The sequence below is a fragment of the Nyctibius grandis genome, chromosome 11 (assembly GCF_013368605.1).
Source record: "Nyctibius grandis isolate bNycGra1 chromosome 11, bNycGra1.pri, whole genome shotgun sequence".
Taxonomy (NCBI): Eukaryota; Metazoa; Chordata; class Aves; order Nyctibiiformes; family Nyctibiidae; genus Nyctibius; species Nyctibius grandis.
In genome coordinates, this window is record NC_090668.1 from 14,198,919 (window position 1) to 14,270,828 (window position 71,910).

The 71,910-nt window shown below is 41.7% G+C and overlaps 2 protein-coding genes across 8 annotated transcripts; both read right to left on the reverse strand.

Annotated features, from left to right (window-relative positions):
* Nucleotides 1-11,947: 11,947 nt before the first annotated feature.
* On the reverse strand, nt 11,948-32,179 carry LEO1 (LEO1 homolog, Paf1/RNA polymerase II complex component). Of its 3 annotated transcripts, none has more exons than XM_068410097.1 (12): nt 32,072-32,179; nt 30,337-31,062; nt 29,972-30,076; nt 29,126-29,220; nt 21,074-21,219; nt 19,641-19,725; nt 19,203-19,297; nt 18,784-18,918; nt 18,020-18,155; nt 17,522-17,708; nt 17,152-17,249; nt 11,948-14,026 (listed from the first exon to the last, which is right to left on the reverse strand). In XM_068410097.1, exons 1-12 carry the CDS (start codon nt 32,127-32,129, stop codon nt 13,958-13,960), a joined length of 1,935 nt encoding a protein of 644 aa, XP_068266198.1. In that variant the 5' UTR covers nt 32,130-32,179; the 3' UTR covers nt 11,948-13,957. The 3 variants fall into 3 exon arrangements, with proteins under 3 accessions (XP_068266198.1, XP_068266196.1, XP_068266197.1); XM_068410095.1 differs by having other exon boundaries at nt 11,949-14,030; nt 29,972-30,079; XM_068410096.1 differs by having other exon boundaries at nt 11,950-14,030.
* Nucleotides 32,180-33,233: 1,054 nt separating this feature from the next.
* LOC137668603 (tropomodulin-3-like) lies at nt 33,234-60,144 on the reverse strand. Of its 5 annotated transcripts, none has more exons than XM_068410251.1 (11): nt 60,086-60,144; nt 53,356-53,542; nt 51,812-51,968; nt 44,261-44,383; nt 43,557-43,646; nt 42,905-43,035; nt 41,585-41,692; nt 39,219-39,362; nt 38,729-38,873; nt 37,510-37,579; nt 33,234-36,265 (listed from the first exon to the last, which is right to left on the reverse strand). In XM_068410251.1, the coding sequence occupies exons 2-10, from the start codon at nt 53,479-53,481 to the stop codon at nt 37,524-37,526; spliced, it is 1,080 nt and encodes a 359-aa protein (XP_068266352.1). In that variant the 5' UTR covers nt 53,482-53,542; nt 60,086-60,144; the 3' UTR covers nt 33,234-36,265; nt 37,510-37,523. The 5 variants fall into 5 exon arrangements, with proteins under 5 accessions (XP_068266352.1, XP_068266353.1, XP_068266356.1 ...); XM_068410252.1 differs by lacking the exon at nt 60,086-60,144 and adding an exon at nt 56,247-56,331; XM_068410255.1 differs by lacking the exon at nt 41,585-41,692.
* Nucleotides 60,145-71,910: the final 11,766 nt, after the last annotated feature.

The following is a 71,910-nucleotide window of genomic DNA, read 5'->3' on the forward strand; positions in this document are numbered from 1 at the left end:
ACAACCACAGGTGGAAGGTAACAAAAGATCTTTACACAGTGCCCTCAGTATTTGATATATAATCCATTTATCAGTATCATAGAAGGTTTATACTCATATAATTAACCTAAACATTAAGTGAATAACTTACCTGGCCCAGAAAACAAAACAAAAACCACACCAAACCCCACAAGCCCTGACACAAGTATAGATGTGTCACATCAGGCAGCAAACAAACTTTCTGTAGAAAAACATGAGACACAATCTTTTCAGCCAAACAAAAAGACCTGCCACACACTTTTGAGCCTAAATTTCCTGATTTCTACAGCTGCTGTGGCAGCGGGCAAAAATTAATTACTGGAGTGCACGAGAACTTATTAAACTGGTTTGTTGCTGGCAGAGTTATGTACAACCCTATGCTGCAACATGGCCAGATGCCCACTCCCCGAACAAGCAGTGGACTCGGTGGCTGCTGCTGGAGGTTACCTGCCACTGCCATGGCTCCGCCAGCCCCAGAAGCTGTGCAAGCCCAGCTTCGGGCACAGCCAGCCAGGATACCTGAAGTCACCACCTGGTGCACGTTCAATGGTCCCTTCTACTGGCCCAGCTGTGGCACCGTCCAGCTGGTGGGCAGCAATGACCAGTAACATCTTTAACGTGCAGAGTCAGGGGCTCTCTATGGCTTCGCTAACTGTAGGGCTCGAACTGGGAATTGTTTTTAAGAGGGCTTCAAGCCTTTACCAGACCTTCCAGGCTCTCACCTCCCCACCTGCACCACCCGTGAGGAGCACGGGAAACATTTGTACCTGCAGCAAAGGTGAGTGAAGCAGAAAAGCCCCCTCAGCAAGCTCCTGCACAGCAGCACACCAGCCTCCGTGTGGTCAAACACATTATGTGATAAGAAACAGCAACAGTCACTGAATAATTTACGTGATAAACTATTTCTGGAGCATTTGATCAGGTCTACTGGCTATCATTATTTTTGCTGAATCAACAGCCCCTGTCAGAGCGTATGCTCTAGCGAAAACAAGCAGCACTGTGACAGGTTAGGAAAGACATTTACTAAATTAAATGCACACCCCACTTGCTCCGCTGAGCCGTAATGCAGGACATACATGGAAATCTAAGCAGCTAAATACATACTCTTCCTGACGTGGCTGGCTGAGCATACACAATCTGTCCCTTCAAGGTTTTTCCATTAACATACCCACGTGTAAAGCTATAAATCAAAATGAAAGAGAACAGAGCAGGCCAGCACAAGAGCAAGAGAAAGAAAATACATTGCAGGCCGTTTTGCACAAGGCAGTGATTAACTATTATCAGTTAAAAGCAGTCATGGATAGAGCGATTCTGCACCTCAGCGGCCTGCAACAGAGGGCTGGGGAAGTGGGAGGAGGCTGCAGAGAAACAAGGTGTTTAGCTGCTCTTGAAAACAGAAACAATGACAACATGTTTTTTAAAGAGATTAAAACCGTTGCTAAATACACAGTTGGATTCAGAATTTACCGCAAGCAGAAAGAAGACAACAGTATCGGACTTCTGTAGAGAAGTTAGAGGACCCAAAGCACAGGAGGGGAGCGCAGCAGTGAAGCACAGAAGGTTCCCTGGCAAGGACGGTCTGCACAGCTGCCCTGGTACCTCCCTGAGGCTGCTCAAAGAGCTGGTGTGCTGCAACAGGCTGCCCCCATCCAACACAGGGATGGGATTTACGTGAGCCATCCCTCCACTTCAGGAAGTAGCACCTGGGATTTGCTGGGGGGAAATTATCAGGTTTTTACTACAAGCATTCCCCAGGGACATCCCTCACTCCTACAGAATCTGAAACCCTTCCTTGCCGCCACCTTTCTCCAACTGGCAGCTGTGAACCACTCTTCTTGTTGTACAGAGTTGGCAGATTTTCAGAAAAAAACCTGCCATGAGGCGTTGCTGTTGAACAGATGATAATTTGATCAGCACTGGGATTATGAGACTTCTTTTGCTAGTGGAAGAGCACACGTGGTATGCAAGCCCCCATATTTACACCAGACTCCATGGAAACACACCTGTGGGATCACGTTGGTAGATCTGGCAGCAAAAAAATCACTGCTTAACTTGTTTTCCCAAAGGTGTGTGGCTTTGAACAAGAGGAATCCCAGCATATGCTGGGATCTTCAGCTCAAAATACGAATTCCCCTCATATGTGGTATTAATGACACACAAACTCCCAACTACCAGCTGCACGCAGAAGGCAATCTCGCTTTCTACCCTCGCTCATGCTGAGATGTCAGTAGGGTTCACAAGGACGCCCCGGCCCAGCAAATTATTTTGGTGTGGTGAATCAGTTCACTGGGCAGCAGAGAGCGCGCCAGCGCGCATGACGAGGCAGGAAAGCTGCCAGCTGCCCTTCAGCTGCCGGAGCAGTTCCTATCTGCACAAACACACTGGCACAACACCCACTCGCTATCTGGCAACAGCAGATTTTACACTGCTCGACACTGCTGTTAAATACAGGAACCATTTCAGAGCACAACAACAAAGTCACACGTAACAGGTTTAACCAAAGCTGCGTATTTTCCTGCTATGGAAACCAGTCACAAGAACCAAAAAGCTGCCCAAAGACAAGAATTCTGTGTGCTGCTCTCTCCTAATCTGCCCTGTTCCCTTCTGAAACCCTAAAACTGATGAACGGTGACATGGACTAGTTACAGCTGGCCCAAAGCAGCACTCTAAGCTTTTCGCATCAAAGCTCTGCCAATGCATTATCAAAAGTCTCACCAGAGCACAAAGATATTTCACCTGCCACCTCCAAATGATCTCATGCAATGTGCAGCCTTGCTTCATCTTCACCAAACGGACTCCCCTCATACAGACAGGCAACAGACCTTTCAGTTGTAAGTCCTTAAGACATGTTTTTTTAGAAGCAGGAATGATCCAGAAGTCCAAGCAAACGGCAGCTGGCGAGAGCTCAGTGGTCCACAACTGAATGAGACAGACACCACCACATTCAGAAAAAAGCTCAAAAAGCAGCTATGAAAATTGCAGCTTGTCCTCATCTACTAAGAGCAGAAAATGTACTGACTGAAGCTGTAGCAAAAGGTGGGCTGAGACTCAGAAAACCTTTGGAAAACTGGAGACAGCTAAGCAGCACAATCATCACTGGGAATTTACAGGTTAAAATCTGTCAGGAAGGCTTACATCATGTTTACCCTGTCTCAGAGCACGGAGGTCCACATCCAAACCTATTTTTCTAAGAACCTAAAACCACTGGTGTTTCATGCCGAGCAACCCAAGAACCAAAGCACTGAGTCTTCTGTACTGCAGAATTTTGGCTTTAGATATTTGCTAGTCTATACACCTCAGCAAACATTCTCCCACTTTCTAAACATTTAAGTAAACTCTTTACAGGATTTGTAAGCTATGCTCCCATCCATTTACCACCAGGCCCTCCAGCTGGTCCTCCCTCGCCATGTCACACCATGGCCCTAAACTCACAACCCGAGCCTCAGAGGGGCTTCACACACAGGCTAAACCCCAATGCTATCAATAGCCACATGCTCACAGGATCCTCCCCATAAACTGACTATCTCGGAGTAGAATAAAATTGCACTTTGTCTGAAAAACGCTTAACAGACCGTAACTTATGCAACAGCCAAACATTTCATATGTAGAAAAGCGCAGCCTTGCCTTGCAAGAGCAGAAACACACCGCGAAAGCTCAGCCGTCGAGATGGAATGATAAACAAATGACGAATAGGGGAAGCCACGCACGTGGCAGGCCTGCACGAACAGCAGGGCGCGAGGAGCCCCACTACCCAAACACTGGGCTCCGCTGGGGTGACTCTGCTTTGCACCCCAGCACACTGCACACATGGAGATGCACGGCTGGGTCGCATTGGTGGGCTGAAAAGGCACAGAATCCATGCACGTGTCTATGTGAAGTATCACATACTTTTGGTGTTGTATCCAAATAATTTTTCAGCCTAAATTGCATTGGTATGTGTTCTGAATGGGTTTTCTAACGCAAGTTTTCAGTTTCTTTTACAGTCGTCTTTGTTACCGGTTTTGAAACACATATATTTATATGGTTTAGAAAGAACCATCTGGAATCACATCCTGAAAAACACATCCTTCTGGCAGACAACTTGGGTACTTCTGAGTAATTAGTGTGTGTTTATAGAAAGACAGGGCACGCTTGGGTTTTTTTATTTCTGAGCCCACTCTTCATTAATTACCATATTTTCCAAAGAGCGAGAAATAACGTTCTGCCTCTCAAACTCTGCTGCAACAAACCCTTGTGTACAAGGCCAAGATATAATTTACACTACAAACGACGGTGACTTGTGCCTTCGTTCCCCCGCACACCTTCTGTACCTTTCCGTTGCGTGGCCCTCCACGGCTCTGCCCCAGGCGAGGAGGCTTCCCATGGGCAGGCAGAGCGCCTGCGAGCACTGCGGATTCAGACAGCCGCAGCTTCACCCAACAAAGCCCCTCTGCTAGATTAAACACCTGCTAAGAGTTCTGCCATTTCTCTGCTTCCAAAACAACAGATCTTTTTTCCATCTATTCCATCTATTTCAGACTTCCTTTAATTTTAAAGCTTTTCAGGTTTTTGAAACACAACCTGATTTAAGAAACATCTAAAAGCTGGGCCCCTTCAAGATCAAAGATCTTAAAAAAGCCAATTTACCTAAAATCTCTAATAACTTCTGAAAGTTGTATAGTCTTTTTAAATTTTACAGTCACAGACTGCTGAAAAAAATGTGTGTTTGCTCAGAGTTCAGCCCTGCAGCATGCTGTGCATCTGTCTGAAACTACTCCCAGAGATCCTCAACTCAAATGGGGCACCTTGTTTTCTTAACTGTGTCAAAAAGCTTGCGCTCTCACTTCTAGCTCCCCGGCAATAGTAGCTGATCTGCCAGCGCACCTTGGGTGATGTTTAACAACGCAAACCCGTTTGGCCTAGGAAGGTCTGAAGACATTTAATAAGACGTTGTGAAAGGAAGGCAAAAAAAAAAATGGGGGGAGGAAATACAAGCTCAAAAGGAGTTTATGAAACATGCCTCAAAATAATTTCTTCCCTTAAAAAAGCTCCCTTCCAGATTATCTAGGAATTGTTCTTCCTATGCAGCCAAGTGTATTTCAGATGCAAACTACTGCCATATCCAGCACTCCATACACAACCATGAACTGTCCCAAGCATCCAGGTCAGCGCTCTCAACCTTTTCCAATTTGCAGCCTCAGTTCTTAACAGTAGTATCAGTTCTTCTGCATATCCGACACAAGCCTATTCACAACTGGCCAGCTTTTCTTAGTTACATGGTGTGGATCCCTTGCAAATAAATTCAGAGACAGAAATCAGATTCAAAAACGCTGCTCTACACAGCTACGTGACTTATGCAGAGGTGTATGTATTTCTAATGAACGTACTGCAATTACAATGCATTACACATTTATATAACTCACATGATGTAAATCCAAAATTGCCTTTAGCAAATGTTATTGTCACATGTATTAAGGACATTTAAATGACTTGAAAAAGCTTAGATAATCCTGCTTACTCAAAAACTTTGTTTGTTAACTGAAGGGAAAGATGTCCTAAAATTTAAAAATACAGGAGCAGAGGTAGTAAATAACAAAGGAAAATGGCAGCCCTGAAGTCCAGTGAAGTGCCAAATTACAAAATGACTCAAGTCTTCAAACTGGCAGTACAGCATTCACAGATTTAGTTTTCCCCAGCATCTAGTAATGCCATGCTATGGAAGGACTAAATCTTAAGACAGACAACCACATACATGGTGCTGCCTGCTACGTGCCAGCAGCTACTCCAGATTTAGTGTCTGAGAAAGCCTGAGAGCCAGAATAATCCTGTTTAGTTCCGAGAGATCAAACAGGATTTGTAAAAGGGTAACATATCCACAGATTAGTGAAATGTTCTCAGTTTAAGTGCAGTCACTTTGCAATCACGTTCAGAAAGCTTTTTCATCCATAAAGTTTTTGACCATGTCCAGAGACATTAGAATTACATGAAAAATATATGTTCATATATATGAATATATATGAAAAAACCTGGGAATGGTATTCATAAAACACCAATCCCCCCTTATCTACACCTCATACAAATTTTGTCTCACTTACTGATACAGGAAGGTTCTCCCACAGTCATACATGCTATCAACAAAGGGAACACATCAACAGAGCCCAGCATCTTTCTTAGCAAGGAAAAACCCATCAAAATTCTCTAGTAATCAACTTTTCTAAACAAGGTTTTCTTCAGAAGAAAGTATTTAAAGATACTATCAAAATGCTGGTTCTTTAAGCAGAAAAAGTCCATGCTGATATTATCTACAATTATTTCATAGTGAATCTGAAACGATGTACTGATGCAAGTGTCTTACAACCCAGTGCACAGCCATATGCCTATCCATACCTGCAATTACAGCAATTGACAGTTTTGAAGAGCTTCCCAGAGCTCATTGTTGACAAGGTCCTTAACAATAGTTCAGATATGACACTTCCAAGTCTTTGCTCTTAATTCTTTGTGCTCTGCCACTACTATGGAAATAGCGGTATCATTCAGCTCACAACAGAAAAGCCTCCACCCCAGGCAACTGTGAAGGAACTGCTTCCAAAAGAAAATGCACTCCACTTAGATCACGGGAAAACACAGCTCAGTAGACTGAGCTGACTGTTCACAGCATCAAACCACCGACACCACCTGAAGGGCTGGAGGGGGCTCTTCTGAAGGAGCTTTCTACCACACTCTATTCCAAAAGCAGAAAACCAGCCACCTGGCAGTGGAGATCCTGGGAAAACATTATCTAAACAGTTACAGCAGACACAAACCTAATTATCAACCAGACAAGCACCATAAATAACCTAAATAGATGCAGAGATGTTACTTCTGTGATAAGAACAGGGGCAGTGAGAACTGCAGAAAACTCTGGATCTCATTCAGCCAATATAGGACAACTCCTGCTATCCTTGAATATTCATTCCCCTGACCCTGACCCGTAAATTTTTCACCCCATTGCCATTAAGTATATTTAAACTCAGACATGAATATTTTAATATTCATCAAACTTTTTTATTTACAGCAGCATCCTATCCAACATGTCTATAGGGTAAGGGCAGACAGATCAAATCAGCTGGCTGTCAAAATAAAAATCAATATATTCTCTACGTATTTCCCACCATCCATCACTAAACATGACTACAAGAGAAGAAAGTGCTCTTGAGTTTAGCTAAAGATACAACCCCTCACTGGAATACTTTGACTCAGTGGACAGCAATGCCTTAAGGGTGCTGTGCTCTGCTGGACTTCTCTTTCCTAAACTGAAGGTTAAACAAGCTCACAGAAACTGACTGGGCTCCAGAACTTGCTACCTGTTATAATGCTGCATCCCTCGCTCCGGGTGCTGATGGACCCTATTCAAAACCTGCCCATATGGCAGCTGTATTGCTGCTTGCTGGCTCGTTCTGTACATTCCTGGAGAAGTTTCAGTACAGACCTGAAATCAATACTGACAGTGACCAGGCACATCCTGTAACTGCACACTTCACTGGGTGCTGAAACGAAGACCAATTTGTCTTGATAACTTCAGAGAACAGCTAGTAACAAATTCCTGTATTTCCTACTGAAGATACTTGTCTTATCTTTTTCTTCCCAAGCATGCATCATTTGTACATCCCTCTTAAGAAAAAGATAACTTATTTTCCCAGGGAATCTGATCCCCCTCTTACCTGAAACAAATACATCTTTTGTTTTTATAGTAATGCCTAGACACACAGTGACAGTTCAAGGCTGTCTTTTACAAACCTACCACAAATACTCACCAGGGACTACAACAGGCTTTATACACCCTCATGAGATGAACAGACAGATTTTCTTCCTTAAGACAGCTTTCACATCCTAGACTGAGTGCCTATAGTTCGCTGGGTTAAGGATCCAGTGTGTTTATTCTGGAAGCTGACCATTTTATCTCTACAAGACTTTAGTCTGGGTTGGCTATACTTCACTGTAAGCCCACACACTTCTGAAAGTGTCAGCCCTCCTTGAAAACCACAGGCCTGTGAAGGTTGTTCCCCTCTAAATTGTTTTCCATTCATTGTTACACACAGACCCCTGCAATGTACATCTTGGGTACATATACATTTATACATAGCTGGACTGTTACAAAACTTACATACTTTCCTGAAACTATAATTTAAAAGTTTAGCCTTCATCAATTTAACTCTTTTTAAAATACAGGAGGTTGCTATGGGATTAAATGTCTTTACCGTAGGTACTGCAAGAGTTTGACCTGTATCCTATGTTCTCCCACTAGGTTGATCTAAATGCAGTTAGCCCCAACATAAGAACGCGTCCCGGTCATTTTCAGAAGACTGATTTAAGAATGCAAACATATTTGGGGCAAAATTTGCAGTTCTGTGAAACCATGAGCTTTTTACATTAGACTGTCTTTGTTCAATAAAGCACAGGTATAAGTTCCAAGAAGAAAAGAGGAATGCCATCTACATCCCAAGGCAATTCCCAGAACTGTTGAGAAGAATAACAGACAAACATTTCAGTCAGTGAGTTAATGTCCTTGTTATTTCATCACCAGACCTGAAGCCGTAAATGATCACCAACACTTCTCAAAATGACAGTACGTATTTTGCATTTTTTTCCAAAGGAAGAACATTCTCATTTCCTTTCCTAGTCACCAGAAAAACCTGTACTGAGAGAAACAACACAGAAAATTCAATCCAAAAGACAAATTACTGATCTGACATACATAGTGTAGCAAGGTGGGTGTGGAAAAGGGGTAATAACTCAAGTTGTGTTAATGTTAATATAAAATGAGATATCCTCTAAGAAAACTGAAAGATCTTTACTTAAATAAAGATACCTTTCAGAGTCTAAATTAACAGTTTCCCTTAAAGCAGCACAGATCTTGCTTGCAAGAAAGGAGAAACCCCCTAACATTATCAGGTGTGAATCTGGAAAAGTACAAGCTGCCCAGGGTCAATTTTAAATTGCACAACTGTGGTTTTGGCATTTGAGCTTTTTCCAGTTTTTGACAAGGAAAAATAAGAAAATGAAAAAAAAGCCAAAAAAACCATGTTTTAGCCACAACACTTTGGCCTGATCCTTCCTTAGCTTCTCTGGGATACACTCCTCCCTTCACAAATTAGCATAGTCCAAGTAGCACTTTATTTTAAGCTGGAAACTAAGACTAGGAGATAGCAAGCTCGTGCAGTTTAAATACAGTTACCTTATTCTATACCAGTAAACAAAGCTCAAAGCTGCAGGCAGTAAACCCGATCAGAACCAACACCGGACCAACAGCTATAGCAGGATTCTAGAGCTCAGAATTACACTGCCCCAACCAAGCACAGGAACACTAAGTACAAGTGTACTAAACACCTGAATGGAAGGGCTGGTACTGCTGTTACCAAACCCCTAATGCTTATTTCCTTTATATATTGAAAAGGAGAGTGCTCCTTCAGTATCCATGTAAATTGCCCAAAAATGGATTTATCATGCTATCAATAATGAGCCTTATTGCAAGAACCTGTCCTTTACTGAATGGTTATCGTACATCTTTACACTCGATGGAGAAAAAAACCCCACAAACCTCAGAAAACTGCCAAATTCCCAGGCTAAGATTAGCACCTCACTTCCCCAGTTACATTCTGAAGTGAGCTATCTTGCAAAGAACAGGAAAAGCATGAAACAATATAAAATGAGATATAATCTGACTCAGTCATAGGATATAAAAAAAGAGGGTATGTTAGTTAATACTTCCACTGTTTTATAAGATTTTTTTTATCTTTAATTTACAATAAATAAAGAATACACCATGGATATGACTCCATGACTAACAATAATTGCATGAATGCTACTGCTTCCCAGAAAATTTCAACATAACCCAGAGACATGAAGTTACGTTTGTTGGTAAACTGGCTCTACCACCTCTTATTTCTTCAAGATTAAGCTTTAATGGAAAAAAATTCCAGACCAAAACAAAAACCACTTTCTGAAGTTAAGCTTCCACTTTAATAACTGATTTCTTCCAAATATCAGCCCAGTAAACTCAGATTCATAGGCTTTTAAAGCACAAAAATACCCTTTAAAAACAACCACCAAAACCCTCAAGAAATCCAACTCTTGTCAAAGGATTTTTTTTTTTTTCAAATAAAAAGGCTTTGAGTCAGAGAATCATTTCAGCCTAGATTTACTTAATTTTATGTTATTTTCTCAACTACTTTGCTTATGTAATTCCTCAGAACGCCCAGGAGTTTTAAAGCAATTAAAGATACAAGCCAGTAATCAATACCAGTTTGCAGCTTTTGTGCAAGTCTTTCAAGTCCAGACAAGTATTTAAAAACCCCAGCTCAAGCCAAAGGGCATCACTAGGCAACAGTAGGCGTTAGTCACATTGCTCTCCAAGAAGCACTTCCAAATCAAGCCACAGGCAAGTTCCTGAGCGTTAAAATAGCCTACCTAAGTTTCTCAAGTGTAAGACATTATACCTCTTATAGCAAAAATTAAAAGAACATTTATCAGAAACAAATCATCTTCTCTATCATTCCCATGTAACAACCTCTATGCATCCAACACCACCCAGCTTCATTAGCAGTCTAATGCTCTTCAACAAAAGCACTCTACTAGAATGGGCTGACACCGAGGACCCCGTGCCTACTGGCTGAGAAATAAATACCCCATGACTTCATAGGAAAGTCACCATCTCATGTTTAACACATTCCTCAGGCTGCAGCTTCCTATCAGAGCTGAGCTAAAACTTGCTGCCATATACAGGATCTGTCCTGCTCCACCTCTGCTTCCCCTTGCCACCACCTCAAGGCACAGCTGACTTTTCGATGTGCCAGTTCAGGCAGCTACACCAGTAGAAAACTACTCACTTCTTTCTGTAGGGCCAGGGTAAGTTTTCAAAAGAAAGTCAAGTCAACATTTACCCCCCAAGTCATGATCACACCAACTTATTGAGCTGGCTCTGATGCTCACATGGCCAATAAGGCAGTTCTGCAGGCATGCCTGGCAGAAAACACAAGAGCTCAGCAGAAAAGAGATTTCCTGAGTTTAGCAAGTTGACTCACTGAGCTGGGCTAGTTATTGCCAAACGCTCTGCTAGGAAGAGCGAAGGACTGCTTGAGCAGGTGCTTCTTTCAGTGGGTACTCCCTGATCCATCAGGTGTGCTGCAACATGAAATCCATGCCAAGCTGCATGGCTAGGATAGAGAAAAGTGGCTCATGGAAAATGCTACCAGGTACTAGAAAGAAAACTCCAGATCAACAACTGGAAACCACAATATGGTTGAAGGATATACTTGAAACAACAAAACTATATAGCCAAGAACAGCTTTCAGTGACTGTTTCAAGGGAATTTATCCTACATCCTGCTACTAGCCAGAAAATCTAGTACTCACAAAGATTAATCAAAGAAATTTTTCTTTGTTGGAAGTTGTTCAAATCATGCCTTTTCTGGAAGAAGTACTCTGACCAGTCAGTACAAGAGTAAACACAGTTCAATCCACATTCTCTTTCCTTTGGCTTAATATTTTTAATTTGGGTAAAATGAAAAAATTCCAAGTAATTCTCTCGTACTTGGAGGCTGGGAAAAGGGACAGTAAAAACTGTCTTCGAGTTAAATAAAACTATACATTAGACTCACAACTAAAAAAATATTGTGGATAAGGCTAAGTTCATTCAAGTGACTTTAATTACAGGATGATTGTTAAACCAATTTAAGCTGAGAAAACACTTTCTAAAATTTCACTTTTAAAGAAGACTTTAAAAGAGCAATTTACAAAAGAAGACAGTGTGAAAAACTACTTCTTTTCATCTTTGTAATCCACAGAAAACCTCTTTTTTGGAAGATGAAGTGGACCACTTAGTAAAGGCTTAGTCAGCATCAACTCTATGAAAGCAATTAAAACATTTTCACTCTTAGAAGTGTAGTAAAAATAAAAATAGCCAACACTTTAATTAAACTGACAGAAAAGCAAACACATCACCAGTGAAATGGTGGTGTGTTTCCATACACCAAAGTTGTTGTTTAAGAGGTATCTGGGAGGCTTTTACGTGGAAGTACAGCATGTTACATCCATATAGAATGAGTCCCTTTCTAAACAGCTGGCATCCTCCTGAGAAGGTTACAAATGGAAAGCAGGTAACCTCAGGTAAGGAACCAGTCTCCCAGCAAAGGTCTAAACTAAAGAGGATTACAGGGTCAAAATTCCAGCAGATGGAGAAAGGTTTTATCTGCACATTAAAGAGGCACAGGAATGCTCAGATAACAATTTAATTATAGAAAAAAAAAAGAACAGTTTCTCAGGCACTCAGAATTCTGAGTTGAAATTTTTCACTTTGTTTTCATACTTGCAGAGGTCTACACTGCAGACAGCTGCTCAGCAGAATACATTAACACATGCAGAGCTCCGTCCTACTGCAGCTAGAACGCTTCCCGTACCTTCCAGGCAGGAGAAATGGAGGTGGAGTATTTTCACAAACTACTAGCCTAATTAAAGATGACAAAAGCAAGATGTCCAGGTTGAAAGCTGTATCTCAAAGAACCAGGGAATGTCACGAGAGCAAAATGCTCACTATGAGGCACTTGCACCCTTCTACTGTTTAACAAAAAAGCAGAATTTAGCTGGGCAGGAGAGAGATGGGTAACAGTCCTTCTTATGTAACTATCAGCTACTTTATTTCATCTTATGTAACACAAGTCCATATAATAAACTTTTCATAGCATCAATCAATGTTTTTGTTTAAAGAGGCATTAAACTAGTTCTGTTTTCTGTTACTTTTTTCAAGTCGCATCCAAACTCTGTACGACTGTGTGAAAAGTCAGTTAAAAAGCAACGCAGATAACATCTGAATGCTCTCTCACCAATGAGACAAACTACATATGGGATATTTCATCTTGGAAAGAAAGTGTGGAAAAGTTCAGATATTTCTTCTAGCCTTTCGCCACTTGACAACTGGTATTGCGTCATCAAATAAGGTGTTTAGAAATAGTGCAAAAGAAGCAATGATTCTGTCCAGAACATTCTCCTCCAGTGACTTCCCAGCTAAACAAACCTATTTATAAAAGCAACCAGGAACAATAGGAAATAGCACCATAAGGATTATATGAGATTATGAGACATTATTATTAGGATATATTTTCACACTGTGGTTCATCTCACCTTTTAAAGGAGACTTTCATCTCTACTTGCAGAAATGTCTTAGTTTTGTTTAATTAAGTGCTTTTACTCTGACATTTACATCACTAGCATGTGCCAATTATTATTATTAAACAACACTCAGGCAAGACGCGGTTTTTCATTCTGGGCTTCAATGCATGAAAAATAAATGTCTGATGTGATCAGTTAACTATTCTAACTGCAGGAACTTCACAGTTTATTCAAACATGGTAAGAAATATTTTCAGTCATCAAAATATACCAGCATAGTAACGTACTGTCCACAGTCAACAGGCCATAAGGAGTATCTAGGAGAAAACCAGAATTGTACTGTAACACTCATATGTTCTTCCAACCTTTCCATACAAACAGTACGTTAAATCACCATACCCTTGTCAGGCAAACTTACCATTTAAGCATTCTATCAAGATTAGAATGGTTTCTCCTAATTAACTCAATAAAAATCACTGATTATTTCACTTGGATAATCAGTTACTACAATTCTCAAAACTGAAATGTACTGTGCAAGATAAAAAACGGCACTGTGATGATCCCTGGGGCAACAGTTGCTACAATAAGAGAAAAATATTAAAAAGTAAAAGGAAGTCAAAAAACTTTATTCACACCAGAAACGCAGACTTCAATGGAATCTTCCTTTAGCAAAATAACCCCATTATGGTTACTTACATCTTTGCTGTAAGAGAACTGTACAATATATATATATATAAATATATATATAACAAAAAAAAAAAAAATCAACTTTTGTGCTTCCTTAATATTAATCGTCATCTTCTTCCTCTTCATCGCTGATCACATATTTCTTATGCTTCTTACTTGCTTTGTCATCATCCTCTGCTTTTCTCTTTCCAGAAGGTTCACCTTCCTAAAGGCAAAAAAGGACAAAAATAAGCCAATATACTTCAAGCTCAAATAAAAAACTCAGAACAACAAAAAGACCTCAAAGTCTTTCTTGTTAGAAAAGCAAAATTATTAGTTCTTGTTTTTCCATCTGGTGCGCCTGTGATGCAGGACTGCTTATGTATCAGTCCCTAAGTTCAGTCAACACTGCTACCAGTCTCAAACCCCAGCATGAGAGGGTCCACACTACAGCTGCAGCTTCATTGACCTCAGTGGACATGCAACCGTATCTGCTCCAAACTGAACTATGGCATGAAAGTAATTTGTGTCATAATCTGGATTTATGGCCTGTGCAATATCATTCGTAGCAAGACTTAAAGAGCATGGGTAATTCCTAGAATTTGTAGTGAATTTTCCAACATGCAGAAGCTTTCCCTTCGGGCAGCCAGTGCAGCTTTGCTAAGTCTTCAGACTATTGACACTTGTAAGCCCTAAATTAGAGCTACTGAAGCAAAGAAGAAATTCAATAAGTGGTAGGTGTTTTGTTTGTTTGTTCATTAAAAAAAAAACAAAACAAAACAACAAAAACCCCAAATCCTAACCCTCTCTGGCATAAAGGAAAAAGACTGGTGAGAAACCACTAGTACTGAGAATCAACACCACAGTTTACAGTCCAAGAAATATAATAGTTTAGGAGGCTTCACAGAGCTGGTCAAAGGAACTCAAATAATTGAGTTAATTACCTGTTTGCAAGCAATACCATAATGACTTTTATAGGCTGGATGCCCAATTTTTAGCACATAAATATGGAGTCAACAGGTTGATTTTTATTCCATGTGCATTTACACCAATTCAGTTTAAATCATCCTTCCAAACAACATTTTAAATCAGAATGCTATGAAAATGTTTAATCAAACTACAATTCACTAGTTGCTAATGCAAAACTCATCAATTTCGACATGAAGAGCAAGTGGTAACTCAATTATTGTTTAAAAAGAAGAGTATCTTTAAAAATACCCTCATCCCTTTTCCCATTTGTTGGTTTTGGTTTTGTTTTTTGGGTTTTGCGGTTTTTTTTCCTTTTTTTTTAAAGCAACACATTATTTGGATTTTAAGAAGCTGCAAAGATTGAGTTTCAGAGCTTTAATGAATTATTAGTGTTTCAGAACTCTAATGAATAATTTTTTATTCAAAGCATTTTATTCTATATTAACGTATTAAGTTAGTACAGTGAGAATCTCAGGAAGGAATTTTAAGCATGGAAAACAGAAATTAGTAGGGGCGGGAATCTCAATGATAGCTTCTTCCTCAGAACAAGCATTCTCTTGTAATCTAGCTAGGCTACTGTTAAATGATCCACCTTCCCGTTTAGCAGAATAACCCCATTAACTACAGTTACAGTAAAACTGCTTGCCATGTGGTGATAAAGTGCATTGATAATAGATTGCGTTTTCAGTCACAGTAACAAATTGTTATCAGGACAAAGATTTGTGCTGTGTTGTGTGTACAAGGAAGTCTGTGCTTCACGAATGTGGATACACATTACAAATACCATACTTCCTACGTGGTGACTGAAAGTAAGTCGTTATGCATCACTGGGGTTTTTTTGTAATACTGTAGCACCCCTCCGTGGCCCTGATGGGAACATTACCTTTAAGTCATGTAATTTTAAAATGGAGGCTATCGTTCCTCAAGCAGCAGAGAAATGCTGTTGATTAGACCTTTTCTTCTGAGAGACTGGAATTGCAAAGTCCTGACATTGCTATATCATGAACTAGCAACGAGTAGCGTTTTACAAATAAACAATTCAATTTCTACTAACAAACACTTAACCTTCTCCATGATATTCTATGCATAAACTTTTAACTAAAATATAATTTACAGTAAAACAGGACAGGAAGATTAATCAAACTAGCATGCCAGTGTGAAAACATCTCTCAACCTACAGGGTAGTAATAAGAACCTATTAAGCTAAGTTAGTTTGTATTTATTATTCTGCCACATAAGTGAAGGTGACTATCAGCAGAGCTCAGGTGTGTCCAAACTACCACTCCTAAGCCATGTTTGGCTTGAGAGTAATGCAAGCACAGCTGCAACTTGGTGCTGCACTATATTTATCAAGATTACAGTAATACAGAATGGGTGATGTCCAAAAGAAAGTAAACTAGTGGGCTGCTAAAACCAAGTAGGCTAAACACCTTACCCAACCCAACTCCCTCTTGAAGAGGGCACTGGGAAGCCAGGGAGCCAGTGTCAATTGTCATTTTATCATGAATCCCAAAATTCCCTCTTCTTTCAGCTTCCCAGGGTACACAGTAAATGTCCTACGGCTCTTTGCCACAGAAGCATTTTACAATGAGGAGCAAGGGTCAGGAAAATAAACTACACAGTTATAGCTGATATAGGACAGAGTCCATATACTTCCTGGTGCCACTTCAGTTGTTTTAATCTCAGAAATGGTATCTGTCAATTTTGAAAAGTGTTACACTACAGCGCTGTATCAGAAGAAGAGGCATTACTTGAAATGAACTAAGCCTCAAGATGTGATATACACAAAGATTCATTTCCTTATACCCAGCCATGATAAATTACAACCAATAAAACACAACTTTAGAAGGGGAAACAGCACTACTGCTGTAGCTAACCGTGAACTTGATCATGGCCTAATGTTTAGGATGATACTTGGGTCATGGATAACATCTACTTAGCAACAGATATTAACTCTTTTTAACTCAGTTTTTTAACTCTTCTTTTTAAATACTATGTGAAAATGCTTCTGCTATTTCCGTAATAAACCGGAGAGGACCATGTAGCTTAGGAAACAACACTGCTCTAGGATTCTGATATTAAGTCTTCTTACTCCTTGCATAATTTTGGTAAAGTAATTTTACATAACACTGCATAAATTTTTCATCTTTAAATCAGCAATAACAATAGTAACCTCCTTTGGGAATCACTCAGGTCTATGAACTAATGCAGTGTACAGGAAATTGGTGATTAATTACCATGGAAAGCATGCCAAGTTAAATAATACATTCATCACAGCATAAACGAAACTACAAAGTCTCAGCTTTAAAAACTAGATTTAGTGCAGGAAATGTTCCTAACTGAAAGTGAGTAGCTTAAGAACAAAATCCTTTTCTTACCTCATCACTAGTAAGTTTCTTTGCCTTGAGCAGTCTTTGTGTTTTATCTTCATCTGAGCCTTCATCACTGTCAGAAGAGTAGATTCTAGCACGCTCCTCTACAGAGAAAAATGAAAACACAAATATTTCTCTTTATCTGAAATTGGTGAGGAAGAGAGAATATGAACAATAATTCTCTCACATTTAGTTCCACAAAGAGCTGGCAGAATCTAACTCCACAGTAAACAAAATAAACTGATAGGAACTGAATTCATGTCTCCTCATGTATCAAATGAACTGGCAAAATACAATCTTACTAGGACTCTCCTGTGAAATTAATCCACCTGAATCATACAGGTCCTACTTATGTGCTCTTAAGGTTTATTATTACCTCTGATGCCACCTTTGTATCTGTTTTTGATAGCTGCTAGACTGATTGCGTCATCTCCCTCATCCTCTTCATCATAGCGATCAGGTTCTAAATAATTTGCACTCAGACCACGCTGATGCTGCTTCTCCCGCATTCTTCGCTGCTGAGATTCTCTACGAATGGAAGCTCTTAATCTCTCCTCTTCTTTCTGTCCAAAGAAAGAAGCAATATATAAAGATCTAGGGGGAAAAAAACCCCGCAAACCAACTCAAGAGCACCTTGTGTTCTACTGTAGCTTTTGAAATAATTTCACAGCAGTGTGAAGACTGTACACATTCTGATTTTTTTGTGAACTGTAAGGTTAAGCAAACTGCACTCTTGACTAACAACTCTTGCTTATAACTCCAAAATACACTCCGTTTTTCATAAAGTCATACAATGTTTGGAAATGTTCAGCTGTATTAGAGTTGTGATTTTTTACACTAAATCGGCAGATAAGAGAGTTCCATGCCACAATACCTTAATCATTTCTGTGCGCTGAGACTCTGGATCGCGACCTGCCATTGGCAAAATACGAATTTTCTGTGTCTTTGAACATCTATCTGCCAGAGACAGAGTCATCTTCCTGTGAGTGGCACTGTCCGTAGAGTGTGGCCTGTTAAAAAATTGCTACAGGTTAAATACTTCTTCAAGGAACGTATCCATTTTTAAGGGACAACAGTAGGGCCAGAGTACTTAAGATTTCAAAGATTCATCTGCACAAAAGTAAATGCATCATTCTTTTTTTTTTATTATTTATTTATGTGCATTGTAACAGGTACTGGAGACATAATTCCTCTCTCACAAATCAACATAATTCCTCTCTCACAAATCATCTGCAGTCCATCACCAGCCTAAATAATTATCCTCAAGTTTCACATCAATATCCCAAGACATAATCATCATCTTGATAGCAACTGTGCATCAGAAGAAAGGTTAATTTCAGGGAATATTAATATTCTCTCGATTCAGATGAGGACTTGCACTTAAAAATGCAAATTAAAATATATATTAAAAATACATGTAGCCTACATATTGCACTGACTGGCTTATTAACCTTTCAAACTGGGACACCTAATTTAGCAAAAACCTTACTGAAATAGGGACTTTGAAAAAGAGCACATTCTTATTAAAAAGTCAAAGCGCTGAAGGTTTACGAACTGGTATCTCTAGTCTTTACATACTAGTCACAGCACTTAATTGCAAAAGTAGTATCAACATTCGATATAGAATAGCATATTTACCTGAAGGTTAACTTTGTCTTGAAAACAGCCTGTCCTTGTAGACCTGTCCCTTGTCTGATAAACAAATGGTTGTGATCTCCCTGTAGTGGCGCCTTGTACACGTCAAAGACCTCATTGCCCAAGTGGAGAGACATGCTTAAAAGAGATTCATATATCAGTTATTTGATAAAACCACTACGGTCTATTATTTGCCTCATTTATAAATGGAGAAAGCCTTCATGTTTCCTTTCTATATATAGCCAATAATTATATTTCAATCCAAACTAAGCAGAGCATAAAATTTTCAAAGCACCGAGACTAAAATAATTTCTGCTGTGCAGAACAGACATCAAAGTTTGTTGACCTTCCAATTTTGCACACCATGGTATTTCACTGTAAGAACAACTGTATCGCTTCAATAGCAAAAAGTTCAAACTGACCTTCCATCTGACCATTTGACTATCCGTGCATTACTTTCTCTGATCTCATTCCCTTCCTCATCTCGTCGCATCCGCCATCGTATTGTGTTTTCTACCTGTGATGAAAAAACACAAAATGCTTTTTCTAACTCATAGTAAGGAATACTGTGGCAAAATACATTCTATATAGGTCAAGACTTACAGTTAGAAAGGCTAGATAATTTGCAGCATGATGCCAAGAAATCAAGGTGAAAGGTACTGTTTTTATAGGTGAAATGCAGCCGTCAAGCTTTTTAAAAATTTATGACTAAAATGGATCAACTTTCCTCAGTGCTGAACTGGTCCACACTTTCATAATCTGAACCATAACTCAAAACATCATCCTAAAATACCTGACATGGACTTTGAAGAAACGTGGCCAGATGAGTATAAAAGAGAAAAGGAAAATTAACATTATACCTTGAGTTTTAACCTGGTTCTACCCTCTTCATCAAGCATCTCCTCATCTTCAAATTCATCTTCGTAATACTGGGGATCAAAAGGTCTGCAATAAATGATACAATAGTCTTCATTCTTCTGACAATTAATCCAGATTTTTCTAGAGTTGTGCAAAATAACAAGTGGTCGAAAGGTTTAAATGATACACTGCACACCCCAGTAGGCACTGCAGCTGTGAGGCAGCCATTTCTGCAGTCATGTAATTTACTGCATTGATTCTGCACCACAGGAGGCCTACCCAAGTGTCTTCCCTACCATCAATTACAGCCACTTTAACATTCAGATCCTCTAAATGGCTCTAGCTAAAGAAAGCAAGTCTGCCTCAGAAAATACTGTTTCCTTAGCATCAGGGTTAGGTCTGGAACAAAATATATACAATATTGTACAGGGAAAATAAAAAGAAAAAAACACCATCTTATAAATGTGGTGAATTAGGGATTTTTTAAGAGCAAAATCTTTGTAATTTTTTTTATTTGAATCTCAAAACCAACCAAAAGGAAAGGAAGATGAGATTGTTTTTCCTCTCTTCCTTCAAGAAACCTGACAACTGGGTGGGAGTGAGTGGGGAAGGCCATTCCCTAGCCTCCTTCCTAACAGTTTTGATGCTGCTGCAAGGGAAAGAAGTGATAAACATACTCTGCTGCTGTACAATTCTATTTTTAGTCCTGTCTGACCCCAGGGATCTCCAGGACTCTCTCACTGATTGCAGCCACTAACCAGATTCTTAATAGTTCTGTCCTGAAACAGACTATAGCATGAAAGCTGGGAAGAATTATTTAACTAACGTGAAACAGAAACAACGCTACACTGCCAGCTAACAAGACCCCTATTAAACAGCGCAATAAAGCTGCTTAACAAAACACTCAAAGAGACGGATTTAACAGCAATCTGCTAGCAGTGCTGACGGTGGGCTTTAGGGCCAAACCTAACATCACAAACAACTCTAATAATTTATTTTGTTTCTCCTTATGAATTCCAGAAAATTTCTTTAGCTTGGGTTAGGTAAGTAGGAAAATGAGTAACCAAATGATATTTTTAGCACTCAAAAGTGCAAAAAGATCCTGTGCATTTGGCTTTCATATCTCTGAGAGCCCAAACCTATGTTTAAATTCAACTGATAGCACGTGCTTTCAATTAAATCATATTTTTGTTTGTTATTTTTTTTTTAAAGACAAGAAGTTATTCAATCAAGCTGAAACCCAAGCTCATAAGAAAATTATTCAGCACTTGATAACAACAATAGATATTACTGCTAACTGATCACAACCAAAAGTGTTCATCTTAACATCAACCATTTTAAAGATGGCCAACATATTTAATTGTATTACTAAAACAAAAGCAATATAGGGAAACACTAAAAAACCTTATCAATCACGTATTTAATGCGCAATTACCTGGGCTCCACGCTAAGGAAGTTGGGCAGCTTCACAAAATACAAATCATTACCCAAGTCTGTGTTTACTTTTGGTATTTCTACCTCTATTCTGGTCTCTGGAATAGGCTCTTCTTCCTGCTGTTCTTGACTCAGTCCATTCTCATCCTAATGAAAAAAAGGAGACTAGGAGCATAAATAAAAAAAGCCTATCTGGCTACTGTTTCCTTAATAAGCACTTACATTTTGCTTAAAGAAATGTCATCCATATGCACAGAGAGAGATCAGAAAGCTTTCGGTAAAAGCACTCGCACATTTTCAGTGAAAGCAATTCAATTCAGCATTTTCATATGCCATGTAAAGTGATTTCAAATACCAGTGCAAACTCAAAGAGACCAAAGACAGTAAGGAAACAGCAAAGGAGCTGACATACAGTTTTCAGCTAAGCACTGGAGAGTAAATGGCAAACAACTTTTCCTAGATAAAGAAAATATTTTTATGTATTATCAAGACCCAATTTGAAAATATTTGTCAAACAGCTGTAGTAAAGTACCAAAGACAGCTATGACTTTGTATTTTACTTGATGACAATCAAAATTACTCATTACATTTCTTTCAAGTACAAAAAGTGGAGCAGGGATGGGGGAAGGCAGATAAATGAATCCATCTGATATTGCTACATATAAAACGTTAATAATTCTTTTAGTCAGGGCAAAATTATCTGTAATGCTTACTTAATGCCATTACTCTTTGTCCTGGTTTGGCCTAAACCAGGCCGATTTTCCTTTCAGTGATTTTTACTTTCAGCTAAGTCTCCTCTAAATAACTGCACTTTCTGAAACTAACTGCATGTTTTTGCAGACAGTGTCTGCTTCCAGGACTGATAACGCTCGAAGTTTGTAGTTATCGCTGAGGCACCGGTAGGGATGTTGTGCAGTAAGGCTCTTGCTGTACTTTTTTTTTCTTAGAGAAACCAAGGTCACCACTGGATTCCTCACTGCTTACAAGTGAAAAGCTGCAGGGGGGAGCAGGCAGGGCAGGTGACCCAAAATTGACCAACGAGGGTATTCCATCCCATACACGTCATTCTCGGTATAAAGCGGGGGGATCACGAGGGTCTCTCCCCTCTTGCTCGCTCTTGCTCTTTCTGCTATGGCCGGTGTCCAAGGAGGACTCCGACTGTTTTCCTGCTGCCCCCGATCCCGATCCGTGCATCCCTGAATCCAGCTCTCGACCGTCGCTAGGCCCAGCCTGGGCCTTCCCGGAGCCTGCCCTGCAGTGCCGGTGGTGACGTTGCCGACATCGGGGGAGCTCGATCTTGGTTTTGTATATATATTTGTATATATTTGATTATTCCAATATTATTATTATACTCTTTTTCATTATTATAGGTTTATTAAAACTGTTTTAACTTTCCAACCCGGAAGTCTCTCTCCCTTTTCCCTTTCCCTTTCCCTTCGGGTGGGGGGGGAGGGTTAACAGAGAGCGTCTGCTGCAGGTTTAATCGCCAGCCCAGCTTTAAACCGTGACAGATTTATTGGCGCCCAACGTGGGGCTCGAGAGAAGCTCCAACAGGTTCCTCTGATAAGTCGAATCCCAGCTCCGGCGGGAGGAGACCCGGAGAGCTCAGCTGAGAGAGTATCAGATTTCTTCCTTTGAGATTTACGAGGGGTTGGAAATTAAAACAGATAGCGAAGATGCTGATGTCATTTTTGAGTACTGTGTTATCTCGTCTTTTTATAGAGTTTCTTTCACAGTTGAGTATTGCAATGATGCCTTACCTGCCGTGGGCACTGTGTTATTGTTTGCTTCTTATGAATGTTTACATGCGGTTTAGCAGTGGGCGCTGGTCGAAATGTATTGTTTTGGTATGGGGTTTGATACTGATTTATGCTGTGATAAACTGGGCAGTTACTATTCCGATCTCTTATCTCTATAACACAATGATGGGCAGTTTTAATCGCGAATCAGTAGCAGCGACTTCATCTGCACGCTCCAGGCGTTCTTTAGCTGATTATGTTAATGATTACACTTCCAATTTTACTTCGGGAAATAGTACCTTCTCCTTTTCTGCCAAGCTGATTCCTCTAGATTTTGTGAAATTAGGATGGTGCTGTCTAGGTGGCATGTTTTTATTTTCGCTTGTCCTGAATGTGTTTCTGATGTGGGATAAGATTAAGTATCGGTGCAGGGACAGGTGTAGGTGTTATGCAGCCACCTCAGATCCTACAGCGTGTGCTGCCGCTACAGCCACTAAATCCACTGAAACCTCGGCAGCCTGTACCACAGCTGCTACACCCCCCAAGATGGCCACTGCAGCTACTCAGACTCTAACGAGTCTCAGCACTCCCACGACAGCCACTGCATCTACTCAGAGTCCAGCATCTAACGAATCTGTACCAATTGCTCCTGTAACCAGGAAGAAATACAGAAAGAAATCAGCTCGTGAAGAGGAGGATGATGACTCAGAGCCTTCTAAGGCAGAGCCATCACATGACCCAGGTGAGGGCCCTTCTCAGGCAGAGTCAGGGCCCGACACAGATGGGGGTTCCCTTGATCATCATTTTAAAGCAGACCCATCACAGAAGAAAGGTCGTTCTAAAGCAGAACTATCACAGGAGGAGGACTCGGATGTAGAGATAACCTACCACTCCTTATCCCTGAAGGACCTGAGAAATATAAGGAAAGATTTCAGCCGTTATGATGGTGAGCCAATTATTACCTGGCTGCTCCGATGCTGGGATAATGGGGCAGATAGCATGCAATTAGATGGCAGAGAAGCCAGACAGTTGGGATCCCTGTCCAGAGATGGTGGTATTGATAAGGCGCTTGCAAGAAAGTCAAACACTATCAGTCTCTGGAGGCGACTCTTGTCAGCTGTAAAGAGCAGGTATCCCTATAAAGATGATGTTATGAGCCACCTGAGCAAATGGACCACTATAGAAAAAGGTATTAACTACCTTAGACAACTAGCTGTGCAAGAGATCATTTATAGACACCCACGGGAAATTGTAGATCCTGTAGATCCTGATGAAGTGGAATGCAACCGATCCATGTTCCGGAAGGTTGTGAAGAATGCTCCACCAACATATACCCATACATTGTCAATATTAGTCTGGGGAGAAAATGCTATGGCACGACCTAGTGTGGATGAAATGGCTAACTGTATGCGACAGTATGAAGATAGTATTTCTTCCCCACTGCAGGCCCGTGTCTCGGCTGTGGAAAAACTGACAAAGGAAAACAAGGACTCATTTAAACAACTGTCAGACAAACTGTCCAGGATAGAGAATAAACTTGACTCTCTACCTACACAGGCCCGCGTTGCAGCTGTTAAGAGAAAACGCCCTCCTACAGGACCAGCTCAAAGGAAACGGAACACATCACGAGGTATCCTGTGGTTTGCCCTGCGTGGTTATGGGGAAGACATGAACAGATGGCATGGACAACCTACCAGTACCCTACAGGCACGAGTACGTGAGTTGCAAGCTAAAAGAAATACCAGAGAGAATTTTTCTAGGAGGATGGCTGCTCCAGTTACCAGTGAGCAGGACCCCAGTCAGGGTAGATGGGCCTCAAATTCCTTTTTCCAAAGTGTGAATAGGAGAAATGAAGGTCCAGTCCCTGTGAGCAGCACGAATCCATTTCTTGATTAGGGGGGCCCTGCCTCCAGCCAGGTGGAGGAAAGGGACAACAGAGTTTATTGGACTGTGTGGATTCGATGGCCTGGCACATCAAAACCACAAAGGTATCGAGCCTTGGTAGACACTGGTGCACAGTGCACCCTAATGCCATCGGATCATAAAGGGGCAGAATCTATCAGTATTTCAGGAGTAACAGGAGGATCTCAAGTGTTATCTGTATTGGAAGCCGAAGTGAGCCTAACTAAAAATGAATGGAAAAAGCACCCCATTGTGACTGGCCCAGATGCTCCGTGCATCCTTGGCATAGACTACCTCAAGAGAGGGTATTTTAAGGACCCAAAAGGGTATAGATGGGCCTTTGGTGTAGCAGCTGTAGAGACTGAGGACATTAAACAGCTGTCTACCTTGCCTGGCCTCTCAGAGGATCCTTCTGTTGTGGGGTTGCTGAAGGCTGAAGAACAACAGGTGCCAATTGCTACTGCCACGGTGCACCGACGACAATATCGCACCAATCGAGACTCCCTGATCCCCATTCATAAACTGATTAGACAATTAGAAAATCAAGGAGTGATTAGTAAGACTCGCTCACCCTTTAATAGTCCTATAAGGCCAGTGCGAAAGTCTGATGGAGAATGGAGATTAACTGTGGACTATCGTGGCCTAAATGAAGTTACGCCACCACTGAGTGCTGCTGTGCCAGACATGCTAGAACTTCAATACGAACTGGAGTCAAAGGCAGCCAAGTGGTATGCCACCATAGACATTGCTAATGCATTTTTCTCTATTCCTTTGGCACCAAAGTGCAGGCCACAGTTTGCTTTTACCTGGAGAGGTATCCAGTATACCTGGAATCGACTGCCCCAGGGGTGGAAACACAGTCCTACTATTTGCCATGGACTGATCCAGACGGCACTAGAAAAGGGTGGAGCTCCAGAACATTTGCAATACATTGATGACATCATTGTGTGGGGTGATACAGCAGCAGAAGTTTTTGACAAAGGGGAGAAAATAATCCAAATTCTTCTGAAAGCTGGTTTTGCCATAAAAAGAGGCAAGGTCAAGGGACCTGCCAGGGAGATCCAATTTTTAGGGATTAAATGGCAAGATGGGCGTCGCCAGATCCCGATAGAGGTGATCAACAAAATAACAGCTATGTCCCCACCTACTAACAAAAAGGAAACACAAGCCTTCTTAGGCGTTGTGGGTTTCTGGAGAATGCATATTCCAGATTACAGCCAGATTGTACGCCCTCTTTATCAAGTGACCAGAAAGAAGAATGATTTTCAGTGGGGTCCTGAACAACGACAGGCCTTTGAACAGATTAAACAAGAGATTGTGCATGCAGTAGCCCTTGGACCAGTCCGTACGGGACAAGATGTTAAAAATGTGCTCTACACCTCAGCTGGGGACAATGGTCCTACCTGGAGCCTCTGGCAGAAAGTGCCAGGGGAGACTCGAGGTCGACCCCTAGGATTTTGGAGTCGAGGATACAAGGGTTCCGAGGCCAATTACACCCCAACTGAAAAAGAGATACTGGCAGCATATGAAGGAGTTAGAGCTGCTTCAGAGGTAATTGGTACTGAGGCACAACTTCTCCTGGCACCTCGATTACCAGTACTAGGCTGGATGTTCAAGGGTAAGGTTCCCACTACCCATCATGCAACTGATGCTACATGGAGTAAATGGATTGCATTAATTACACAGAGGGCTCGAATAGGAAACCCTAATCGCCCAGGAATCTTAGAAGTGATCATGGACTGGCCAGAAGGCAAAGACTTCGGAATGCCACCAGAAAAGGAGGTGACACGTGCTGAAGAAGCCCCACCATATAATGAACTACCAGAGGATGAGAAGCAGTATGCCCTGTTCACCGATGGATCCTGCCGTCTTGTAGGAAAGCATCGGAAGTGGAAAGCTGCTGTATGGAGTCCCATACGACGAGTCACAGAAGCCACAGAAGGACAAGGTGAATCAAGTCAATTTGCAGAGGTAAAAGCCATCCAGCTGGCTTTAGACATTGCTGAACGAGAAAAGTGGCCAAGGCTGTATCTTTATACTGACTCATGGATGGTGGCAAATGCCTTGTGGGGGTGGTTAAAGCAGTGGAAGCGAAGCAACTGGCAGCGTAAAGGTAAACCTATTTGGGCTGCTGAACTGTGGCAAGATATTGCTACTCGGCTAGAGAAACTAGTCGTGAAGGTACGTCATGTAGATGCTCACGTACCTAAAAGTCGGGCAACTGAGGAACATCGAAACAACCAACAAGCAGATCAGGCTGCTAAAGTGTTCCAAATAGATTTGGACTGGGAACATAAAGGTGAACTATTTTTAGCTCGGTGGGCTCATGACACTTCAGGTCATCAAGGAAGAGATGCAACATACAGATGGGCTCGTGACCGAGGGGTGGACTTAACTATGGACTCTATTGCACAGGTTATCCATGATTGTGAAACATGCGCCGCAATTAAGCAAGCCAAACGGTTAAAACCTCTGTGGTATGGGGGGCGGTGGTTGAAATATAAATATGGGGAGGCCTGGCAAATTGACTATATCACACTCCCTCAAACCCACCAGGGTAAACGTTATGTGCTTACCATGGTGGAGGCGACCACCGGATGGCTGGAAACATACTCTGTGCCCCATGCCACTGCCCGAAACACTATTCTGGGCCTTGAAAAGCAAATCTTGTGGCGACACGGCACGCCAGAGAGAATTGAGTCGGACAATGGGACTCATTTCAAAAACAGTCTCATAGATAACTGGGCCAAAGAGCATGGCATCGAATGGGTATATCACATCCCCTATCATGCACCAGCCTCTGGGAAAGTTGAACGGTATAATGGGCTGTTAAAAACTACCCTAAAAGCAATGGGGGGTGGAACCTTTAAAAACTGGGATAAGCATTTGGCACAAGCTACCTGGCTAGTTAACACCAGGGGATCTATCAACCGAGCTGGCCCTGCTCAGTCAGACCTTTTACATACAGTAGAAGGGGATAAAGTCCCTGTGGTGCATGAAAGGAATCTGTTGGGAAAAACTGTCTGGGTTCTTCCTGCTACGGGCAAAGGTAAACCCATTCATGGGATTGCTTTTGCTCAAGGACCTGGATGTACTTGGTGGGTGATGCTGCAGGATGGTGGAGTCCGATGTGTCCCTGAAGGTGATCTGATCTTGGGTGAGAATACTTAATTCTGAACTGCATGATGTTAATTGCTGCATAATACTAACAGTGTTCATAAGTGTCTTTCAGGTTAAGACAGTGGTGACGAGACCAGAGCTAACTGCAAGTGGCGTCCAGTAACCTCCTCAAGACTGACATCTTTAACCTGCAACCCGTGGGCACAAACTGTGACAAAACTTATACCATGTCTCCTGCCCTGAGAGACTCCTAGCCAGATGGAAACCCACAATCCTGAACTAAATGAACTTGATGAACTTTTTTTTTTTTCTGTATAGAAATGAATCATAAACTAATGTTATCTGTATATATTTTAAAATGAAAAGTTAGTGGTGATCTGAGTATGACGTGAATGGTATGGAATAAGGGGTGGAATGTCCTGGTTTGGCCTAAACCAGGCCGATTTTCCTTTCAGTGATTTTTACTTTCAGCTAAGTCTCCTCTAAATAACTGCACTTTCTGAAACTAACTGCATGTTTTTGCAGACAGTGTCTGCTTCCAGGACTGATAACGCTCGAAGTTTGTAGTTATCGCTGAGGCACCGGTAGGGATGTTGTGCAGTAAGGCTCTTGCTGTACTTTTTTTTTCTTAGAGAAACCAAGGTCACCACTGGATTCCTCACTGCTTACAAGTGAAAAGCTGCAGGGGGGAGCAGGCAGGGCAGGTGACCCAAAATTGACCAACGAGGGTATTCCATCCCATACACGTCATTCTCGGTATAAAGCGGGGGGATCACGAGGGTCTCTCCCCTCTTGCTCGCTCTTGCTCTTTCTGCTATGGCCGGTGTCCAAGGAGGACTCCGACTGTTTTCCTGCTGCCCCCGATCCCGATCCGTGCATCCCTGAATCCAGCTCTCGACCGTCGCTAGGCCCAGCCTGGGCCTTCCCGGAGCCTGCCCTGCAGTGCCGGTGGTGACGTTGCCGACATCGGGGGAGCTCGATCTTGGTTTTGTATATATATTTGTATATATTTGATTATTCCAATATTATTATTATACTCTTTTTCATTATTATAGGTTTATTAAAACTGTTTTAACTTTCCAACCCGGAAGTCTCTCTCCCTTTTCCCTTTCCCTTTCCCTTCGGGTGGGGGGGGAGGGTTAACAGAGAGCGTCTGCTGCAGGTTTAATCGCCAGCCCAGCTTTAAACCGTGACACTCTTTTTTTTCATTAAAATATTGTCAAACTCAAGCAGCGTTCTACATTTCAGAGTGGAAGGGCATGTTTATTATTTCAAAAGTCAAGTCTACTCACAATGGGCTGTCCTGGAGTTGGTGGCTTGTCTTCTCCATCACTCCCTGAGGAAATGTCATCTGCTCCTCCAAACAGATCCATAACATCTGCATGCTCTTGAGCAGAAAAATTACTATTTTAAAATACACATATATGCACACACATCCCCCTACATGCAAGCATACTCACAGAAAAAAAAAGATTTAACACATCCATCTCTTTTATTACCACTTAAAATCACCCACAAAGGTTAAAAATTGAGAATGTTTATGAAGCACACATTATTCTCTTATCCTGAAAAACAGTTTTCCCATGTATTTTTAAGCTAAGAATTCAAGGTATGTTTTCCTGGAAAGGCTCTATCAAATAAGAGAATAGTTGAAAAATGGGAACAGAAGAATTAAGAGTATAAGATCATTCTTTACTCAAGTAAACAACATAAATATAGGTAAACAGCAACTTCATTATGCATTTTGGAGGTTTTGCTTCTCAGAAGAATCAACCCCTCTTTCTCAGTCAGCTAAACATCACAAAACCAGTATAGGTTCTCTGGGCTGCTCTGATTAGAGGCACTATTTCTTAACATCTTTCAGTAAAAATGTGTGAAACAACATTCGCAAAAGAAAAGCTCTGTCTCTCACGGAGAACACTGGAAAACTGATAGAGCTAACTAGAGATAACCAGCAGAAATATAGCCTGTACTTCCCACACAGAATTCTTGCTGTGCTGTTTTGTTATTTTCATGGCACTATAGTTACACCATATAGCAAGTGCTACTAGTTTTATCAAGTTCTGTAGCAGATGAGTGGTGCACCTAAAATGAGGATTAAGTGAACCAAAAACCCACAAACCAACGCCACCGTTTACCTTTCTGTCCTTCTGTGTCACTGTCCACTTCCGAATCTGATGCAATTGGTTTCTTTCGCTTCATTCGCAGAACTTCGTCTTCACTATCACTGCCCCTTGCAGACTCTGCTAAGTAGCATAATTATTCTCAGCAAATTAAAAATGTTGTTCCACATATTTTAAAATTCCTTTGTATTAATAATTTGATTAAGATGAAAAGGAATTTAAAAGCGCTTCATAAAAAAACCTTACAAAGATGACCATAGTTGAAAGCTACGTGATTAATGCCTTTACGCTGAAGTCTGAATCTTTTCAGGCCAATATAAATGAAACAATAAAGAGAGATCAAACCAGAAGCAAATCATTACTACTATATTCAGTCCTACCAGATTTATGCTCTTGGTCCTCTTCATCAGAGTGCTGGGCCCTTTCGTCATCGTCAGAGTTCTGCATCTTCTCCTCGTCAGATTGTTGGGCCCTTTCATCATCATCCGAGTTCTGCATCTTCTCCTCATCTGACACCTGCGGCCTCTCCTCCTCATCGGAGTTCTGCATTTTCTCCTCGTCCGAGTTCTGCAGTCTTTCCTCATCATCAGATATCTGCGGCCTTTCATCTTCATCAGAGTTCTGTGCTTTCTCCTCATCGTCAGAGTTCTGCTGTCTCTCCTCATCGTCAGAGTTCTGCTGTCTCTCCTCATCATCTGACTGATCGCTTTTGTCACCCTTGCCCCACTTCTCATCCTCTGAATGTGCTTTTTCAGAACCATCTCCCTCTGAATGATGACTGCCTTCATCTGACCCATGCCCATGATCATCCTCCTCATCATCATGAGCAGCTTCTGAAACACTGTGCTGGTCCATGTCTGACTGATCATTATCTTCATGCTCAGAATGTCCTGAAGCTTCAGAGCGATTGTAGGATCTTTCAGAGTGGTTGTCACTCCCTGTGTGATGGGATGCCCCTTCATCCTCACTGTCGTCTCCAAATAACTCCTTATTACTAGGTTTTATTGCCTCTCTATCATCATCCTGGTCACTGTCGCTTCCAGAAGCATTACTACCAGAGCCAGCATTCTCCTGATCGGAATCAGATTCAGATCTAGAATCAGAATCTGCAAAACAAACATCACCCTTTCAAGAGTTAAAATGTCCCTACAAGGATGCACATAAAATGATGGGCATTGCTTTAAAAGAAAAAAAAAATCAAAAAAACACCCCCAAACCCAGAGACGGAACCTATACAGAATTATAAGAAAGAACTATAAAAATTACCTAGAACAATAAAATGAAATGTCTACTAACAAAGACACAGCCAATGAGTGACACAATGGAGAATGATGGATGCCACATAAAGTTTCAAACCCCAAGCTATTATCTAAGATTCTTAAGTTGTAGAAAGAATATGCAATTACACAAAAGTAAATAAAATTTGAAACAGTGAGGGTTTAAAATAAGCAAATACATACATATGGCTTATGAGAGCCTACAATTCTAAAACTACCATCATGTCTTTAATCCAAGTCAGCCCTCTTATGCACCCTGCCATGTTTGTTACAATGAAGCTACTCTTGAATGCTGAGGGTGGTGAAGGCCCTTTCAAACAGGAAAAAAAAAAGGAACATCTGCCTTGAAAAACAATTTACTGAAATTGAGACCAGCATTTTAAAAACACACAAATGACTTAAATCGTGAGGCGTTCCATCATTTTTCGTTAGATGCTGACAACAGCGAAAACTTTTCCAGATAACAAGGGGCAACCAGGAGACACGCCTTGTCTTCGCCATCTCAAATCCGAACAGCTCTAAGCAAGCACAGGATCAAACGCTACCGAATTCAGAAGCACCCTCTGCTTCTGGTTCCCATCGTGAGCTTCCCATGGCCGCGGTGAAGGAAAACAGTCCCTGCAGACTGGAGTCCCAGCTGGGGGACCAGGGGCTGTATCTTAGGGCCTGTAAAGGGGGGCACAGGCCCCACCGAAGGCACCGGCCCACCCCCCCGAGGCAAGCTAACGCCTCAGCCTGCGGGTCAGCTCCCCCCGCCCGCTCCGCTCCAGCCCCCGCAGGCCTGCTCCCCCCGCGCCCCGCGGCCGCGGGAGGGAGGGGGAGCGCGGCGGCCCCGCACCTTTCTGCTCAGCCTCCGAGTCGGCGTCGCTGCCGAAGAGCTCCTCCATGTCGGCCATGGCGAGAGCACGGCCCCGCCGCACCACGGCCGCGCGCCCTCGGCCACGCCGCCGGCGCCGCGCAGTGACGCAGCTACGGAGCGCCGCGCGGCCCAGCCGCGGAGGCGGCACCGCCTCTTAAAGGGGCCGCGCCCCACGGCCGGTGCCGAGGGCTGCGGGCTCTGCTGCCGTGAGGGACAAAGGCGTGTCGGCGGCAGCCGGCCGGACGGTGGCTGCGGCCCTCGAGGCACCGGGAACCGTCTGTTACAGCCGGGAGCGGCGTTGCGAGAACACGGGGGAGAAGGGGTTGGTCTCAGCTACACGTAGAGGGTGTGTCAGTGCCCCGGGGCCGCCTGGCGGGGGGCGGCCAGCGGGCAAAGGGCGGCAGCAAACCGAAAAATAACGAATTACGGGCGTGGTCCCTGTAGGCGCTCACCCCGCCAGCTGAGTAGCCACTCACAGGATTACTTCATAGATACTCTCGTTAAATGCCTGTTACTAGCAGTGGTTGAGCACAGGTCACCCTGCTCTACAGCTGTCTCGTTCAAACACACGTTTTCCCTCGATTCCCCGTGCTCCCAGCCCACGCTGTTGTTAGGGCTGGCTCATATTTCTTTGACATTGATGTTGAAGGGGAGATGAGCTCAACCCGCCCGTGTTTCCATAGGTGAGACACTGCACGCTCAGCTGAGACAGGTGGAAGACTCTTAGCCACCGTGCCTAAGAAAGAGATCGTAATTTGTTTGTCTTTACCTCTACACCTTCCCATTGCCAAATGGGGCTGAAATGATGCTGCACAAAGCAGCCTAAGGTCCCACCCCATTTCTTCTTTACTTGCTTGTAGGGCTTGAATGTGCATGACAATACGCTGTTGCTCCTTTCATGGGCTCTTACACATCTTTCTGCTGCCTGCTGTGTGAAAATCGAGTTCCACAGCAGTAGCCCTTTACTTCCAGAAGTGCCATGTGGTCACTCACTTTCCTACTAGAGAAGAAAAAGTAATGGTTTGACATAAACACATGGGTCAATGGTAAGCAAGTCAGCGTTCTATTTAAACAACCAGCCAACCCAACCCCAAAACCACAACAAGAATACAGTACTTTAATAATCCAAAACTTTTACTGGTTTACAACCTGACAGCATACAGTGCTGATTATGCTAAAACACTCAATTCATGTTTCCTCAATGGAAATTTAAATTGAACACTTGCTCGTTTGTAGCTTACAAACAGTATTACTCAAGCTGTAGAAAGAATGAGGCTATTTCTTTAAAATACAACAGGAAATAGATAATTGCTTTGTAAATAGATAATAGGTTATGTTTCCATGCTTAGCTGGGAACTAATGTACATGGTCATTTGACTTCTGCATTAAGCCTGAAAAATAATCAAGAAGAAAAAAAATGTATCACCTCTTTTGGGAAAAAACCTTGTGTTTATGGTAGCTGGTTATCAAAGTAATACCACTTCTGCACTCAAAAATAATGAAGTCATACACAAAATCTCACTACACTTGATAGCATTACATCAGGGCGTTCACTTTGCTTGTTGAGACTGTGATTCCTGGCTACAGACTGAATTCCTTCATTTATTCAAAAAAAGGATACACACTGTAGGCACAAAAGCTATTGTTGTAACTGTTCCATGCACCATGCCAAATGTCTAGCAACAATTTGGAAGGCCAAACCCTTCCGGTTGAAGAAAACCTAGTTTCCTGTGCCCAGCCTGTCAGATATCTGTCCTGAAAGTGCCAACAAGCAGTCAAATGCTTAGCTGCTCTCTACAGAGCTAAACCAATTATTAAGGTCCACTACTATCATCTGTGACAGGACACCTGAGAGTTGCCACTTAAAAGCCCCTGTATTTGATTGGAATATAAATCATTAAGCAGCTAAACTTGATTTAATAAAGTAAGGAAGGGATTTGGGCTATCATTTCCATAATCCAGCCTTTCATTTTTCTCCTTCATCTTCAAGTAGGAGATAACTGCCTAATCTTGTTAGATAATGATAAAATAAATCATCATAGAATCACAATACATGAACAGATTCCATGAACATGCAGCCCTTCAACAAATGAAGGAAGACTTTACAGCCTGTTTTTTGACACAAAATGATTATGGTGCCTAGCAAATAAAAAGTAAAGTACAGCTTTAGGCAACTCAGCACATGACATGCTTTGGCCATGTTTATAAGCACTGTCTGTAAAAAGACACTTAACTTGTGACTTTATGCGTAATATATAAGAACTTAAATTTCACAATCTAAAAAGTTCTTGAAAATTTACAAAAGCCAAAACCAAAAGAAGCCCTTTTTGTTACTAGTCAGATCACTTCTAGTTGGTTCAAAGTTATAGTATGTATAAGTCTTTGGTTTTAACAGAATTAATTCCGACTTGCTTTTCAGAGCACAAATTTATTTGTAATTATAATAAAAGGCCGATTTTGAAATAGAAAAAAAAATGTTCTTCCACAAGTATAAACCAGTTATATACATCCTCATTGAAGGCACTAGCTTAAAATTCTCTGTACATTTGCAGTAAAATTCGAAGTCACCTCTGGAATAAAGTCTGTCTTTAAAGATGCAAAACAAGATTTGCAGCAAATTACAACATGGACACAGTGTCAGAGAGTTGCTCTGTTAAATTTTTATAGTATATACAACCTGATGCAAAAATCTCAGTTCAATATGTTTTCTATACATAAAATGCTCATCATATTATGATCCTTAGATGACAACAGTTGTCAGTTGAATTCTCTGTTGCTATGAACATAGCCAGCAGTCCTTTAAAACAGTTGTGAGTTTATGATCTCATGACATTGAGCAAACTAGCATAGTACAGTCCAAAGAGACCTGCACCAAAAAGCCTCTAGATTTTCATATTATTTCAAATAAGTCTTCTGTGATTATGTACAGAAGTTGAAGTGATTCTTGTTGCCTTATTAGTTTGCTTAGATATAGAACTTTAAATACTTTAATAATTACGCCGTACAGATTTGACACTGCATATTGGTTAATTTCTGCATGTCTTACGTAGTGTTTCAACATCAAGACATAAGTAGAATAGAAAAATCCTTTCTTAAAAGTGTTAATTCATTGCTTTATTAAAAAATGACAGATTTATATGAAGTACTAAACAGCTTGAAGAAAAGGATTTTTCCATTTGCTAGCAACTTGGGACAGTGGTTTTACAGTTAAGGCTGCTTTTCCTGTATGGAATTCTGCAGAATTTAACAAATGCGTGTCCACTACTTCTAGAGAAATTGAAACTTATGAATGTAGATAAGGATTTTTCAACAAAGAATATAAACTAAATAACGCTGATGAACACACGAAATCAGTATAAAAACATGTCCAGTTTAGTTACAGAGCACGATACAGTTATGGGACCTTTTGAAAAAGTCTTTAGGGATTTAGGTGTAATAGGAAAATGCCATTTTGCAAGGCTCCTGCCTTTTTTTTTTTTTTTTTGCAAGCCTTCCACTTATAATTAGTCCCTCAAATCTCTTGGGAGAAGTCCTTAGCCAATTTATTTTTGTTTGGTTTAAAGGGATGTCTTTAACAGTATCAAGAACTAATAAAAAATTTAAAAAGTAGAATTACAAATAAGATAGCTGTGAAAGATTTCTCTTCAAGGCTGAACAGCTCTACACAATGAGTCCAACTGTTGTGTGAAGAATCCCTTATTACTAACACATTGTTTTCAAGAATATACACACCCCTCAATGTAAATAAGCACCCCCAGGTTTTCTAACAAACATTTCAATTGGGTCATTATCTGCCCAATGATCTTGAATGTCCCATTCTTTGACCACAGATAATTATAGCATTGATTTGCAATTACATTTTTAGTAGAAAGCACAGACGAAGTCTTGAAATAGAAAAAAGTTCTTAAAAAAAAAAATCAAAAACTATGGTACAGAGACTGTTGCAGTTACTGTGTCTCAATCTGAAAAACGTGATGCATACCAGCAGGTTATTAATATAGCTTTGCTTTAAAAGGAATGGGGTTTCCAGTCTGTTCCCTTCTAACCCAGGTAAATGTAGTCCAAGATTGCCAAAGCCCACAGTGATGAGTGTGCCCTGACGACCTTTGAAATCTTCACACCGTTTTGACAACAAGATCTGCTAGTTGTCTCCTTCAACCCTTCTCTTGCGAACTGTAACAAGAGGGAAAAAAAAGAAGTTTTACTATTTTATCATTGTAACTACTTTTTGTATCTCTACAACAACAGTTACTTTGCCGCATAAAGTTTCATATAGTACAACTTAAGGAAATTAACACTTAGTATTATCCATCATTTTAAGCTTAGGCTTTAGCAGTGCTTATTGCGTTATTCATGAACGGCTTCAAATATTGGTGGGGAGAGACTTGTGGGAAACATTAATCATTGCATGTTCGGTAAGCAGATTTAGCCAGTACTCTTTTTTTATATCAAAGTTTTCTAGTAGTGGAGAATTAAGTTTACGTGGCTTCAAAAGAAACAGTACAAGAGTTTCACAGTATATCTAATACAATTTATACATGTTGCAAAAAGAAGATGTTACATTCAATAGCCTAAAACATTCCATGTATTAATAGAAAAATATTAAATTGTCAGAAAATGCAAGAGCAACAAAAATTTATGAATACGATCACTAAAAGCTCACATGCTGTTTAGACTTAAGAAATGCAAGACTGACTGAATGACTGGAGTTTTGCTCAATATTTATAGTATTTTTAATTGATATTTTCTTTTTCCCCTATCAAATTGTGCTCTCCTTTTCTGTGCAGACATAACAAATGAGGCTAAGTATCTTAGAAATTATATAGGGCATCTCCATTTTGTTTAAAAAAGTGGAGCAAGCACATCTATATAAGGAGAAAGTGATTCCGTTCTCAAATCCCCTCACTGGAAATTATGTAGTTTTACAGATATTTGCAATTTGAGTTGATCATTTTTATGTTCAGATCAAAATAACAGAGGGAAAGCTGTTTTGTTTCCCCTCCCTCTTCCTCTCTCAAGAAATGCTTTAGACACAGTCTAAAGAAACAATCAGAATAAAATCACACTAAATTTTTTCTCCTTACAAAGCCAATGTATTGCTCACTTTGAGAGTAACCCATAGACTTATCTCCATTTGAATTCAAACCGGTTTAATCAGTGACAGAAGCTATGCATACCTGCTTTCATCAAATCACAAGAACAGATGGAAATTTCCAACCTTAGACTTCTCCAATCATGCAGTTAAAAGCAACATGTACAGTTTCAGACAAAGAAAAGGGAAGCAGTACAACACAGTGTAAACAAGGGAGAAAGAAGATGTAGACTTTTTTTTAGAAGAAACATACAAAGACAGAAATGAGAGACTTTGAACATCTCAGTTTTCAGTGCTCAATACCCAGCTGGGTATTCAGAGTAACCTGTCTCTGTAGCTTCAGGGCTGGAGAGATGAAAAGGTATTTGCAGAAACTTTTACTTGCATACTCCAGACTAAGAAAGCAAAGGGAAAAAGGCAAGATATCAATAGAAACACAGATTTCCAACAGTCAAACACTAAAATGAGAACTAGTGAAAAGAGAAACCTTAAAAGAAAGTAGAGAGACACCTGAAGTGTTATGACTAAGAAATAACTGGTTTATAATCTATTTTGAGAAACAGTTATGCAGTGTCTGAGTGCCTTTCTTCTCTCTCTATGCTCTATTCTGTTACTCCTCCTCCATCTCTGTCAGAGCTGTTCTCCTCCACTTTAAACTTTACTCAGAGGAGAAGCAGATCTTTAAATCAAATTCCAACTTCCTATGTCATTCCCTCTAATGTATGCCTGAACTACTACTACTACTAAACTGCCTGGCCCATTTTTATGCTGATGTGTAATCCTTAGCACAAAGCATCTAAAGACAAAAAGTTTAATTAAATAGAGTTTAAAAATGTAATTCTATTTAAATAGATGACCACATTATCTTGTTGTAGTTGAGAGCTTCAATTATTTGGCATTATTATACAAACAATTTCCATTCAACTGCTATATTATTAACCAATTTTCTGCTGGTCCATTTAGTTAGGATCCTAACAGATGAGCTCCAACAACACTTACCGCGGCAAATAAAGATGCCGCTGCTACCAGATACCTTTAAGAGATGCAGGGAAGGTACCTGTGCATGAACAGAACCATAAGGGAAGAGATGACCCAGTCCCAGCCTCTGCACATGACAGTACATTCAGTTTCCTTGCTCAAGCAATCCAAACAACACTGGGTGTACTGGCATTGAAGAGGGCATCCTGCACTATTAATTTCAAGTACTTTTAAAGAAATGATGAATCTTATCTAACTAAAACTGAACAATCAAAACTATTATTTTCCCTCCCTTTGCCACAAGTAATGTGGAATTTGAATATTCTTATTCTAGACTATGCTAAAAATCCTCAACTCATACACCTGAACACCCTGCAACAAAATAAAAGGAGAACATCAAACAGCCACAGAAGAGTAGGAGTAAAGCACAGGAGAAATCTGAAACTGATCTACTCATATTTTGCTATCCTGGTTATGTCAAGAGAAAAGCAGAAAAACCAGACACCTTTAAAACCTGTACCACACACACATTCATTTTATAGTCACTCTCTACTGACAGGTCTTACCCAAATCATTATTTTTTGTGATAGCTGCAGCTGCCCTGGCTCGAGGTCCCTGATGTGTGAAATGGTATCCAAATTTGAGGATCTTAGTGTTTTCTTCAAGCATCTTGGCAATTTCTACTTCTGCAACTGTGCCCAGTTGCTGCCTCTGTAAAAATAAAAGGTACACAAAGACAACAGAGCTTATGTGTATTCACCCTAAAAGAGATCAGAATACTTTCATCATATTAATTCATAAACACTTAGCTTCATTTTGATTAATCTAAAAGGCAGAAGGTCATAAAATATGTTTGTGCACTTTAAAGCACAAGCAAGCACAGAATGGATCAACTTCAACTGGATGCTTCTGAGAATCTTAAGGACAATCATTCATGGAGTTAAGATATTTAAAAGTAAAATATTTTGGCAAGTTTATCACAAGCTGCCTTCTAAAAATCTTCAGTCAACTAGGATAGACTGATTTTAATTACGATATTACCATGACCTCACTTACCTGATTATCAATTTTGATCTCTGTCAACGTCTCATTGTCTTTCAGTGCATCGACCAGTGCCAAAATTCCAACTCCAGTGATGAAGTTTGATTCTATGTTTAAACGTTTTAATGTTGTGTTTACTCTCAGCATATCTGCAAGAGCCTTTGAATGCAAGAAAGCATCATTCAACTTCTGACTTTTGCTGCAGTACATCATAGGACACAGGGATAACCATTTCCACTAACTAGTTCAATAGGAGCAACACGTTCACAGACGTACGGTGTAACTTTGCAAGTTTTCACTTATTATTTGAGACTGAAGTGAGTCTTCAACCAGGCATTATCTACATTCCCTTTTTAAATAGTATTAAGTCAAGAAAAGGCCTGTCTTTCTCTTGTTACAAACTAAAAAGCTACACAGAATATAAATTGTCTGAAATTAGCATATTGGACCAATTCCATTTTGTAAGCCTTCAGAGCATACAATGAGTAATGCAAGCTGCTAAGCAAAGGCCAAAGAAAGGGCGTTAGTCAACTAAAAGGAGAATTAGATATGGTTAATTTGTAAACAGGAGATCTGACTTTCAAAATGCTTGTGTGTACAGATTTGTTAGGAAGAGCTAAAATTCAGAGCTCTAAGCACAGTACCAGCATGTAGCTAAAAGCACTCTTATGGAAATGGCATATACCTGATCTTATTTCTGAGAAAAAAAGAAAACAAGAATAAGTAACTGCTGAGGTTTACTGTCATAAAAATCACAACCTTTAAATTCTTTTGTATCAAGTCACAATGCAAAAAAAAAAACCAAAACCACCCCACACCCAAGAAAATAAGCCTTCATAGATTTTTATTACAGGTGTTTCGATTCTACTGAAAAAGAATTTTTTAATTACAGAATCACAGAATCAGTCAGGTTGGAAGAGACGTCTGGGATCATCGAGTCCAACCGTTGCCCTGACACCATCATGTCAACTAGACCATGGCACTAAGTGCCATGTCCAGGCTTTTCTTAAACACATCCAGAGATGGTGACTCCACCACCTCCCTGGGCAGCCCCTTCCAATGGCTAATGACCCTTTCTGAGAAGAAATTCTTCCTGATGTCCAACCTGAACCTCCCCTGGCGAAGCTTGAGGCTGTGTCCTCTTGTCCTAGCGCTAGTTGCCTGTGAGAAGAGGCCGACTCCCACTTCACTACAACCTCCCTTCAGGTAGTTGTAGTCTGCAATAAGGTCACCTCTGAGCCTCCTCTTCTCCAGGCTAAACAACCCCAGCTCCCTCAGCCATTCCTCATAGGTCATACCCTCCAGAGCCTTCACCAGCTTGGTCGCCTTCCTCTGGACTCGCTCCAACACCTCAACATCTTTCTTGAAGTGCGGGGCCCAGAACTGGACACAGTACTCAAGGTGCGGCCTCACCAGTGCCGAGTAGAGAGGGACGATCACTTCCCTAGACCGGCTGGCTACACTATTCCTAATAGAGGCCAGGATGCCATTGGCCTTCTTGGCCACCTAGGCACACTGCTGGCTCATGTTTAGCCGGCTGTAGATCAGCACCCCCAGGTCTCTTTCTGCCGGGCTGCTTTCTAACCACTCTTCCCCCAGCCTGTAGCGCTGCAGGGGGTTGTCGTGGCCGAACTGACCCAAAACAAAGCTTTCAAATGTTCATTTGTTCATTTAATGGAGTTTTTCAAACTATTTTGCTTTCTAATTTGAAATTAAAACAAATGCAAAGGATTGTCCCGGCAAAACAGTTAGTGCTGTTTTCTTACTTCTTTATTTGCAAATAAATAAGGTACTGCTTTTGATTCATCATAGGAAAAAAGAAGCAGATGATAAATACTTTTGTTTCAATTGTGTCAAACTAGATACCTTGACTAGTATTATGCTTTATATGCCAATGCTTTAAGCCAATCTTTGGAGGCAGGGAGATCAGAGAAACAGGTATTTTACAACTTTCTTCAACTAAAACTCTAGTTAGTTGAAAACGATCATGAGCTTTTTCAGTCCTCAAATGTGCTTCTTTTAAAGTTAATTTTTAATATACTATTGGCTTGTGGAATGAACATCAGGAACTGAACCAATAGGAAAGAAAGAAAAACAGGAAGGCAGTTAGCAAAATGAAAAATCAGGGAGAAAGGATTGGAAAAAAGAATTCTCACTCATCTCATACATCTGATGCGTTGCTGCATATTAGTCAACTAGTAATCATTTACGAACTTTGATACAACAAAGGTTTGTTAAAGAAAACATACTTTACAGTATAACAGAATCTAATCATTTTCATCCCTGAATATTTAAACAGGATTAAATTCAATCTCTTACCATCGTCTTCCTATTCTAACTTCCCTTGCACCCCACTTAAGCACGTTAGCAAGAGTACTTACAACAGCAACAGGGTCATTGCTTCGGGTGGCTGCAAGGCTAAAATTCTTCACATGCGTGTTGGTTTCTAAGGCTTTTGCAAATTCTTTCAGCGTTGGAATTGGTATGTTCTTGAATTAAAAATAGCATTTCACTCTCTTGAGATACACAAGTTTATCCCCTCCCCCTCAACTTCTTCCATTATCTTATTCTCTTTACAGCAAAATGTACTATAATATTAACTATCGCTGGCCTCCAGCAGTCTCACAGTAAAGGCCTATATGTGTAGCAAAGCTATATGTAAGATGCAATGGCTATTAGTCACCAATTCTATAAAGCAAAGTCATCTTTACTACATTGATGCCATTGCCACAATAGAAGCATTAAAAAATATTTAGCTGACTTGGAACTGTTACTGAATAAAATTTACACGAGCTGAACATTCTGCTAACTGTCAACATCAAATTAGCCTCTCGCAAATATAAAGATTTAGAGCTTTAGACTCGTGAAGTCATTAGCATTTCATTCTCTGTGTTCTATAAAGAATAATTCCAAAATTTGCCAATTTATAGTTTGATAATTTTTACAGTGTAGTAGCAACCAAGCTTAAAAGGAATAATTTTAGGTAATTGATTAGGGTAGCAAATTTCTGAGTTTATTTTATCAGAAATTTTGTTCTGTTGCCTTTTTAGGCATTTATTTTGGCTAGCATTTCTCTATTGTACAATATTCTTAAACCACGTATTTTATTTTCTTCCTTTAGTAAGGGCAACAAATAGCCTAGGCTGCTAGCGAGGCTGCAGCTAGCAGCCTGTCACTGCTATCCGCACTGTAAGGCAGGAGTGCTATAGTTCTGTTTTCTTTCATGCAAATATAGAAGTTTTAGTCATGGTTAGAAACACAACTGTTACACTTGTAAGCAGAAGCTGCCCTAATTGCCAGCAGCTTTTTTTTTTGTACAAGAATCAGAAGGATGTCAGGTACAAATATCACTTTGCAACAGCAGTAACTGAGAGCACATTGCTTCATCAAGGACAAAGGATTCAAAGTAGTAGTTAACTCCACACTGGAGATCTGCTGGAACTGTTGCCAACTTGGCAGCAACAGAAATCCGGGCTGGCAGTAAGAAAATCTAAGACTTTTTAAATACACACTTGGCAAAAGAAACCAAGATGGCTTATCATTTTAGCTCCAGGTTCCTGAGAATACACACACCGCAACATTTAGCGGAAAGGCTGCTGTACTTAAAATACGCCTATTGTGCTCTCTTACAGAGTTTTGCAGCTTAAAGTGTCTTCTACTGAGAAAAAGCAGCCTATTTACTGCAGACTTCAGGCAATTACCTTAATGTTATTTAGATTAACTTCAACAAGACGAGAATCATTATCTTTAATTCTTTGCAGCGTCTCTTCCACATTTGTGGGATTTGGCGGTTCATCAAAAACAGGCAACATTTTTTCACCTTTTACTATATCTGAAAAGACATTTAATTGTAATCAAACAGGTCACATACATTCACTGTGAATACGTGATATACATATTTACTGTATTTAAAGATCATTTCATCAGTCTTTACATCTCGCCCCCAACCAAAAAGCATACCATCCTCTCCTGACCATTTTTTCATAGTTTAATTCTTTTCCAAAGGTCCTCACAGCCTTTCTGCTTTTCTTGCACACCAGCTTTTTTCAGAAAGCACATACGAGTTGAATTACAAACACAAACATGAAACCTAAAAACCAACACACACAAATGCATGTTTATGCCTGCTTTTATCCCCAAAATGTGACTTAACTGTAAAATAGATTTTTAATGTACATATATTTTAATTCCACTCCTGACAGAACTCAATTAGCAATGTTATAGACATGCACTTTTCCAACTCAAGACTGAATAGTCTATAAAGAATGCTAGCGCAACAGAAAATAGTTAATGCTATAGTAACTGTGTGCAGTACAAAGAACCCATTTATATACCACTTGTGTACACACTTACTTGAGAAGCTGTCTTTGTCAATCCCATTACTGCTTCCTACTACACCACAGAACTGATTGTTTGTTATCAAGTTGGACATTCCCAGTATAGCTGTAAAAGGAAAAAAGAAAAAGCAAAAAAAAAATTTACTGTTCCTGACTAATTCAGCTCAGATGCAGTTCCTTTAAATAATAACAACTGATGTTTGTAAAACATCCAGTTATCAGTACAAGAAGCCATTCAATCTCTTAATAATTTAAAATAGGAAAAAAAATGTAATTAATTATAGACTTTTTAGTTGGCTTTCACATCTTAGAAAGATTTGACCTTGCCAGGTTCAAGCATCAAAGTTAAAGTGCAGTTCAGTCACAAAATTCTTGACTGAAGCTTTAGGAATACAGGCACATAGCAACACGTTCTTACATGCAAGAAGAAGTCGTAGTGTACGCAACAAAACCCAGCAGTCTGAGGAATGAACTTAAAGGTTTTGAAGTTTGAAAATCAGGTATCTTTTGCAGGCCAGAATAATCTACCTTCCTATAAATTATCACAAATCAACAAAGTTGATACGCTATAAGCAAACTGGCCTATAACGTGATCTAGTTTCTATCACAGCTACAACTTCCTGTAGTCACATTTCAAATAACAAATACACTACCACATTAATTATAGATCTTTCTTGTCTAAATACGCACCAACCCGTTAATACTTCAAAAAAAACTAACCTGCAAGGTCACCTAATTCTGTGTCTGTGGCACTGGTCAAGGCTTCCTCCAGTTCTGGATCAAGAGAGAATTTTTCTTCTGTATAAGACTGTACAGGCTTTTGCTTCGGGATAAATATTTTCCCTGGAGTAAAAAAAATGAAAAGTCTGATGTTACTTTGTATTATGTAGCTACTTATCTTTATACTTTTCTGTACTTAAGGAATACATATTATGTTTAGCAAATCCTGAGAAAAGCACCAAAGACAACATAAAGGAATGAGGTTTCTTCTGTTTGTTCTTGAAAGTCAGAGATGAGGAAAGACCATAAGCAGGAATATAACATTACTTATTCCAAATTTTCAGGAGTCTGTACCATGACTTCGATCTTATTTGTTTCTCTTAAGAATTAGAAAGTAAAATCTAAGCCTCCATTATACATTTTAAAGAGCCTAGAAAAAGTGCCTGTAAGGGAAATCTAGTATCACTAAATTGAGAGAACGATGACTAGTATCCTCTCAAGGGAGAAAGGGACCCAGGCAGAACTGTAATGTGAATGTGTCAGAGAAATTGAATATCAAAGAATCATCTGAAATCATGGACCTGAGTATTTACTGCAGTTTTACAGCATACATGATATTTCTGATTTCAGATGCTAACTCAATTTTGAAGTAAAAAAGGAGATGCCTGAGCTGCTTGAGAAAACCATGGTTTGTGAACAGCACAAAACGAGCGATTTCTCTACCAATGACACTATTTTCTAAAATGATACTCAGAAAGGTCACAGAAGATTCAATGGGAAAAGGAGCAGTAGTAGTATCACATTCTGCACCAACTTTTTAGTCATTACAGACAGGTAATGGGAAAAGTTATTTCAGGAGACATGCATTATAAATAGAGGTCTGTGTAGTTAACATAGTTCCTGTATATATCTTCAGCTGAGAAGTTAAGGTAAGAAATCAGAATGTGAGAAAGCTATTCAAACAGTTATTCTGAAAACAGTTCAGATGTGAATGATTTAGAATTGGCTTTTCAGAAGAAAGTAGTCTGCCACTGGGTAAGAACCCAGGAGAGGTAAGGGGTGCTTAGGTTCAGGACAAATTAACATGGTAAATAAAAGCTCCTGTAATGTATGAGAGAACAAAACTGATGCATTTGATAGAAGTAATTCACAACTAGAAAACTGCATATGTAATCTTAACAGTTATTCAAAGTTTTTCAAACTTTCCAAATTGCCTGAGCTATCAGCAGAGCAAGCTGTGGGAAAGGGGTTCCAGCTTCCTTTAGTTATTTCCCGGGGTAGGAAGCGGTGTTGATAATCTTCCTATGACATCTCAGTGCTAATTCAGTAACCCACCCTCTTCCATATTCATAGCTAAAATCCATTTCCACACACAAAACATCCTAGCTCATCCCAATTACATGATGAAAACCCACCATGCACCAGAATCAGACCAGCTGGGCAGAAGCCAGAAGCCTAAGATTTTTTTCCTCGTACTGCATACAAGTGTATCTTGTTACATATTTGGACTAAGACTAAGTTTAGCATTTTTAAATACCTCCCAGTAACAAGAAGCTTTATAGGGATGTTTCAGTTTTATTTCTGGGAAATTCCAACAAAGCGAGATTTTGGTTTCACCGCTTATGGGAAGTAACGTCTGAAGTCAGCTCCTGTGTCCCACAGCAGACATAGGCACAACAAAACCCATCCACCTTTTTCTCTCTCCAAATTGCCATCCTAAATTACAACAGTTTGTAGTTCATCTTCTTTTTAAAGGAACTTAATGTGTTACCACTAGCACAGATTACAATGAAGAGTATCAGGTTTTTCTCTGACAACACAGTCTGATGACCAAGATCTGTTGCTAGCAACACGGTATTTTTGTTCCTGGGTTGCTATCTCTTTACAAAGTTGTATAAATGGTCATTATCCATATTTAGAAGCAAAAAATAAATCTCCTTACATAACTGTACTGACTAGAAACAGTAGCTGAAAGCAGCTGACATGCATTACCACCCATACCTCAGGTTTCATGGGCAGTGCAAAAGAAACTATGTTTGTAGTGATTTAGGAGCAAAAGAAAACCTTCATAAATTGAAGGTTTAGGTAGTAAATGTTTAAGATTATTTTGATGTAATTGATACAGTACATTTCTACCTCCGTTTTAGTTCACCAGCATCCCTTGCTTGGGAGAGAATAACTTTCAACTTAAATTGTAATTTTCAGAAGAGATACGAGAATGTTTGATGAGGTTTTCAGTAACCCATGAAACACTCTGAACAGCACACACATGATCTAAAGCCTCTCGTTAGCTATGTTTGCATTTTCCCTCAGTAGTACAGCCTAGTAAAAAAGTGAGGATTTCAGAGTAGAAGGGAGGAGAAGAGAAGGAAAGCGCATTTTGAGCACCTGAGCCTTCATTGATGTCATCCTGTTTGCAGCATCAGTGCAGCAGGCAGCGAGCGGGACAAGGAAACTGATCTCAATTAAAAGCAACTTTGCAAAAATGTATTTCAACCTAGATCAGCCTCCTGTCTAGTTCATCACACAGTACTCACAAAAAAAAAAGAGCTACTTTTCCTGATGTTACTTTTAAGTCATTATTAAATTATTAGGTTAGGAACTTCTGGTTTTAAACATTTGCTTCCTAAGAGCAAGAGTAAATTTATCCATATATGCCTGACTCTTAAGATAACCTAAAGAGAGAGACAAGTATATGCAGTTTTTATTAAAGCAAAAATGTTAAAAGCTGCTCCCCTCCAGAAATGTTCATTGCAGCCAGCTCCAGTCACATGAACTGGGTCAGGAGCAGGTTTTGTTATAAAACAGGTCACACCCTTGTGTATATAATCTCTCTTTCATTGGCTTCATCTCATCCTAGCCCAGAGTTCAGAGGTTTACAATGCATGTACGAAAGCAGGTCCTTCCCTACTCCCCACTTCTAGTAATGAACTTACTTCACAAAGGATAAGACCCCTGTCTCTCTGGGGACAATGATCTAACTCCAGGCCTGCTGCCTAGACAGCTTGGCAATTCCCTTCCCCCCTTACGAATGTAAGCTTTTTTAAAAAAAAGACTACACATCTGTGCAGCCCATGAGATGAATAGCTTTCTTGGCCCTCAAGTGGAACGTTTCCAAATAGCAGGGATTTGATCACATGAAGGAACATGACATCCTCCTTTTCAGCCAACAAGGATACTGCAAAGATTAAGCAATACAACATGAAGAGGCAAATTTCAGAGATGTTCACATCATTTCTGTAATAATTATATATTCAGGTCTTCCATGCCTTTAGCTAACATGTTAAATGATGCACATACCAGGATTAATTCACAGACTTTTTTTGCTACAGAATGAACATTCAGTTTCAAGTTCCACACAATTGTATTGCTCAAAAGGCAGAAACGCTGGACGATGTCTGTTGAAGTGCCCGAGACACTTCATACACAGACTCACAGTATCTAAGGTGGGACTGAAAATCTTGCAGAAATCAGGTCTGTTCAGTGTGGCCATGCACTGCATACTGCTGGTACTATTTCCACATACCTCCAGTCCTACCCCTATGCTAGTAGGCAGCAAGTGGTCACAACTTGCAGATGAGAAGAAAGTCTAAAATCCACTTTGCAGTACTCTGTTTGCAGAAAAGGAATCAAGTGTCAGCTGAGCACAACTGAATACAAGTTCGTCTCATCAGTGACTTCATGAAGAAGCACGAGCAACATCCTCTATACTCCTTACATCTTACGTTCCTTAAAGTTTCATCAATGCAAAAATTTATATAATCCACAATTAATCAATCACCTGTTCTTACCATGTGACAGACTCAGGTTCATCAATTCACTTGTAAGCACAATTTAACACTAGTTTTTTAAATTCAACTTACAAGTGACTTCCTCAGTGTCTTACTGTAGAAACAGTTACTGTTATTCATTACCTGATTACAGAGCACGTAGCAGTGAGTTAGAAAACTGTTTTACATTAAGGCTAGAGTACTACATGTTATTTTGTTCTAGTGGTCTTGCATGGAGAATGTCAATTTGACAAGTTGTTTCTCCAAAGCTCCTACAAGATATTAGCTTCATTTTACAACTTGTAACACACTTCCTTTAAAGACTAGAGATTGAAAGGCAAACACAGAGAACACAACATCCCAAATCCTGCTGCAACAGAAGCAAATGGTGATCTAGAGCAACAACTGAGCAGGGCAGCACCAAAAGAGCTCTAGCCAGGTGACTTCAGCCTAACAATATTTTCTGGGTGATAGTGCAGGAAAAAAAAAAAAACAACATTAAAGCACAAGTTACATGAAATGCAAATCGACACAGAACAAACATACCCCGGCAGGAATGCAAAGGGGGAGTTGGCAAAGAAAGCCACCATTAGGAGAGTGCAAAGGCTAGAAATGCAAAGCTTAGTTTACATAATAATTTGCTAATGCCTTGCACTATACAGCACAAAGTACATTACTGATGTTAGATATGTTTTTATATCAGACGCAATAATTCTCATCTTTTGTTGTCCCAAGAGAGGTGAGGAACATTTCTCAGACTTGGTCAGATGTGTGAAACACACTTGAGGGCAACAGACTCCAGTGCTGAAGCCTCGCTTCGCTGTTTAGATGAGATCTTTCCCCTTGCAGTATGCCTTGTAAAATCTTTATGATGTACGGACGTACACAGATTGAGACAAAGCTAGTTTTGTTGAAATTATTACCACATTGCTCTCATGAATCTCTTGAACAATGGTTTACTGTATGGTTCAACACTTAATTGGAACAGAATGTGACTTAAGTCATTAAGTCATGCTTAAAAACAAAGTATGTTTTTAAGGATGCTTTCAGAAACAAAATCAGGCACTAATAAAATGCAATAGAATATAATTTAGGGATTGTTAAGCTTCACATTTCTTTAGCACTGTTCATCTCAGTACATCAGGACACTTCACATTATTTCAGATCTTTCACATTTCATAGCACACAGCAAAAAACGTTCCAAAGATTTCGAGAAATCACATCATCTATCAGTGAAAGAGATGCAACATTGTTTTAATAACATGATACCCCAAAAAGAGGTACTTGGGACAACTGGAAGAGAGGATTTTCCTTTACACTGTAGTAGGGAAACAAGGTTACCAGAATCAGTAGCAAGCCAGGATGTTTAAAATTAACCCAGGGTAAGCTTCTTTGATAAACCTGCAGGCCAGATTGCCACGCAGGACATCAGTTCTGCTAAAACAGGAAAACCAGCACATTGTGCAAAATGGCTACAAACATGGCAGCAAGTCAAAGCTGAACCATAACATTTTCATGAGGGGAAAAGAAAAGGTTATCCCTCACCTATTACAAAATGAGCTTAGCCTTCTTGCCTCCTTCTGCCCATTTAATAGAGCATGAATTTCCATACTGAACATGTGTTTCCACATTTTTAGTTTTAATGAAAGTAAGCTACATTTCATTTTTCATATTATTTTCTCTTCTTCTATGGTAAGTAAAATAAATGGTAGAAAAAGTTATTAAATAGCAATCTTTTTTTTTTTTTTTAAGATATACGGGAAATTTTACTAACTAAACTGGTATGGCATATTGCAACATCCAGACAGACTGCTATTTAGTAATAGTTTATTACATAAAGGAAATGACATTTGATCTTTCTTAACCAAGATCTGCATTACAGCTGGAACCTTCTGTTTTTCTACTTGATTCTCACAGATTTTATCTACCCAAACAAATAGTTTTGCCGTGTGCACGTATACGTAAGCTGACTTCAAAGAACCACCTAGCTGAATGAAACACTAGTACTCAGTAGAAAAAGAGGTACTAACTAGAGCAAATCCTCCATTCCCAGCCTCACATCCTGAAGGAAAGGTATACAAGTAGCCAGGCTGCAAGGGATTCCCCAAACCAGCTATGAGGCCTGAATATACTTGAACTCAGTCACGTTAAACCATTAGGCTGTCTCCAACATATACGAGCAAATATGTCAGGCAAGAAGCATAACAGGGGAGGAAGCAATGGCACACTACACAGCCAAACACAGATCAACAGGTACTCGCAGGCAGTGGAGGTGCCATAAGGGTACTGTGGCTATAGGTACCTTTGACTGCCATCTACATTCAATACATTGCATTATCCTTAACTTGGTTACTCTTACTGATTCAGTCAGCAAGCTCCCGTGCTCCTGTCAGCAAAGGAGTGTCACAGTTACCATCTCTCAACAAAAGTTATCTTAAACTACACAAATGAGGCAAAACACAGAGTATTAAGAAAGTAGTACATCCTATACAGTGCAGCACATTATAAAGTCATGACCTCTCTATTACTTCAAGGAAAAGAAAAAGAGAGACTAACATTGCCAAGTAACAGCTATCTGGTAGAGGCAGAGAGAATGCAAATGCCTCCAACAAAATTTTCACCGAATATACGCCACAATCACAAGCACATATACAAACTCAGTAGATGAAAGAAGATTCAAGTCTGAAATAGGCAATGATTCACACCAGAGAATTAAGTAGAATTAAAGGGTTTCAAACCCTTACAAAGAGAGGAGCCTGCTCATCTTGGGCAGCTGGAATACAACTTACCAAACAGTTTACTGAAGCCTTACTGCAGCAGTTCTGCCCTGCTGCTGCGGAAGTTCAGACAAGCTAGGATTCACAAGCAGTACACAAACACTCTGGCAACAGCTAAAAGCCTCCTCCTGCGCACACGTGCCCAGCACAGGATTGAAAGTTGCTGTCCCTACCAATAGTGCTTAGTAAGGCACAATAAATTTGTGAACTCTTGTTTTGTGGAAAAAAAAAAAAAATAAATCTATTCTTACAATATTTAAGATGCACATTCTTTTTTAATCTTCTTCTGAAAAGGAGAATGCTTCCCATCGAGTCAATGAGAAGACTAGATCCAAAACAAAGATTTAAAATCCCAGGCTTTAATAATGTGTCCACTCACTGGGTCAATGTTTCCTTGGTTTTTAGACCACAAACCACTGCCAGATTTCAAAGCTTCTTGCAATGTTAACTACGTAATTAGTTCATAATAACTATGCAATCTTATTAAACCTCTCAGTAAGGATAGTAGAAAGACAACATGATTGCATACACCACTTGTCTGGCCTCGTTAGCCTACAACATCTTTGAACATTATACAGTATCTACCATGACATCATTCTACTGCTATTTTTTAAATTCAACGTAGTATTAGAACTGTTACTGTCTGTACTCAGCACCACAGGGCATAAGCCACAGGCACAATGACAGCATTTGTTATTATTGACACAAATCAAGGGTAGCTCTTACTTTGAGGACAACATCCCCATCAGAAGTTTGCCATCTTTGATAAAATCTTTGAGTCTTATTTCCTTCCTGTGCTACATGCAAACAGCACACCAGCCCCAGCGCCACAAAATGCTTGAACAGGAAGCATCCCGCCTCTGCACAGTAGCACTCATTTGGAAATGCTGCAAATTAAAAAGCATTAGAGCTGCCAGTGCTTCAATAAACTTTGGTTCACGACAATTCTGGCTGGTCCACTTCAGAGATTTCATAACCACCTACACTGGAAAGGGTGGTGTTACCTTTCTTTTCTCTCGTAAAAGGCACATAGTCTTCCCTGTCTTTGTGCTCAAGAGCCTGCTTCTCCAAATATGCAAGGAGTCGTTCCCTGTCAAAAGGACCCGAAGCCTTTTTAGCAGTCTGGTCTTTCTGTCTGAAGCCTGCAGGCAGAAGTGCGTTCTGCAAAACAAAATGGAGCAAATAAGTACAGCTTAGAAAGTCTGACTGAGCACCTGTTCAGTTTCATTTCCCTCTTCCTTCTCCCTCTCCCCAAGGTTCAAACCAGATACACCATCCTTTTGAGGCAACCTTTGATCCCTCGCCAACTTCCTTTTTTTGGGGCAGGGGAGGACACAAGGTAATCTATTCTTTAGATACCAATAATATAATTAAAAATAGAGTGCACTCTGATAGCACTAGACTTGCAGTTACTTTGCATTTCTTTTCTAGAATGAACACTGTTTAAATGAGTAGTAGTAGAATAAAATTCAGCTATTTACAGTTTAAACATTCAGCAAGAGACTGCTTCCTCCATCACTTACACCCATGTGTTTCTAAGTCTTTAAGACAACTGCCTATTCTATTGTCCGTCATTTAACACAGAGTATTTCTATTTTTGACCTGACCCAAGGTGGGGTGTTTTTTTGCTATCATCAACATATTTCAGCTAAAAAAAAAAAAAAAATACACAACAGAAAAAATGAAGGATATTAGTATGGAAAGAACAGAACATATAGAAATTCAGACTGTCATAGAAGACAACCAATCACTTTTGCCAGTTCTCTGTTAAAATGTCTATAAAGTAAAGCCAATTAAAATATCAAGAATATGTTACAGTGCAACAAAATAGGTGATCATAATATTCTTAAGTGATCCTTGAACACCAAGATTAAAATTAATCCTAGTGCTACTAAAGCAAGAACAGAGAATTAGGAGGTGAAAACACAAGTCTTGGACTCTGACATTAGCTGCAGTATCAGTAAAGGATATAACTCAGCTTTTTATAACAGAAAGCTAAAATATTCCTTATTCAATACCCCATGCTGACATAATCGTTCAGGAGCTGAGTAATTATTTGCCTCACCTTTGCAAAGTCAGCACGAGGACAGGAATAGATACAGGCTACCAGTTACAGGACCAGAAGTCTTTAAAAGAGGTTAGCACCCTCCCTCTCCCATCAAACTTCAACGGTAGAAGCAACAAAAGTGTATGCAAAAGGGCTGTTTACCAGACAACACTGGAAACAGGAAAGTTAAACAGGCCTTTCTAAATAAACTTTTTTTCAAGAACATGACTAAGAGCAACTTTTATTTATAAATAAATCCCATAAAGCTCCTCCTGACAATCCCTTCTTCCATTTTCCTCTACTGCAGTTGCATTCACATTGCAAACAGGAAATAAACAGTTGAAACATTATATACACATATACCTCTGTAAATAAGATATTAGCAGACCAGGAAAAAACTCTGTCCAAAAGTATATTGTACAAGTAAAAAGAAGTCTCAATTTATTTCAGACTAGTTTCTGAACAAATTAAAATGTAAAACTTCTCTTGGCTAATACCTACCTCAGGGTCAAGATCATCCAAAACATTTTCCAATTGTTTCAGTTCTTCTTCTGAAAGCTTGCCAAGAATTTCATCCTCATCGAGATCTTTGTACTTGTCCAAGTCCTTTCGAAATGGAAGTGTCATGACTTCGGCAGTAGCAAGTTGCTCAAACACTTCAAAACCCAAGTCTTATTCTTAATCAGGTCTACAAAAAAGTTTTAAAAAGAAATAACCATAGTTAAGGTAAATATCCCAACTACAAAGCATCTTCGACCTCCAAATACATCTCTGAAAGGAAAGCTTTTTTATCCAGTATTCATATCTACCCATTATTCTACAACAAAGAGCACTCAGAAGCTGTCTACACCTTGCTTCTTCACTGATGAGAATCCCGTCCTGCCATGCCCTTTTCCATCAGTAACTAAGCTGTATATATTTTCAGATGAATGCCAGCATCCAGTTTTCTCAACGAGAACTCCAAGGCCATAATTCTGACAGAGCAGGGCAGGCTGTGGGGAAGGAGGGAGGAGATACCAGCTACACCTAGTATTTATGAGTCCAGCTAAACAACATCGGTTTTTACAGGTACTGCAGTCAAAAGAAGGGTTAAGATGCTTTACATTTATTGTTGTTGTTGCTGCTGCTGCTGCTGCTAGAGCACAGTAAAGGGGAACTTCACTACAAACAAGCTAATTGGTTATTACTGACTCATATCCCTGTGTATTACCTACAGAGGGAACAAAGGAAGTTTGCCTCCAAGTTAATTATAGCACTACCTTTGAAGTAAAATTCTGTTCTGCCCAAGGAAAATTAAAACACCTTGATGAAAAGCTTAGGGAATACAGCTCCTAAGTAGCAGCACTCTAGTCAGTCCTACTACCAAAAAAAATTAAAAATACAGAACAGACTGCATAACTGCTCACTAAATATTATACTTAGAGGAAACTGGGGTCCTTCAAAAGATATACAGTCTATATAGTACTTCTCATAGACAAAGAGAGCACAGGGAACCTTTTTTCTAACAGTGAGAATTTTTGAGCGTTTGGCTTGGAAAAACAGTTAATCATGACAGCGTTGAAGCAAATAAGTTGGTTTCTCCCATTTTTCTGTAAGAAGTTCTGGGATTCTCCTTTTGCTCAGCCAAATTCTTGCTTCAAGTTGAGCACACACACAAAAAAGGTAACTTGAACGACTCTCTCTAAGTAAGGAAAAGTGGCCATAACATATTTGGGGAGCAAAAGCTAAATCCATACATTCAGGCTCATCAGCCTCCCTAACCCCTTTCTCAGCCCTATAGAAATACTCAACACAGATCAGACATACAGCAAATGTTATTTGTTCTCCAATAGCCCACATTCCCGCTCAGATGCTCACACCACATATACTAACTGCACTACTTCAAACCTGCACTTACACTGTACTTCAGAATCAGATCAATTTAAAGTTACTACCTCTTAAGTAAAAGAAGGGCCGTATATACATACTATACCATGGAATCCTGCTTACAGGATTCCTTCACCTCAGTTGTCCACATCAAGAAAGGTCTCCCTGGCTGTCACAGTTACATACAGTGATATTTTAATTTAGATACACTGAACAGACATGAGCACATAAAGGTTCATCCACGCCATTCAGTCAAGTTTACCTGTAAAGTAAATCTGGTTTTAACAATTGCCTTTGCAAGAACAGTAAATATTCAGTTTCTACCAACATCTACGCCTGAATAAGGAATATATTTACAGCTATTTTCAGGATGTCTGCTTTTAAAAAATATTACTGATATAATCAGTAGAGCTTACCTGTAAACCACAGTTGACACCAATAGGACATAATTCCAAAGCTGAATTATCAACTTAGGTAAAGTTCTCTCAAACATAACAAAAACCAGGAGGAATTCTCAATTTCATGGTATTACATCAAGAACAGTGTCTAGCTTCCTCTGAACTACAAGCAATCATGTTGGAAGAGCTTGGGCCTTTTGCAAGAGGCCAGAGCTGAGAACATCAGAGCTTAATGGCTGCAGAAAATGCAGAGGGTAGCACACCTATGTTTTTCAAAGCCGTGTTCCAAAAGTAACTAAAGGAGTGCCTGCCTAGTCTAGTGTGCCACCCCCTACAGTTTTCATAGTCCCGTGGTATTTGTTTCTCCAGGTGTGTAACAGCTGAAGGACAATTAGCCAATAGCTGCAGCAGATGCCACACAATCTGCATGCAAACTTCTCATTCCTAGAGCCTTAATGTTTTGCCCTTCCTTACCATTCAAGCCATTACACACTATCATAAGAGAAAAACATTTCCTGCAGCCGATTACACAGCACTGTTTGTGACCAGGCTGCACTGTCTGAATCCTACATCAACATGCTGCTATTTACCACATTTCTGCATGTCCATTTGCATTCAAATATTAAAAGGTGTAGTTTTAATGGGTAATTATAAGGAGCAGAATAGTTAGCATACTGCAGAATAATGCTCCCCTTACTCTGATGGAGAGTAGCACTGCACAACCAGGCATTACATTAATGTAGGCTATATTTCCTCTCTATGAATAGCTGTAAAATGCTGTCACCCAGAATTAATTACCTTTTATTTACTGCATTGGTATGTTTTACATCGGAAAACTACTCATCCTTTATAATACATTAATTAATGTTCAGGTCATAGCCCTTAGTCTCACTTGTTTCTATGATGTGATCAAAGTAGCTATTTCAAATCCTGAGCTACAGCGTTCACACACAAAAAAAAAGAGTGAAAAATAAAGCTGCAGGCAAAAAAACCCACTATTTCTGTAACTGAGTCTTCAGCAAGAGGAAGCGAATCACAGGTGGCCTGGCAAATTTAAAGAGTTTTGATCATATTTTCTAATACCTATCGATCAAAGGTATTTTTTAAAATATGAAGGCATAGACACACCTTTAAAAAGTTGTGATGGTAGCACTGATTAGCATGTCTGTAGTACACAGGGATTGCTTGGTTACGACTTTCAGAAACATTCCCTACAAAAGAAATCACAGCATGTATAACACTCACATATAACATGCTAAAAACCAGGTTTTAAAACATGGTGTCAGGAATTCTCGTTGCCTAAAAAGGGCATAAAGGCCAGCTGAAGCCCTATCTAATCAAACAAGCCCCTTCCCCTCCCATTAAACACATTTGGTACTCTGTTTGCTTTCCATCACTCACTGTAGCGGTGCAGCACAGAGAAAGATACACGTGTAACAAATTACAAGGTTTTAGAAGGAGCAGTTATTTAGACTGTCAATATTTATGGCACATCTTACTTCAAAATCGTAAGCAAAACTGTAACCATCAATTTTGGCTTTGCAAATACTTTGCACTTTTTTGATGAGAGGAGCTAGTTTTCTTCTAAGTATCCAGAAGCTTTACCATGAAAATATTACATACATTAAAAGTCAAAAAGGGCTAGTATTCTTTTTTCAGATATATAGATATATATAATCAGATATATAACTACAAGGTAAAGTAAATTCTTTACTGTAGCAACTTCACAGTTGCATAAGAAACATTGAGGGAAATGGAAACAAAACCATCACTTCCAATCAATCAAATTTCAATTCTCTGTTAAGCAGAAGAGAAGTTGAAAAATCAGAAATTAGCATATTCTGCTGGACATCACAGAGACAGAAATCTTGCCATTATTCCTTCACCTGAGAAATCAATGAACAACTAAAGAAACTGGAAGATAGCAGTAACTTTACTTTAGACCATTTTATAATTACCTGAATCATCCCCTGAAAGACTGTCAAGCAACTTCCACACACCTCTTACCTACAAGTTAAAATATTTTTTCTCCTCTCTGAAAGTGTATTTTTAAAACACAGAAGACTCTAAAAATAGCTAGCGTCTCATTTTCTTTCAAAAATTCACCCCCCAGACATTTCTATTAAACTCAAGAACACAATTTCCTGGGACCCTAACAGGAGTAACTCTTTAGAAATATCTTGCCCACAGGAAACTACAGTCTTGTTAGAGTCCACTGTAAATGGTTTCCGTAACTTGGATTTTAAAATAGAAGTGACATCATGAAAAACAAACTGAGCCGGTTTAGGCCAGCACGTTCGCAGAGTTCACTGTAATCTTATTTGTTCCTTTGGAGCCTCCTTCCACCCAGCCTCTGGGTGAACCCGACCCAGAGCAGGGGCGTCCGCAGGGCTGTCAGCATTCCTGCACCAGTCAGGGCCCCAGACCATCCCAGCTGCTCAGAGGAGCCTAATCTGAGCGTTTCCCCAGGGGACCCCTACAATGGCAGCAATTCTGTTCTCCAGTGTGCGAGATTATACAGGACTGTTTAGGAAGAATGCGCTGCACTTGAGCTATCTTTACTTACCAACAGTAGGAGAAAAATGAGGAAATATAAATATTACCATAATCCCAGCAGGTTCCTTAGGATGTTTTTGTAATGCCTTACGATAACTCTACTGAACAGCCCAATGCAGCTTTTCTTAGCAGAAAGCTCTCAAAACCCCACCTGAGGCTTCCGAACCTCCAGCCTGGCGTGGGGTACACGAACCAGGTTCTCCCACCCAGAGAGCCCACAGACACTCATTCCCCAGCCCAAAGCTCATGGAGCCAGCAGGTGGCAGCTCATCTTTGCCTACACTTTTTGTCAGGGTAAATTGTGTTTGCCAGGCAGTAAGGAGTAGCTATTCTGGGCTATCTTAATTCAAAAGAAAGCCCGAGGCTTCATTCTGTTCAAAGAAACAATTCACTAAGTTTTATAGATGGCAAACTGAGCTTCCCCTACTTCACATTCATCCATACAGTGACCCAGGGAGTGGAGGGGGACAGACAGCTACTGCAGAGTAACTACAAAGACCATGAAGATTCTTCCATGATGAAAGAAATCAGAAAGCACCTGTATTTCCAGTTCCTGTCATCTCCTTCTCTGTATCAGAGGGCACCTGGAACCACACAAAGCCCAGTTTACTTTTTTATATGTCCTGCACACAACTACACAGAACTAGGGCACAGCTCTCTTGCAGGCATGGTGCTCCAAGTGATGGCCAAGCTGCCAAGTTGGCATTGTCCCATAACACCTTACTCCTGTGCGCTTGTTCTTGAAAACCAGTCACCCACGCTATGGGGCTGTACAGATGTACCCATCCAGCCCAGGCAATAACAGGCAACAGAGCCAGGAGCCCCAAAACGTGCATTCCGCAGGCTGCACGGGGCACAACAGAAGTGGCAGCCTTGGCAGCAAAGGAAGTGGCGTTTCAGCACACCCATCTCCTCAACACTTCCAGGCATGCTCATCAAACTAGCTGCAGGGCAGGTATTATGATCCCAAATAAATACAAGACTGGGATAAGCTAAAAATCCCAGTTACCACAGGTACTGCCCACCCTGAGAAGTTCCTCTGGCAGAAATCACCACTCCGGCGGTCCATTCCCTCTCCCCACACACAGGGCAGCACCACTGCATAAGGAGTTACTGACCCGCCAGGACAAGGGATGTTTTGGCATCGTTTTTTTCCAGACAATACCTGGATTTCCTTCAATAGAGATGTATTGCCGATGGATACTGATACACAGTATCTCCTCCTGAAGGAAGTGCCTGCAGGCATTTCAGTAAAAAAGAAACATCGGATACAAGCTATCTGAACATTTTAGAAACATTCAGATGTTTGTATCCATTAGAAAAAAATGGTGAAACTTACAAGCCTAGACGGGACAGAAGAAATTCACTTTATTCCTGTTACTTAAGGAAAACTTCTGAGTACTTCCCAATTTCAGGTTCTCCCTTACACCACAGACTGTCTTTCAAGCTCTGTACACCTGACAGTAGCAAAACTTTAGTCTTGAGGATGCATTTAATGTATTATAGCAAATTTAAAGCATGCAGCAACCTCTCTAGAACAGCACTTACTTCCAACACAACTTGCGCCTACCCACAAAGAAGCGGGCAGATAGCTTTCAGAGGCGTATGCTGGGAGTTTATGTGCAAAACTCTCAGGAAATACAGAAAACCGGGTGTGCAGAGGCGCTTGGGACCGTCCTGGGGGTGCCCCCGTGCTGGGCCCGCCCCGGGCCGGGAGCTGCCGGCAGCGGGGGCCGGGGGTCAGCGCTCCGGAGCACCAACCGCCACCCGCGCACCGGAAAGGCGCCCTTCCGTAATGAAGCGTCATTAACTTGCATGCTTTTTAAGTTGTAGGAAACATATATAGCAAGTTGAAAGAATTATGCTAACCAGGTCTACAGGCAAAGTTTCCAAAGTTACAGTTTTCGGATTTCACAGCAATGTTGGGTGCTGGCTAAAATACCAACCAATACCCTCTACCGGGGCGCCCACCAGCAAACACCCGCCCGGCTCCTCTCAGCCCCCAAGCCCCCAGACCCCCTCAGAACACCCCGCTGCCGGGGAGCCCGTTTCCCAGCGCAGATCGAAAACCCCGCCCTGCGCCCTTCACTCTGCACTAACGAAGCCCTGACCTTCCGCTCCGGAAAACAAACCGAGGTTTCGGGGCCCCCCTCCCCGGTGAGCCGCTGGGGTCCGCGGCCGGCGGGCGGGCGGGCGGGCGGGCGCCGACCCAGCACCTTCTTCCTCCTCCCGCCGCCGCCGCGGCCCCTCCCGCCGGGCTCCCGCTGCGCTGTGGCAGCGGGCGGGGGGCTGCGCCCGCCGCCGCCCACACCCCCCCATGCCCTCCCCGGCACCCCCCAAGGACTGCCCGGCACTGCCCGAGCGGCTGCGGCCACCCCTCGGCCCCGCCACGGCAGCCGCTCCCCACTCACCCGGGCGGCGGCAGCGACCCAGCTCCCTCAGCCGCGACCAGCAGCCCCGCGCCCCGCCCGCGCCTGCGCGCCGCCCCCGAGCGTGACGGGAGCTGTAGTGCGGCCGCGGGGCGCCGTGCCAGGGACCGCGCCTGCGCCGGCGGGGCGGGGCGGCTGCCGGGCGGCTGAGGGCCGGGCGGAGCGCGGGCGGGAGGTGCTGCTGCGGTGCCGTAAGGGGCGGCCCGGCTCCCGCCGCCTCATAACGCCCAGGGCGGTGTCGGGCTCTGAGTGACTCAAACGCAGCCGCGGAGGGGACGAAGCGTGTCTCTGCTTCCTGCTCGGCAGCTGCCCCGGCCGTGGGCGCCTTCGTGGTGTAGCGCCTCGAAGGCTCCCGGCCTCCCGGCTCCTGCCCCCCTGTACCCCTGAAGCTGTGTCTGGTTGAGGGGGGAGCTGGCATTTACACACAGAACAGAGTGCCTCGTGGGAGCCGCGGTGGATGTTAGACAGGGCAGGGGGGCTGGCGGGTCCCAGCTGGAGGACAGTTGAACGCTGTGAAAGAAGAGGGTTTGTGCTGAGGCCCAGGTGTGTGTGCGCCAGCTCCCCTCAGACAGACCCGCCGTGTGTGCTGCCAGTGGGGTCAAAGCGGCTGGGCCCTGCTCGCCCTGCCAGACCAGGGGTGTCCCTGAAACTCCTGGGTGCCTGTACAGCTCTGCCTCCTTGCAGGTCTCTCTAGTAGCTTGTTCATTCTCTCCCGTGGCCTCTCCAGGCTCCTCGCCTTCACCTCTGCCTACATCTTGTTTCCTCTGTATTCAAAATGTGCAGCTTCTTCCTCCGGGCAGTTGGGCAGGGCACCGGGGACATGAGTCCCTCGTGGTTGGGTTCAATGCCCCGTCCCCCCCTGACCCAACAAAGGGCACAGTTACAGGGAGTGGTGGCTTCTCCTGCAAAGCTCTGGGCCAAGAGCACCCTTAGCGCTCCCTCCCACTGGCATGCGGCAGGAGGAGTCCAAACACCGATGTGTCCTGTTAAGGGCTGGCATGTCCCTAATGAGCATCAATTTTTGGATGTTTCAGCTACCAAACATCATGTGCTAGTAAACATTGGCTACGTACAGGTTTTTTTTAAAGCTTTACAATGTGAAAGCAATCCGGACAAATTGTCTTGAAAACAGTAAAAGATCTTACCTGATTTAGTATGTGCTCTATCAAGTTTAAGTGTACATGAAAGCTGCAGCTGCTCAAAGACAGCAGTCTTCAGAGGTTTGTATTTTTACCATGGGTTTACTTTCTTCTTATCTTGATGTTGGAAACTGTTAGACTTTCCACACCTCAAAATAAAAGAAACAGTTAAAATTAAGGCAGTTGTCTGGCATGTGCCATTTCATTCAAATGGCTAAGTTTCAGCAACATAAAATAATGGGAAATACGGTTTTACAATAGCAACTGCTGAGTAACCTTCCTAGCAGACATTGCCATTCCTGCTCTGAGGACAAGGCATTTGTAGCAGGAAAATAATAACCAGTAATCCTTAGTACAGCTATAGCAGTTTGAACCTTGAAGCATTTTCCAGATATCAAGGGTCCTACAATACCGCTGTGACCTGGAGGAAAATGATTCTGAGGCTCACACAGTCAGTAATACTGAGACGCTGATTTGTTCAGAGTCACTGGAAACTCCTGGTAGATTTGAGAAAAGAAATGGGGTGAAATGTTGGCTCCTCTGGCACCAGCGTAAGTTCTGCCGTCTGCTTCAGTAGTGCCAAGATTTACTTTCTGTAAGATATGTAGAGTGTAAGGCAACATACATAACATCTTATTTAATGTGGAGTTTAAGATATGTAAAATTCTAGTAACTTATGACTAATACATTAATTAAAGATATTTTGCAAAGTCCTGGCTGTCCTGAAGTCATTAGTGAGGTTCTTATGAACTTTAATAGAGACAGAAATTCATCTGATAAATTATATCAAAAGCAAAATTGTGCAAACTTAAAATGGAACAGTCCAATGTGTTGGGCTGAACCATCTCAGAGTGCTTCACTTCAAAGAAAGAAACTCCCAGTGCATGGAAAGGAGGCGGCTGGGAGTGGCCAGTGGGTGATGGATCTGGGCTTTTGACCACTGTGAGATTCTCCCTTGTTCGGTGCTGAAGGGAAGAGACCCACAAAGCCACGCTGAGCCCTGCTGGCACCAAGCCCGTTAGTGAATGAAGAGACACTTTTATAACCCCAAGAGCACTTCTGCAAACTCTCAGCAATAGATTCATAATCCGCCAGTCACTAGAAGGCTGGCATTTTCCAAGCTGACAGACCATTGTGTGTATCAGAGGGCAAACATGATGTTCTCAAAAGGATTAGTAGAGGGATTTCTTTTTCAAAGGCTGCAGTGTAATTTAAGACAATCATACGTGGGTGAGGGAAGTGTTGCAAATACAAAACCTCAAAGGACATAGAAGACCTGGACAGCAGTGGAACTTCCACTAGTGCTGAAATGATGCATGTGCAAAGCAAGAGCGGATAAAGCATGAAGTATACTCACGGCCATTCACTGAGCTGAGCTGCGTGCAGCAGGAAAGGAACATCCAAAGCCTTGGACATAACCCTAAGCTGATTAAATCATAATATATTTACTTGCTACAATGCTGATGTGGTACAAATTAAGAACATGGGTTCAATGTGTATGGCCTGCGACAGAAATATCTTCCTGGCTGGGGAATTCACACGGAATATGGACAGGAAGGATACTGTCAGTAAACTAGATGGTAATAAAAAGTGATGCCTGGACCCTCTATCCTGTATACACTTCTTATGAGAGTGGCTAGACTCAGATTGAACCAAATTATGAGTGAGGAAGTCATATTCCTTCCAGTGGCAGCAAAGAAGGACATGGTTCAGTCCTGGTTCTCTTGAGACACAAACGTAATGCTTTGAGAATTTTACGTTCTGACATGAAGGGTTAAGACGAGCACATTCCTGCGAGCGGGCTGGCTTGCACAGCCTGTGGTAGGAGGCCACAGGGGTAGCTACCTACACGTGTTTTGGAATGTTTCCCTCTTCTTGCAGATGGCTGCCTTGCGGCCAGCCCTGGCCCAGCCTGCCAAGGCGTGTCAGGAGACAAGATTAAGCACCGACTGTCAGACTCGCAGTATTCTAAGCCCTATCTGCAGGAGCCCAAACGCTGTCTAATGCGCTCTCTGCCCAGCATCGGGGACCATGCTGCACAGGGTTTTGTTTCTTGGATGCACCGTGAAGACAGTTTAGACATATCCAAAATGATCCAATTCACTGTGAACAGGCTGTATAAAAGAAACATCCCCTGTGCTTATTGGTCAGCTTCTGTCTGACCTTGGGCCTCAGGGTCTTTAGGTAAAGAAGGAAATCCAACACTGAGCAAGCTGTCCTGCGGATCCATTCATGGAGAAAGAGGTGGAGCAGAAAGGTCTCCACCATTAGCAGACCCTGTAAAGAGAGGAGGACAGTATCTGTTAGCTTCTGCTCCCTTCAGAGGAGCAAACCACTTTAAGCAGAACAGTTTAAAGGAGGTGGGGAGTTAGCCTGTACCTCCAAAGCCTCCTCCTTCTCATACCAGCACAGACAGCAAAGCTAGGGCAGGTGGAGGAGCAACCATATCTCAGTGGATGGAGTAGAAGTGTTGACTGTACTCAGGGGTGACTCCAGGGAAGTGTGAGCCAGCCCAAGGCACTCTTTTGGACACACGGCCTGGAGCAGAGCAGTACTGCATAGCTCTGTAAGCGGGGTGTAGAGGATGGTGAGATGACAGGGTCTGGTCCCAGGGTCAGCAGTGGTCTTCTTATGTCCTTGGGTTTCTACCTTTCAGCCTTCTGGTGTCCTGTGTTCTTGTCCCCGATAGCATGCCCACCGAGTGGGCCCCAGACTGAAAATAACCATCTGTTCTTTGTCTCACTTTCCACACCTGCAAAATGGACATGGTGATTCAATTTGAGATCTGCTGCAAATTAAGTGGTACAGATGAGGTATTTATCATTACTGTTACTACCACAGCAAGTGCAGTGTCCAAATCTAAATGCATTTTTTCAGGATTTAGAGTACTACGGATACAGAAGGGTTCACAGAAATCAAGTCTGGGTGAAAGATGACTTGAATTTAGTGTTATTTAATGTATTGCTGTACTCTGCCTTATAAAACAGTCCAAGAAAATCCTACTATCTGTCAAAGCAATGCAATTAAAAATTCCAGCCTAAATATAGTTGGGGTTTGACCACTTGAGATGCTGCTGGCCAGCATTTTAAGGCCTGAACCACCAGCTCTTGGGAACTGGGGCTGACTACATACCTTCGTTCTCTTTCAAAACCATTTCAGCAAGTGTCACCTCAACTCAGTAATTTTACATGTGAACAACAGTAAAATTTTTTCTCTACCCTAGCTCCAAGATTTGCTGATCAGGCATTGAACCAAGGGGTTTTATATACAGGTCACTGAATTTGATCAACAGCTGGTCTTTAAGGGAAGAGATCAAAACATGCACAACACAGTAATCAAGACCAGATGTTTGTCTAAAAGACAAGCTCCAGCTCAAGCAGGAATTAATTAAGCAAAGTCTTACAAGCTGCGTTATAAGGAAAACAGATGAAGAGATCACAACAGCCCCTCTGCTTTTTTTATTAAAAAAAAATAACAAACAATTTAAAACAACTGACCACATTTTGGCTACAAATAGTTCAGTGAAATAAAACTTGCTTTTGGGTGCCCCAGTTAAAGATTTACTGGTGCAGCCTGCTGGCAGTAAGCTGAGTTTAGGCAGTGTTGGAAGAACGCCAACCCTCTGCACTGCATTCGCTGAGCAGCAGCTCTGAACCAAACTCCCACTGGTCAAAGGGAAGGTGGAGCCAGCAAATACTTTCTTTTGGGATCCACAGGACCTCTCGCTCTTGAAGATGCCCCTCAGAGGGGAGCAAAATTTTTTCTAGAGTAGTTGTCCCCATGTATATTGTATCTTTAGGGCGTTAATTCCACCACTGCACTTCTTTCAACAAGTCAACTTAAACACATAAATATATAAAAAGCCTAGAAGGGCAAAATGTTATGCAAGATTCCTACCAGAGAAAAAAAGATTGTTCTGGAGCCTTACCCTGCAGTTTTAGATGTGCTTTCGGGGTGTTGTCTGAGAAGTGCCATACATTGGAATTATGGTCAGTCCAGGCAGTCACAGTCATCTGATGTGAATGTATCGTAGCAGGTATATCCCATGCAAGGGACACATCTGAGATTTGTGAATTGCATTGCATACTTTTGTCTTTTAATTTTGCAATTTGGGAAGAATGAAAAATTATTTAGAACACACACTCTGTACACGAGATTGAAGTCTGATGTGTTTTACTTTGTGATTTAAGGAGAATGTTACTCCTACACATGTGGGTATGCTCTTGTGTACATCTGTATTTAATATATTTATCATGTTTATTTTTGTCTGTATGTCTCATGAATACAGGTGACTGTATCTTTTCTTGGACAAAAACTGATCATGTTTCTGATTTTTTGATTGCAAATTCTATGCATGAGGTAAAAAGAAGAAAGAAACATGAGACCACAGCCAAAGAAGAGAAGAGCTTTGGCTCCAGCCAAAGTCTGCACTCCCTGCAGAGGTCTTGGATTGTTACATTTCTAACAGAAACTAGTATGAAGTGAGTTTGTCAGCGGATATAAGGCAACTGCAAATGGAAAAGTCAGCATGGGATGGGTTCTTCCCATTCATATCAACTGAGAAAGAGTTTCAACTTAACAAGTATATTTTAAGGTGTGACAGGAAAAGCTGAGTGAAAAACTTGGAGAAGTTTATCAAAAAACAAACATCCCAAAGTTAACTTTCGCTCTTTGTTGATATTGCACATTTCCCTTTCCCAGTATTTGTATAATTATAATTTGAGTAACTCATTCAACCCCTGATCTTACAGACCAGGATTAAACACCAAAAGAGGACTTAATCCCTGTTAAGAATTAAATCCATATTTCTGTCTCGTGTCTGAATCAGCCCTGTTTGCAGCGAAGCTTCAACCCCAACACCAAACCAATAGATTCATATTCAGCCTGAGCCACCAAGCTCACCAATCTGAACAGCAGATTTCAAAGCAATTCAGTTCAGCTTCCCTGACACTTCTGGTACTGAACAAGCAAAGCCATGGATGCAGACCCTGTTTTCTCTGAACTCCTCAAGGCAGAGAGAGAGGGAGAGGGGAAGACTGTGGAATAAACAGATCTGTTTCTTTTCCATTTCTGTTGATCTGATAACATTTTGGATGTCTGGCAAAAGCTTTGTTAGCTTATGGCTGAATATCCCGTTTCATAAGAAGTTTGAGGCAAGGAGGGTCCAAGTAGATCATTGCAGTTTTGGAGCAACTTTGTGCATTCGGCACATTACTGTGGATACAGGTGTTTTCCTGAGCAGCAGTGAAAATGCCCAAGGTAACCCTTCAGTCCCTGACATTAGTCTGAGTTTTCTGCTGTAAGTCTTCTACAGCTGCCTGAGGTGTTTGGCAGGGTATGGAGTGCAGCCGAAGGCATTGTATTTCCTAGCTGTACCTTTTTTTTTTTTTCTGTAGGAAAATTCATCTCTGGTGCAGCATCTGCTTCTTAACAAGGCACTGTCTTGCTTTCCTGCCAACACCTCATGAAACTTAAAGACATTTTAATCACGGGAATAGCTTTTCTGCTGCTAGTGACTCATCACTTAGTGCTCGGAACCAAGGGCCTCAGTTCAGCTAAAACACAGTACCCAGTGAAGGCAGTCTGATAAATTAAGTTATGGACATACTGATTACAGGGGTACATTCAAATCGTATTACATATTATATACAATTTCAACCAACGGTTAACTTTAGTGTAGAATACAAGCACAACTATAAATTGAATTGTCAAAACTAATTAAAAGAAGAGAGGAAAAGCATGAAAATGGTCTCTTCCTATATCCTCTATTAAGATCAACATGTTCTTCTGAGAGGTTTTAACCCCACTGTAACACTGTAACCTCATTGCACTATGATACAGCCAGCGGTCTCCTTGGAAAGAGCCACCATGCTTTTAGGAAGTGCCAGAGTCGTGACTTGTCCTTCTCCAATGGAGAGGGGCTCCCTGAGATGCTCCTGTCCTTTAGGCCTCCAGGTGAGCCCCACAGAGATCCCTCTGAATCCTTACGGAGATGGAGGACCATTTATTAAAGAGTCCTTCTCTTCCAGCCTGTGTCCTGCACCCTGGCTTTGGGCAGAGGCCAGCATCCTCTGCTCCAGAATTGGCTCCCTGGAGCGAGCGATGCAGGGTGAGGGCCAGCAGGCTTCTGCTGCAGGACGTGTTTGGCTGGTTCAGCTGCCGGGCCAGTTTGCAGAGGGTGTGTGAGAGGAGCAAACGGTGCTGTTTAGGGCTGGCTGCCTACATGTGCATCCAGAACTGTCCAGCACATCTGCTGAGGCCGTGCATCCATGTGCAGTGAGTGCATGCCCAGCTGCTGGGAGATGTGCATGGGGCAGGGGTGATGGCTGCAGCCAGCAGAGCACCCGGGCCACGGTGTAGGCTGTTTTCGTGGTTTCCATAGAGAGGGGCCACAGAGGGGAGGGGTAAGGCTGAGGCTGGGCCATGGTGAGTCAAAGGCGAGGGGGAATAAACACGGTCTGAGCATGGGTTAGGTGGGACTTCACCTGCAGGCTTGGGGCGGAAAGAAATGGAAAGGGGTGAGGGAAGCCGGGGGGGGCCACGGGGGGACCCGGTCAGGTGGGGGCGGGCGGGATGCTGCTGGTGGAGCTGGTGCTGGCGCGGCTGGTAGTGCTCGCTGGCGGGGGCGCTGGCTGGGGGGGCCGCGCTGGTGCCGCTGCCGGTGCCCGCGGACCCCGCGGATGCTGCCGGACTACGAGTCCCAGCGTGCCCGGCAGGGCAGGGGCCGCGCTGCGCAGCCGCCGCGCCGGGCACCCACCTGCCGGCGCCGGGCTCGGGCGCGGAGGGGCGCGCAGGCGGCGGGGGCCGGCCCCACGGCGGGGTAAGGCGGCGGGCCGGGGCCGGGCGGGACGCCGGGGCATCGCCCGCGGGGCCCGGCGGGCGGCGGCTCCGCGCAGTGCAGTGCGGAGCGGGGCGGGGGCGCGGCGGGGCGGCGGCGGGTGGCGGAGCATCCGCGGTGCGGGGCGCGGGCTGGCTCCGACCCCCCGCCGGCGGCCGGGCAGCGGAGCCGCTGGAAACCATCCCCGGCGTGAGGAAACCGGCGGGGCTCGCCCGGGCGGCCCGAAACGCCCGAGGCTCCGCGGTGCGCGGAGCGCCTTTCCCCTTTGGGCCTTTTATTGGTTTTAATAGAGCGTTTTACAAGGGAATGCCCGTGTGTTTATTCCGAGGTGCTCGCATCCTTTGTGTCAGGCGTTAAATGACAAAAAATAGGCGAAGCAATTTAATAAAATATGAGGAGAAGTGTTTCTGTCAATGAAGATGCGCTGTCCGTCCGTAGAGCCCTCACGCCTCTGGTACGTCAGAGCTGCAGCAGGACGGAGGGAGGGTGGTTCCGCTCTGCTGCCGCCGAGCAGCTCAGAATAAATGTACCGGTGGCAGGTTCAGGAACAGGCTGCTTGTTTAGTAACATGTAGCAACGTTTCCAAGCTCTCGATGAGCAAAGTGTGTCACCAGAACCTGCACCTTGGCATTAGATAGCACACGTGATCATATTTTTTCATCTTCTGATTACAAAATTATCAGGGCGGCCCTCCGCGAATTCTAAGGTTTGTGCTTTGATGGAAGCTTTGAGGGGATTTCTTTTGCCAGAGTGAAAATCCACAGTTGATCAATGAGAAACACACAGAGAAATCTGAGGGCTGTAACACCGAAAAATAAATGAAAACTGGTTAGATTCATGTGACCACCCTCAGCTTAAGAGTAGCATAAACTCATGAAAACAACATTGTAACATCATTAATGATGAAACAAATCAGAAATGTATCATATGAAATATCAATTTTAAAATAATTGGAGGAAGTGATAGCGTGTTTATACCACGAATGATACACTGGGTAGATCTATGCTTTTGAAAACGTTTAGTAGAGGAAGTCTTCTGTAAGTTATTGAGTTGTGTATTTGCAGTAAATAAGTGCAGTCTTTCAATTTCTTATCATATGAAAGCTCTTCTTTAACTGGTTATTCCCAGAAATTGTCCTTGAACTTCCTCTGTTTTGCCCTCTGCTTCTGGAGATAGGCACATGTAATGGGAAAGAAACACCTGGGACCAACTGGCCTAATACTGCAGGCATCGCATCCTCAAACTCCTTCCAAGGGATACAATTATTAGAAAAATGAACTCAAAGTCAGAGATGTGTGGAGGTGTCTCACTGAGTTATACTAATGATATTACAATCTTTTCCATATTATTCTGCACCTGTTTGCTATCTAATAGACTGTGTGCTTTTGCTGCGGTGCTGTATGCTGTGCAGCTCTTAACTGGCTTCCACAATATATACATATTTAAATTTTTACCATTATGTAAAAAATGAAGGTTATGCGAGTCATTTTAGTGACTTTGCCAACCTAAATTCTATATGTATCTTTTCTCCCATTCATCCAGCTTGGTTGGATTTGTCTGAACTCAGCTGGTAGCCTCTCTCATCTTGACAATCTAAATAATTTTGTTCAAAATGGTGCGCTTTGCTCTCTTGTTGCATAACTTTTCTTCCTTCTCCAAATTGTTATTATTCTCAGTATTCTACAACTTTCTGGCAAGCAACGTTTATGCATTTCTGCTTTATTAATCTGCTCTAGGGTTTTTCTTGTAGCATTCCTAAGTTATTGAACCCCATAGTTTGATGTCTTCTTGCGATCAAGTATCCTTTTGACCGAGGCTGTGGTAGCTATGCAGGGGTTTGCACTGAGAGGCGGCAGGTAGCATCCTGTAGCCACGTGTGTTTGCACATGGTAGGTTAATACCAGGGTGAATGCGTACGTTGTGTTTACTGACCGTAACACGCAGGTGTAGCAGTGGCTTCTGTTTGTCAGTGGAGTTTGGTCGTCATTATTTGGTGCCACAGAAGTCTGTAAACTTGTATTTTAAATCCTTCTTTATTAGGATTATTCAAGGAACTGCGAGGTCTGAAGGTCCAGCTTCCGATCTAAAATAGGGAAATCTGAGAACAGCAGTAACAAAAAGGTAGCACACCGTTTGCTATCTGTTGGCAGCACAGGTGGAACAATGCTTTTGTTAATACTGCCCAGCGTCCTTTTTTTCCTACTGATGTTTCCAACATGTGAAAAACAAACACTAGTGTTGTCTTTTCCAGGGCTGGTCTGATCTATTTTGTTGTAAGAATAAAAAGTCTATTTCCAGACTTTACAATTCCCTCTCCTATTTATTGTTTCAGCTATCAGGATGGGCACACCACAGATGGTTTCTGGCTTTGGTTTACAGCTAAAATGCAAAAAACGTAGGTAGTTACGAGGTCTCTACATCGTAAGGAGAACAGACAGTTTAGGAACAATGCAAAAAGGGGTTTTTTTTAGAAGTTATCTAACAGTGATCATTATTAATGATCATAGTTCTGCAATTAGCAGTATACACTCTTAACCCAGCCTTTGGTTCTAACTCTGCTGTGTTTTCACTTGGTGTATATTGTTCATGTAAAAGATCCACTTAAATGAACAAGACTGTCCATGGAAGAAGGGACCCATAGCCAAAGGAATGCCAAAGTCCAATGCTTGATACTTTGAAGATAGTTCAATTCCTTGTCTTGCCACAGACTTTCTGTTTGACCTCGAACAAGGCATTTCTTTCCTCTGACAGGACGGTGAAGTGGAGAGGCTGTTATGTGGCTGATGGTTTTAAGGCATCACAGTAGTTGGTTCCATGTAAACGTGATTGATCGTTGAGGATACCAGAACCCGGCCTTTGGCTTTCTGAGGACGCCTTTTTACAAAGCTCCAGATAATTCGTACCCCAATGTATGCTTTACTTTGCATTCGTGGTAGGTGTGCTGATGACGAGAACTACGATTCTTGACACAACACACAATCTGGGAGACTGAACTGTATGAAGACACCATCTTGTAAATGTCACAGCTATTACTGTGATATGCACGATATGGGAACAGATTCATCCATGTTCATCTGGGGACCACAGAGCCATAGGCTGCTGTGTCACAAGCCTGGGAGCATGTACGCTCCAGGGCGATGCTCACCAGGGGAGGCACAACCTCTTGTTCCAAGGTAAATCAGCACCTATCTACTGCAGAATTGAACCTGATGAGTCTGCTAGTTATTGAAAGGTATTAAAATATCATTGGTGCCCCACAGAAAATAATGAGGCTGCTTTCTTCCATTTGCTATCAAATGGGCACTTATGCTGTCACTTATAACACTGCTCAGCATCAGTACTGATAGTCTCAGTCAGTCCTGATATTACCTCTTATCCCAGTGACCGTCAGTCAGCCACCACTTGTGCAGCTCAGCAGCAGGGTGTTTCGGTTCGCGTCAGACCTGAAGCTTACAGGTGACGAATTGTGGGTGGAGCTGCCGTTTCATAGTCCAGTTTGTCTGTATAAAAAGACTCTGCTCTCCAGGATTTTCAGGCTAGCACTTCACACTGCCCTCAGTTTCAGATAGTAACTATGTTATGTTTTTATTTTAGAAAAGCTAATTAACCCTGCATGGATTTTTAAATAATCACTTAAGTTCTAAAGATGCAAGAAACCTACCTTCCAGTTCCACAAAGTTACTGGTTGCAATGAGCAGAAATAGAAGATGGTTGCTTCATTATTTTATAACTAAAACATTACCCCTCTAAAAGTGAGGTGGAGTCTCTCCCTGCAGGAGACACGACAGATGGACAGGTGTGTCGTTTTTTCCCATTTCCCATACTTGATG

What these genes read in the sequence shown, in the direction of transcription:
- LEO1 (XM_068410095.1), bottom strand. Translation starts at nt 32,129, where the DNA reads ATGGCCGACATGGAGGAGCTCTTCGGCAGCGACGCCGACTCGGAGGCT. An exon ending in CAACTCCAGGACAGCCCATT is followed by an intron (nt 21,220 to 29,125) that starts GTGAGTAGACTT and finishes TTTTTTCATTAG; the next exon opens with GATGAGAATGGACTGAGTCA. An exon ending in ATACAAAGGTGGCATCAGAG is followed by an intron (nt 17,250 to 17,521) that starts GTAATAATAAAC and finishes TTTTCTCTGTAG; the next exon opens with AGGAGCGTGCTAGAATCTAC.
- LOC137668603 (XM_068410251.1), bottom strand. Translation starts at nt 53,481, where the DNA reads ATGACACTTCCATTTCGAAAGGACTTGGACAAGTACAAAGATCTCGAT. An exon ending in TTTTACGAGAGAAAAGAAAG is followed by an intron (nt 44,384 to 51,811) that starts GTAACACCACCC and finishes TTTTTACTCCAG; the next exon opens with GGAAAATATTTATCCCGAAG. An exon ending in TTAATCTAAATAACATTAAG is followed by an intron (nt 41,693 to 42,904) that starts GTAATTGCCTGA and finishes TTTTAATTCAAG; the next exon opens with AACATACCAATTCCAACGCT.